Here is a 72,089-nt window from a genome sequence, read left to right as displayed (position 1 = left end):
AAAAGATATCCAATTTGGAAAAGAAGAAGCAAAATTATCTCTGTTCATGGATAATATGATCTTACATGTATGAAACCCAAAGAATTCACATTTAAAAAAAACTGTTAGAACTAATAAACAAATTCAGCAAAGTAGCAGGATACAAAGTGAACACACAGAAATCAATTGCATTTCTATACACTATCAATGAATACTCTGAAAAGGAAATTAAGAAAACAATTTCACTGACAATAGCATCAAACAGAAAAAAATACTTAGGAATTAACTTAACCAAGGAGGTGAAATACTTGTACAATGGAAACTACAAATTATTGCTGGAAAAATTAAAGACATAAATAAATGCAAACATATCCCATGTTCATGAATTTGAAGATTTAATATTGTTAAAATGTCAGTAATACCCTCAACTGACCTACAGATTCCATTTAAGCCCTACTAAAATTTCAGTAACTTTTGGTAAAAAAAAAAAAAAAAAAAAACCCTGAAAAACCCATCCTAAAACTGATAAGGAGTTTCAAGGAAACTTGAAGAGCCAAAACAATCATTAAAAAAAATAAGAACAAAGCTGAAGGACACAGATTTCCTGATTTCAAAACTTACTACAAAAGCTACAGTAATCAAAACAATGTGGTACTGGCACATAAACAGATATGTAGACCCATAGAATACAGTAGAAAGCCCAGAAATAAACCTACATATGTGTGGTCAATAATTTTTTGGCAAGATTGCCAAGATCATTTAATGGAGAAAGGACAGTCTTTTCAACAAATAGTGCTGAAACAACTGGATATTCACATACAAAAGAGAATAGAGTTGGGCCATTATCTAACACCGTAAACGAAAATTAACTCAAAATTGATGAGACCTAACTATAAGCTCCAAAATTATAACACCTCTTAGAAGAAGAAGACATAAGGTAAAGCTTCTTGATATTAAGTATGACAATGATTTCTTAGATATAACGACAAAGGCACAAGCAACAAAAGAAAAAAACAGACAAATTTAACTTCATGAAAATTTACAAATTTTCTACATCAGAAGACATTATCAACAGAGTAAAAACACAACTCAGAAAATGGGGTAAACTGTCTGCAAGTCATACATCTACTAGGTAATTAATATTTGGGATACATAGAGAATTCCTAAAACTCAACAGCAATTACAACAAAAACTCATTTCGAAAATAAGAAAAGGACATAAATAGACATTTCTCCATGGAAGATACACAAATGACTAATAAACTTATGAAAATATGCTTGACATTACTAATCCCTAGGGAAATGCAAAACAAAACGCCAATGAAATGGCACCTCACACCCATTAGGATGGTTACTATCAAAAGAACAAAAAATATCAAGTGTTAGTAAGGATGTGGAGTAACTGGAATGCTTATGCACTGTTGGTGAATGTATAATATTACAGTCCCTATGGAAAAGAGAACGGCTGGTTGTCTAAAAATTAAAAATAGAGTTATCGTAGCTGGGCGCGGTGGCTCACGCCTGTAATACTAGCACTTTGGGAGGCTGAAGCGGGCAGATTGCCTGAGTTCAGGAGTTCGAGAACAGCCTGGGCAACACGTGAAACCCTATCTCTACTAAAATACAAAAAATTAGCTGGGTGTGGTGGCATGCGCCTGTAGTCCCAGCTACTTGGGAGGCTGAGGCAGGAGAATTGATTGAACTCAGGAGGCAGAGGTTGCAGTGAGCTGAGATCATGCCACTACACCCCACCCTGGGTGACAGAGCAAGATTCCATCTCCAAAAAAAAAAAAAAAAAAAAAAAATAGAGTTATTCTATAATCCAGCAATCCAAAAGAACTGAGAGCAGAGACTAGAACAGATATTTGTACACCTATGTTCATAGCAGCATTATTTACAATAGGTAAAATGTGGATGCAATCCAAGAGTCCATTGACAGATGAATGGATAAGCAGAAAGTGTGTGTGTAATGAAAAATTATTCAGCCTTAAAAAGAAGGAAGTTCTTATATATACTACAACATAGATGAACCCTGAGAAAATTATGCTATGCAAAATGTCAATCACAAAAAGACAAGTATTATATGATTCCACTTAAATGAGGTACGTAGAGTAGTGAACATCACAAAGAAAGAAGGCAGAATGGTGGTTGCTAAGGAATAGTGAGGAGTGGGGTAGGGGGAGTTATTGTTTAATGGCTGTAGAGTATCAGTTTCATAAGATAAAAATTGTTCTGGAAATGAATGGTGGTGTTCCAGAATGTTCTCGAAATGGATGCTTGCAGGCATTATGAATATATTTTATACCACTGAATGATACACTTAAAAATTTTTAAGACGGTATATTTTAAGTTATAAGTATTTTACAACTAAGAAAATGGAAAAAAAAAAAAAAAAAAGTATTATCTAAATCCACAGTGTTGAGAACCAAGTTCTTCTATTGGAAATTGACTGTCACAGGAACAAAGGGAGGATTCTGAGCTATGGGAACTCGAAGGAGAAAGTCTTGACTTAGGGTTTATAATTAAAGACATCCTTCCCACCAAAACTAGAGCTAAGGGGAAAGGCAATAAGTTACGATAATTTTAAAGGTTTGCGGCCGGGCGTGGTGGCTCAAGCCTGTAATCCCAGCACTTTGGGAGGCCGAGACGGGCGGATCACGAGGTCAGGAGATCGAGACCATCCTGGCTGACACGGTGAAACCCCGTCTCTACTAAAAAAATACAAAAAACTAGCCGGGCGAGGTGGCGGGCGCCTGTAGTCCCAGCTACTCGGGAGGCTGAGGCAGGAGAATGGCGTGAACCCGGGAGGCGGAGCTTGCAGTGAGCTGAGATCCGGCCACTGCACTCCAGCCTGGGCGACAGAGCGAGACTCCGTCTGGAAAAAAAAAAAAAAAAAAAAAAATTTTTAAAGGTTTGCAACAACAGAAATCCTATTCTTTAGTAGTTCTGAATAGAAGTTAAATCTTGACAATAAAAGAAATATAACACTAAAGTGAAAATATATGGTCATTTTCAGAATGAAAACATAAGGTAGTTCTCTCCTCTGATATTTACAAGAATCTCATGTTTACACATATCTTACAATGCTTACACATTTCTTTTGTGAGGAGGGTTTGATTTACTGATTGTTTCATATTTTAAGTAGTACCCGAAATGCTTTTTTTACTACATTGAACCTGTTTTTTATCCTAAAGAAAAAGTGACTGTCTTTCTAGGCTTACTTTAATCAATTTTAAAAAGTTCAAATGTCAAATTATTGGGGTAATTTTTCCAAAATTTTTTCAAATTTGTGGTCTTTCAATATGATTTTGAAAGTGTAATATGATAAGTTTTTTAAATGGGCTATGAAAGCAGAACAATTTGTGTTTAGATCCCAGTTCTGCCAATTAACGTGATTGTAAGAAATCAACTTAGGGTCCTTGTGCCTGGGAGTTTTTGAACTTATAAAATGGATATATTTAGTAATATTCCATCAAATTGTCATAAAAATTAAATGAGATATTGTCTATGAAGTGTTTAAAATAATGTATGATACAGTAAGTTAAATTCCTGAATCTTATGTAAACATGTTTATTAATTTTATAAAAATAAACATATTTCAGCTACTGGCAGAGTACACAAACACAGCGCTGAGTACTCGATAAATTCTACTGAGTGAATGTTAAGAAAACATCTGCATTGGCAAGTAAGTAAAGTGTTATACAAAGTGATGTGTCGATCATTTTCCACCTTCTCCAAGTAAGGGTAGAGCTCCCTTCTCAAAAATCCCTCAGCATTACATTCATGCTTTTTTTATAGGACTTTTTCTTTTCTTTTCTTTTCTTTTTTTTTTTTTTTTTTTGAGACAGAGTCTCGCTCTATTGCCCAGGCTGGAATGCAGTGGCACGATCTCAGCTCACTGCAACCTCCGCTTCACAGGTTCAAACGATTCTCCTGCCTCAGCCTCCCGAAAAGCTGAGACTACAGGTGCTGGCAATGATGCCCAGCTAATGTTTGTATTTTTAGTAGAGATGGGTTTTCACTGTGTTAGCCAAGTTGGTCTCAAACTCCTGACCTCAGATGATCCGCCCACCTCGGCCTCCCAACGTGATGGGATTACAGGCGTGAGCCACCGTGCCCGGCCTATTATAGGACTTTTAACCATAGAGTTCTCTACTGCCACAACTGTCTCTTGCTCAGATCTGTAACCTCAGAACCTGGCATGGTGTCTGAGGTTTAAGAAGTTCTCAATAAGTTTTATTTGAATAATTGAATTTCAATTACTTAAATGAAAGATAAGACTCATTTGTAGCAGAACATTTATCAGAATAATCCCCCAGCCAAACTGACTGTTCCTGGGGAAGGAGGGACAGCTCTGAAGAATGCTAAAACTGATAAATTTAAAGTAAGAATGGGTCACAATTTGTGGCTTCAATTATGCATTGAACAGTCAATTAATAAGTACCTTCTGTGTGGAAGACACTGTACCAGATACAAAAGTAAAAGAAAGTAACATTTCCCTGCCCTGAGAACTTATATTTGAGTAGAGAAAATAACATTTTTACATAAGTCCCTCAACCTAAGATACGACAAATTCTGTATAATAAAATTTCTTTCAAAAGAAAAGGCCTGGTGGAGTGGCTCACGCCTGTAATCCCAGCACTTTGGGAGGCCGGGGTGGGGGCGGGGCAGATCACGAGGTCAGGAGATTGAGACCAGCCTGGCTAACATGGTGAAACCCTGTCTCTACTAAAAATACAAAAACAAAATTAGCCAGGCGTGGTGGCAGGTGCCTCTAGTCCCAGCTACTTGGGAGGCTGAGGCAGGAGAATGGCATGAACCCAGGAGATGGAGCTTGCAGCGAGCTGAGATCCCACCACTGCACTTGAGCCTGGACAACAGAGCAAGACTCCATCTCAAAAAAAAAAGAAAAAAAAAAAGGAAGAAAAGAAAAAAGAAACCAAGAAAAAAGAGGGGCCGGGCACAGTGGCTCACGCCTGTAATCTCAGCACATTTGGAGGCCAAGGCAGGAGGATTGCTTGAGCTCAGGAGTTCAAGACCAGCCTGGGCAACATTACAAAACCTGACTCTACTAAGAAAAAAGGAGGCTGGGGGGATTTCCACCTAGTGTGATAAGGATGTGCATCCGAAGACAAGGGTGGGTGTTACAGGTAGGTAAGAGCTCAGTGAGGAGGCAAACGGATAAGGAAGAAGATGGAGAAAGGACATGCTAGAAGAAACAAAGCAAAACTGTAGATAGAAGAGAATGCAAGATGTTTTTAGAAAATTTCCAACTTCTCAAATGTATTTGTAATGTTTGTTGAATGAAGGAATGAAGGTTGTAGAAAAGCCAGGATAGGGGTGTACTGTCAAGAACTCTGAATGACAGCCTGGACTTTGTCAAGTTTAGGAAGATTTAGAAAAATTAATGTGGTATAGTTAGAATGCAGAATGGTTTGACAGCAGGAAGGAATAATGTGGTATAGTTAGAATGTGCAGAATGGCTTCAGAGCAGGAAGGAATCTAGTGTGAAAACTCAAGTTGAGATCATTAGTGCCAGAGCAAGGAATTGAAGGGAAGAGAAAAGCCAATGAGAATAATCTATGAGGTCAAATTGCTAATGCTTGCAACTGACTGAATATGACAGATCAGTGGCGAGGAGGCAAAAATGACTTTTCATCACTAGACAGTCAACCTTTGGCCAGCAGATGAGAAATCCCTTCCTTGTGACTCATGCATTACCAGAAGTCTCTGATTTCCTGGAATTTTTGATAAAATTTCTGAACCTCTTAATGATAAATTTTAAAACCACAATTTTTACTATTTTGCTTATGTAGTAGCATCTCTATGACAGTTTTTGGAGCAGACATTCTTTTCCAACTCCTGATATGATCAGTCCCAGTGTAACCACATTTGACTAATAATTGGTCTCTGAGATATCCATTACCCGAATAGAATTTGATGCCGATCTTTTTGTGCTAGATTTGCAGTGAATGAATGGCTGGATTCATGATGTTCTTATAAGTAGAAAAAATTCTTGGTGAACTCATAAAAGGTAAGATGGGCCATCCACCATACTGATCACAAGTTTCCAGGGTTCAATCTGTGTGCACACTGCTCACTGTAGCCACTGGGAGTAGATTCCGAAGCATGGCAATTGAGGGGACTATGTAGCTAATTCACATAACCTAAAGCTACATCTCTGGGTCAGACTTCTCTCTTTAACTCTTCTCTTCAAAATCCAAATATGTGTTTAGAAATCTTCACCTAGATGTCCCGTGGGCACCTCAAATTCAATATAGCCAGAACAGAGTTCATTATCCTTCACTGAAAACCTACTTCTTTTCCTGAATCTCTTGACACCTGTGTCTCAGAGTTATGCTGTTCCCCCTCTTCCTCTCCTTTTCTATGTTTAGTCCATCAGGAAGTCACTGCTTGGCAAATTTGTGACAGGACCCTCCTCTTCAGTTTAATTTTCTTGTTTTTGTGTTTTGCTTCAGTCCTATTTTGTCATTGTGGATGATGTCTGCAATCATCACTTGCCTAGGGTTTCTGCAATAGCTACAAACAAGCCTCATGCCCTCCAGACTCAGCCCGCTCAAACTACTTGCTATATTACAACTAGAGTTATTTCTCTAAAATGGAAATTTGAAAATTTGTTATCTTACTTGAAACTCATCAATGGTCTCTAATTCCAAAATAAAGTCTAAACCCTTAAATCTAATCCCCTGCGACAGCATGTATTATGTTACACAATGACTGGCTACTCTTTTATCTAAATCTTCCAACATAATGAAAGCTTCTTAATGTTTTTGGAATGAACAAATGAATAGCATATTGTATATTTTATGACATTGAATTCTCACACATTTCATCAAATAAATACAGTTTATATTCTGCAAAGGAAAAGAGTAAGACTCAGAGAGAATATTTAACTTGTTCAAATAACAGAGAGAGTAGCTGACAGAAACTGGATTGAAGAGCAAATCTATCTAACCCCGAAGCACTACAGCTCAATGCCCTTTCGTATGGCCCTAGGTTTGTATTCGTTGTTTTCTGATTTAGTAGCAGGCCTAGGTGAGCCTATGATATACCTCTCATTGCTATTGTGTATATGCATATGTGTGTGTGTCATTAGATTATAAGATATTCAAAAGCCATACTCACCTTCACAGCCTCAGTACCTAGCATAACACCTTTTAGATATGTCTTTAGTGTGTTCTCAATGATTATTTATTGAATTAAATAAAATAGTGCAATGGGGAAAATGATTTTGTTATTTAACAAATAATGAAACTTAAACTAGTCATAAACGTAAAGAAATTTTGAAATACCATTTAAGTAGCACTATGTATGAGATGTATAGTATATAAAGAAAAAATATTTGCTATATGCATTTACCATTTGTAGCTCATGAATTTTAACTACTAAAGGAGACAATATATGTCTAAAAGTTTGGTATTAGTAGTAGCTCAGTGTTCTCAGGGTAAAATTTTCCAGTTAGATTATTAATAGGATTTCATTTTGCTTTAGATTCAGATCGTCCTTGGCCAATATTATTATTCAGTCTTTCATCTTGAAGTCTCTACATAGAAAAACTTATTTGGAATCATAACTCCTACCAATAATGAAAGCTTCCAGGGTGCGGGAAGTTAGGAAGATTACTTCTTAGGGAAGTGATCTCCTAGGAACCCTCTGGCTTTTGCAGAGGTGATCTTAACTCTGTATTGATCAGCTCTAACTATTGAAATGAGTTCTAGAAGCCACACTTCCGTGATAAAATGTGAAAGAATAAGAGAACAAGATAGGCCGGGCGCGGTGGCTCAAGCCTGTAATCCCAGCACTTTGGGAGGCCGAGACGGGCGGATCACGAGGTCAGGAGATCGAGACCATCCTGGCTAACACGGTGAAACCCCGTCTCTACTAAAAAATACAAAAAACTAGCCGGGCGAGGCGGCGGGCGCCTGTAGTCCCAGCTACTCGGGAGGCTGAGGCAGGAGAATGGCGTAAACTCGGGGGGCGGAGCTTGCAGTGAGCTGAGATCCGGCCACTGCACTCCAGCCCGGGCGACAGAGCCAGACTCCGTCTCAAAAAAAAAAAAAAAAAAAAAAAGAGAACAAGATAGAGTTGTCTTTGTGGAAATAAAATCACTGAAAAAATTTTGGGAAAATTGGAGGTATGTAGACTGGTGAGATGTTTCAGGAGAGGATCATTCCTGTATTCAAATATTTGTATGGTGTTTGTAAGATACACATATAAAATTGCTTACCCCATGCCCTTTTTCTAGAAATTGCTCTTTTTGTCCCCTTCTCCCACATGGTTGCAGTAGGAATGTCCATGTTCCTACATGACAGAGCCCACAAGCACAGTAGATTTGTTCATCAGTAGAACTTGTTCCAACCAGAGCAATCACTGTCTTTTCCAGCAATTGTGGAACAGAAAATAAAGGGAGGAGGGGGACAGAAGTCCTCTGGATGGCAGAATCTGAAACATGTAAAACTTGGGGGCTGGCGGGGCGCAGTGGCTCATGCCTGTAATCCCAGCACTTTGGGAGGCCAAGGAAGGCGGATCACGAGGTCAGGAGATCGAGACCATCCTAGCTAACACGGTGAAATCCTATCTCTACTAAAAATACAAAAAATTAGCCGGGCGTGGTAGCAGGCACCTGTAGTCCCACCTACTGGGGAGGCTGAGGCAGGAGAATGGCATGAAGCTGGGAGATGGAGCTTGCAGTGAGCCGAGATCGCACCACTGCACTCCAGCCTAGGCGACAAAGAGAGACTTGTCTCAAAAAAAAAAAAAGAAAAAAAAACTTGGGGACTATTGTAGTGATCATGCTTTCCGCCACATGAACTCAAGAAGAAAGGAAATGAGGAGAGAGGCAGAGAGTCGGGGAGCGGAGAGAAACAGAAGCCAGATTAAATCACCAATGAGAAACATAGAGAGAAGATTGATATTTTTGACTCTCTGATTCCAGGTCATTCCTAGGTCCATTTCTCTTCTTGGTTCCTAGTAGACAACTTGGCATTCTTATAATTAAATTCCTTTTTTTTGCTGAGGTTAATTAAGGTAAAGATTTGGTTATTTACGAAGGAAAAAGTCCATATGAATACAGTTGCTACACAGAAAAGAAATAGGAAACACTTCCTGTTTTCAAAAGAGGGAAAAACAAGGACAAATGTTATGGAAAGTTATACAAAGGCAGCTACTAGTGCAATACATGGAAGAGCTGTATAATAGGGAATCCATAAATGTTTTGCTGTGTGTGCTCCCTGTCCCTGGAAATATTAGTGGAGAGGTAGGATCAGATAGACATGCAGTGGAGATTTCTGGTTCCTAGGAATTCCAGTGAGATAACCTGTCAGGCTCCTTCCAACTGTGATATTCCATGAGGTCTTCTAAGGATAAATTTTCAATCACCTGCAGTTTCCCAGGTGCCTACCCCAAATACGAAACTATGTTCTATCATCTGCCACTACTGCAACGTCTCCACCCTCACCTCCAGTAGTTGAGTTCTATTCCATCACCATTTTAAAAATTTGGTGATAAGAGTCAAAGAATGAGAATTTTTTTTTTTTTTTTTTTTTTTTTTTTTTGAGACAGAGTCTCACTCTGTTGCTCAGACTGGAGTGCAGTGGCACAATCTACACTCACTGCAACCTCCGCCTCCTGATCAAGTGATTCTCCTGCCTCAGCCTCCCGCATAGCTGGATTACAGCCATCCACCACCACACCTGGCTAATTTTTTGTATTTTTAGTAGAGACAGGGTTTCACTATGTTGGCCAGGCTGGTCTTGAACTCCTAATCTCATGATCCACCTGCCTTGGCCTCCCAAAGTGCTGGGATTACAGGCAAAAAAAAAAAAATGTTTTTTAATGTGATAGTTGGTAGAATGGAATATAGCAACTATAAATGACAAGATGATGATGAGAATTTGGGAGGAATTGCTAACCTGATACTGGCAGACTAGTCTTGCAGGGACAGTATGGGAATTAGATAAGAAAGGGGCTAGTGTATGAATGAAAAGTATGGGGGGCTGGTCACAGTGGCTCATGCCTATAATCCCAGCACTTTGGGAGGCCGAGGTGGGTGGATCACGAGGTCAAGAGATCAAGACCAACCTGGCCAACACGGTGAAACGCCATCTCTACTAAAAATACAAAAATTAGCTGGACATGGTGGTGCACGCCTGTAGTCCCAGTTACTCGGGAGGCTGAGAGGCAGGAGAATTGCTTGAACCTGGGAGGCAGAGGTTGCCGTGGGCCGAGGTCGTGCCACTGCACCCCAAACTGGTGACAGAGCAAGACTCCACCAAAAAAAAAAAAAAAAGAAAAGTATGGGAGAGGCACGAATTGGAGATGGCTGGGATGCTCCACCAGCTTCATGATAGGATACCAAGTATTCCCAACATCTAGACAGTGCCTGGCCCATAGAAGGAGTTCAGCAAAGTCATTAACTAGATGGGTGCATGGGTGGATGAATGGATGGATGGATACATGAATGAAAAGATAAAGCAATAAAAAAATTCATCCAAGAAAATATGAGAGGAACCTCAGAAATTAGAATTAACTTACAGAGCTCAGTTGAAAAGCCATCTCTTTAAGGCTAGATTATGTGCATTGGATTTAATTTCCTATTTCAAGGCTTCATTCACTTGGTTTCAGAAGTAATTGTAAATCTGACCACTAACATAGAGCCCTTACTGCCTTTCCAGATAGTCAGTATATAAACTAAGGAATCCCTACCATAGCCACAAACATAGATTCTCATCACCACAGCTCAGACTTACTCCCCAAGAGCATAAGACTCGAACTAACCAATGTTACTTCTCTGTCCTTCAATCTGAAGCAGATTTTAAGTGGGAGAGGAATCTCTGAACTAAACAAGAGGTTTGAAAACAATTTGATGGTTGGAAATAAATTAAGGTGCTTAAAATGCCCACTAAAGTCAGTGAAGAGCTTGAGTCATGCTGGCAACAATATAGAAATCAGACACTTTTGAATCTGAAAACTCTTGAGTTACATAAGTGACCTGAGAGTGCTGGGAAGAGAAGCCTCAGAGTGCCTTGTTCAAATTCCTAACCAGAGCTCAGGTGCTAGGAGGATTGGAGAATAACAAGCTGCTCCTTTCCCCAGCACCCTTTCTACTCTTCACACATTCGAGCTCTGTTTAAGGGATTAAATTTCTTTTCCCTTTCTACTTTCAAACCCTTGTCTTTCAGCTGTCTCATTTCTTGCTTGGAAGTTTTGGTGCCCTGAATTCCATTTAACCACATGCATCAAGCACTGAAGGCCAAGGAGAAAAGGGCAGAATAATTCCTTTAACCATGGACACCAGCATACTAATCAAATGCTCTGAGTGGCCAAACTTTCCACATGCTGACTTAGCTTCCTACTCATTTCCTCCTTGATTTCTTCTTCTGATAATTAATGCACTTGTGTGATTAAAGAATATTATGCTAAGTCTTAGGCCAGGCAGGCAAAATATCAGCTTCAGCATTGATCGGGAGTAACGGGGAAGGTGTTATGGGGGCCAAGGATTTTGTGGGCTAAAACTTCACTGAAAAAGCATTGAGGTGAAGCAGATTGATTAATACGAGAGGAGGCATACAAAGTTACATAGCATGCATACACAGGAGCCTTCAGAATGAAGACCTAACCTCCCAATAAGGTACAAAAGCTTATACACCATCTTCAGGTTACAGAAGGAGTGGGGGCTTGGGTCCTGTTTAAACAGGTATGAGAAGGGGAAGAAGAGCAATTCTGCTGAGAGGCAATAAGTGATTACTAGGGAGAATGATTGGATCACAGAACAGAAATTAACTTGTAAATAGCTCTCTTTGGAATTTAAATGATCCTTGGAGACAGTCATTATCTTGAAAAAGGGTCTGTTCAGCTGTGGTTACATTTTTGGTCTGAAATCTTTCCTGTAATGGATAATGAGATAAGCAGGAGGGGAACAGGAACAATTGTTCTCCTTGGTGGGTCAGTCCTATCTTTATGTAGACAGAAGGAAAGTTTTTTCCCCGGGCTTATTGATCTCTAAGGGTTTTTAATTCACAATACTCATTATGCCAAGGAACCATATTTTGGGGTAAAATATTTAGATTTCCTTCAGTGTTTTATTTCTTTCTTTTGTTGAATCCAGTTTATAAGAGGAGTAACATACAGAAAGCATTTTGAAAGGAGCCCATACCTTTCAGTTTTGCACTTGGTGCTAGTGAAAGACTGACTCATACACTCCAGGAGAAAGAATGACCCATTGCAGTGTCGCCTGCATAGCACATACTTGTGCCACCAACATGGACCAGCATGGTTCACCTTAGGATTGAGCTTTTTAAAAAGCTCCTAATGTAGCTACGTAAGTGTCTCTGTCCTAGTCCTACATTAGTTCTGATCCTGATTATTTACATCTGATACCACATCATTTTTATCCCATCCACTTCATCATGTATTTACTTATTGATGCATAGCCAACTTTGTTTAATTAATATAAAAACATTTTTAAACATGGATGTTCAGGTTATTACCATATCCTCTGTCATAAGGCAAAAGTCCCCAGCTATTGACACATTAATTCAGAAATCTCAGTAGCTTCACATAGTCAAATTTATGGCCAGCTCAAGTCCAGTTGGTGGCAGAGATAGAAGCAAAATGTGCTCACATCCACACAGTCATCCAGGGACCCAGGCTCCCTCCAACTTGTTGTTCTATTATCCCTTGATACATTGGGGTCCTCTACTGTATCATGGCATCCAGTACATGGAGGAAGAGAGAAAGAGATCATGAAGATTGCCCATGAGGCTTTCATAGGCCAGTCCTGGAGGTGGTGTCCTCACTTCTGCCCACACTGCATTTCCCATAGCCCATTTCAGTGGGCTCACCTGTTATAATGAAGTTGTGTGCTCAGGAGCAAAGAAAAATGGAATTGGAAAAAAACTAGCCAGTCTCTGCCATATTTTTCACTGAAAAATAACAATAATCTAATTAATATTCAACATTTTTTGAATACACACTCTCTACCAATCACTGTGCCAAGCACCTGAAACTTATTACTTAAATAATTCTTTCACAAAAACTTAAAAACTAGGTCTCATTATTATTATTACTGTAAAAAGTAGAGGTTCCTCTTCAAAGAGTTTCCTCGCCATTTAATAAGGAATAAATAGTAACTTCTCTTAGAAGCAAAATTTATTCAAAGACCTGTGCTAACATTCTTAAATATCTGCTAGCCGTGATAAAGAAATCAATGTACTTTATGTTCTTAGCTCCCACAATTTAGCCTAAATATTTGCCCTGGCATGCTTATACTGGTCCAAGCAAGCATTAGGTCATATCCTGTTCCTCTTCCTTATTTAAAGGTGTTTTTACCTTTCTCAGCATTCCACAGGTTACGTCCTCCTTCCTTTGTTCTCCTCTACCTTTGCCTCTTTTTAAAAAGTTCTAACTTGCTAGCCAATTGGGACAAATACAGAATGTGAGGTCCTATTCCAGCAAATGGAAACTGGACACAGCAGTAGGGTGGATGCATCAGGTTATAAATGACCCTGTCTCCTTTGTCCAGTGTACTCTCGTGGCAAAACTGCTGGCAAGTATACCCTTTCTGCAGAAAGTAAAAATGGCCTTGCTGAGTAAATTAAATTTATGTTCAAGTGCTATTTCTTTATGGCACCGGGGAACAAGAATTTCAAACATTACTATCTCATAAATGAGGATTCTGAGGCTGAGGAGTTGAGTGATTTAACCAAAGTCATACTGTTTTCCATGGCACATAGTGGGACTGAAGCCCAGGCAGCATTCCTGGAGTAGTGTTCTGCAGTCACTGTCAAGACAACCAGTGTCTTCAGTCACCTGCCCTCTTGTCTTCTTCTATGGGGTTCCATACTTCAGCCCCAGGAACACAGTGTCAATTGCTTCCTAGGCCACCTCTTCCCATCTGATCTTGCCATATCGACTGAATAGACTAGTTATTATTTCACTTCAAGACTTAAAATGTAATCACAGAATTTTAGTATGAGCAGCCCCTGTTATGCCCAGACCGTTTATTCCCCGAAGAAGACCACCAGAGTCCAGAGTCAAAGCTAAGCAGCAAGGATCTTTATTACAGGTTCGAACCTGGAACTCTCCCTCGCTCGAGAAACGAGACGGGCAGGAGAGCTCCCCCACTGAGCTCCGAACAATGTTATATAGTCTAAGAAAAGTGGGCATAGAGTTATTATACAAATCAGATATATGATTGGCTAGTGTTTGAACAAGGCGATTTGGCTAACTATGATTGGTTCCCGCCATTTCTGATATTTTGGTTCAAACTTTGAGGCGGGAGAGCAGGTTTATGGCAGCAAGAGTTTATCTTACTTAAACACGTCTTGTGACCTTGCCTCAGAACTTACAAAATCTCTGGTATGTGCAAAACAAAATCTCTGGTACGTGCAGAAAACCAGGTACTCACAGAACTTACGAAATCTCTGGTATGTGCAAAGATTAGAGAGCAGAATAAGGGTGTAGCAGGTGGGGGGCGGGTACACATCTATCTTTGTGTCCTTTCACCCCCTTCCAAATCTGCTTAGACTAGATCCTAAGCTCAGGTGGTCCAGCTCTGCTTAATGGGGCAGGTATGATATATACATAGCCTGTGAATTAATTTGGGGAAAACATAGCTTCTGAGCAGTTAGGCAACTACAGACACGATCCTCCATGGGCATATCCTATTTCCTACCTCCCTGTCTTTCTGCTGAGAATATTATAACTGCCCAAAGATTCTCCTTACCTGCTGCCTAGACAGAGCTGATTTATCAAGACAAGGGAATTGCAACAGAGAAAGAGTTGATATAGGAGTTAAAAAGAAATTATTTAGGCACACAGTGAGGGTAAGGAAGTCCTCAGTAAGGTTTTTCTTTTAATGAAAAGCAACCTCAAAATCATTTTCTTTTCTAACAAAGAGCAGCCTGGAAAATAAAGCTGCAGACATAGACAAGCAAGCTGGAAACCTGTACAGGTGAATGCCGGCAGCTGTGCTAATAAGAAAAGGCTATCTGGGGCCTGGGCATGTCCAACATGGTGGCTCCATCTTCCCTTTTTCTTGCCAATCAGTGTGCAGTGGGGAGCCGACAACATGGTGCTGATCAGGCAAAGACCCCATTTGCATAATAAGATTAGGGTGCTGTAGGCCAGTTTCCCCGGATGCTATGTAAATGTCACACCTGGTCCAACCAATATTTGGCCCTATGTAAATCAGACACTGCCTCCTCAAGCCTGCACTCTACCACCAGCTGGAAGACCCACGTCTCTCTGCAAGAGAGTTATTCTCTTTCCTCTTTCTTTCGCCTATTAAGCCTCCGCTGTTAACCTTACTCCACATGTGTCTGTGTCCTTGACTTCCTTGGCATGAGGCAACAAACCTCGGGTATTACCCCAGCCAATGGCACTGCTTCAGAGTTTAATTCATGCAGAGCTGGCTGTACAGAAGACCAGAGTTTTATTATTACTCAAATTAGTATCCCTAAGAATTCAGGAATCAGGAGTTTTTAAGGATAATTTGGAAGACAGAGAGTTGGGAAGTAGGGAATGCCGATTGTTTGGGTCAAAGAAGAAATCACAGGGGTCCAAGTGGGTTTTCCTTGCTGTCTTCTGTTCCTGGGTGGGACTGTAGAACTTGTTGAGTCAGTTACGGGTCCGGGTGGCATCAGCTGGTGCATGGGAAACAGGATCTGCAAAACATCTAAAGCACTGATCTTAGATTTTACAACAGCAATCCCAGGAGCAATTTGGGAAGGTTCAGAATCTTGTACCTTCTGGCTGCATGACTCCTAAGACATAATTTCTATTCTTGAAGCTAATTTGTTAGACCTACAAAGGCAGACTGGTCCCTGGGAAAGACAGGGGTTTGTTTTGGGATAGGGCTGTTATCATCTTTGTTTCAAAGTTAAACTATGAACTAAATTCTTCCCAAAGTTAGTTCACCTGTGCCCAGGAATGAACAAGGACAGCTTGAAGTTTACAAGAAAGAAGCTATGTCGTAATTTTCACTGTCGTAATTTTCTCACTGTTATAATTTTTGCAAAGGCAGTTTCAGTATGTCCATTCTTTGCATGATCTGGCTGTCAGAGATGATAGTCCTCCCTCTGTTCTCTACGTTCTCTCTCTCTCTCTCTCTTTCTCTGTCTCTCTGTCTCTCTCACGCACACATGCACACACACGTACCAAAAACCACAAACAAAAACAAATGAAAATTCCATCTGGGATTGGAGAGAAAGTCTGCATTATTTTTTTCATACTCCAAGTTTCCAAAACAAATGCATATGGATGACGTAGGTGCAAATTTGAAAAGTAATAGAAAAGGTGATAGAACAATATTAATTCTAACTGCTATGACTTAGGTGCTCTGGAATGGTTCTTAAAATATTGCAAATGGTGTGGAACCAATGCTGAACAACAGACATTAGAGACAAAAGGAAAAAGTGGTTACAGCTTTTGAACTAATTCCCTGACTCCCATCCTCCTCCAAATAAAGACAGTGGAGCCTGAGGCCATGCGATTTCAAACCGGTTAAGTGAGCCTGGAGCGTCCTCCTAGGAGCTCTGAAATTCACTGCAGGCTCAAGAGAGCCCTTTAATGGATTCAGTTTTTGGACTCAAATGCAAAAGGTGAACTCAAATGGGCTTCTCTAAACCTTAAGCTGTTAAACAGGCAAGAACAAAAGCTCACCAAGAGCCTCTTTCAAACTGCTCTCAGCTGCAAAACATTTTCTCAAACAGACCTGCTTTTGGAGTAATAGACAAGGCTTCTCTGTTAAAAATTGAGGCAAGATTTTTTAGAAGCTTCATGTTGTTATGCAAAAGCACAAGTCTTATACAGTAAAATTTTTTGTAATTCTCTTTATACCTTCAAAGGGAAAATGTTCTGGATTACTAAAGCAGAATTTTTGATGGTTGTGTTTCAGGAGGAAACCATCATAACTGCTTTAAGTAGACAACACTGTAATAAGGGCAGCTGATAACACAATTCACTGAAGGGAGGAAAAGAGAGAGAAAAGGCAAACTTTTGGCAAACTATTAATAGTACTTTAGTAGAAATAAGCATCCTGTGAGCCTAAATTACTGCTACAGAAAGACTAAAGAAATTTTTTTAAGTGAGGTCAATGCCATTCTAATAGGCCTCAGATTTGTACTCAGATTTGTACTCAAGGGTCCCAGGAGTTGCTGGTTTGGTTGCACTCTATGCCAAAGCAAGCTTATATTAGATCACCTTGGGGACAGGAGGTGCAGCAGATGAGGACTCTGAGTCGGAATCTGCTCTATCACTCACTAGCTGAATGAGCTTTGGCAAGTCACTTTACCTCATCTGTCTGCATCTGTAAAAGGAGATATAATATTACCTAAAGCACGAGTCATTCTTGGCATGACAGATGTTTGTATGTCCCACGTGTGCCCCACTCCTTAACAAATGAAACGTAGCAGCAAAGTCTTAAAGAAAAGTGGCATGAAAATGCTCTGATTGGACTAAGAGACACTGCAATGGAGCCACCTCCAGGTCCCAGTGTGCAAAGAAAGTAAGGAGATCGAGGGGACATCCAGACATTCTTGAAAACTGCTATTTGGCATGGGTTAAAAAGCAACTTTTGAAGTTGATGATTTAGATCCTGTTTATCTCTGCATTTCCAGTGCCCAGAATATGGTAGAAATATTCGATTAATACATACAGAATACATGCATACGTGAGTAAATGAATGAACATCATCATCTTCTAAATCTTTGGCCAAATTTTTCTCAGTTTGCAGCGGGCCTTCCTCTGGCCAGTCTGCTGATGGCCAAGACCCAGAATGTACATCTGTGTGGTTAAAGTTAAGCAAGACCTGTAGGAATGGCCAGACTATGTTGGGCATCTTGAATCTGCTTCATACGTCCTCCAGAATTCAAAAAGAAAAATGTCTGGCTATTTGAAGAAAGTGTATTGCCTGATAAACATTCAATAATTCTTTAAAAATAAAAAAGATAACCAAATCTGTTTAATTAGTACCTGTGTATGTAGCCTTCCCTCCCTACCTCCTTTGCCCCGGGCAAACTGAGGACACTTCTTTCATTATAGTCTGGAGCTGAGGGATCTGCTGAGTTGAGCTGAAAACAGGCTGCTTTTGTGGTGGCCCCTCCTCTGCAGCCACATGCCAACAGAGATTCGCTGCAAAAACAGGAGAGCTGCAATGCAGTATTTTCCTCTGGAACTTTGAAGCTATATTAAACATTTCAGACATACAATGAAAGCCTATTTGTTTTCACTGTTCAAATGCAACTTAAATGGTAGCTGTTAAAGGAGCCAGATGAATTATAGTCTGCTCAGCAGCACTTTTTTGAGCTGGCCAATCATAATGGTATTTTTCTGAACTAAATTATTTTAGGTCCCCTTAAAAATTATGTAGCTCTTCCCTAGAAGGGGCCTGCTGCTAATAAGTGTAGCCCTTTAGTACCATTGTGGGGAGTAGAGCTGGAGAGAACTGAGCTGTCTGCTGAAAACAATCAGCCCTGAACCTTCCAGACCCAGGGAAAGAAAACTGATAAAGGACCAGCAGGGAACTCATAGCAAGACAAAAGGAAATTTCAAGCTACCTCTCATTTATAAAGGTCATTTGTCTTACTCCTACTGATGGTAATCACAGGGATTCGGATTTCTCACTGGAGACGTGTATTCTTCTGTGCAATCTTACTCCTGCATCCTCTCCTGTTTCTGCACACTCTGTGTTCCAGCATATGCATTACTGTCTAACACACCGGCGCATTCTTTTTCTGTCCCTGTCTTGCCTGCACTTTCACATGCATGCTGCTAAAAAAAATTTCTGGTCTCAATATAATAAAAATCTGTCAACACCAACTAGTAGAATACATCTCAGTTGCCAATTCTAAAGTCCGACTTAATTCTCAGAAATCAGAAGAGAGTTAAGGCTAAGAAGAGGATCTGCAGTACTGGAGCTAAAGTCATGGGTGAAGTGTGAGAATGCTAGAGAAAGGAAATGCAGCATTCCTTTTCCACTCATTTTCATTTAGCAGATTTTCATGGTGTGGTATGGAAAGTGGAATTTGGCGCTGCACTTTCAGAGTTTGATATTCAGAACCAACATAAGAGTCCATTAATTCTCCTAACCCTTCAGCAAGATAAAGAGCCGGCTACAAACTCGGCTTTATAAATACGGAAATGGAACATTAACAGGCTAAGAAACGTGGCCGAACTACTTGTCATATTAATGCAGAAAACAACACTGTGTGTGTATGTGTGTGTCTCTGTGTGTGTGTGTGTGTGTGTGGTGTTTGGATTTAGGTCTACCATTCTATTATTTTGCTTTTCGTCTTCAATAATTTTTGTTTCTCTTTTCATCCTTCCTTGCCCTTTTAAATTTATTCAAACATGTTTTAGTAGTCTATTTCATTTTTTGATTTATTCCTTTGAATTTTGCATATTTACATAGATACATCTGTATGTAGTATATATACACATAAACTTTTTATAAGACTTTTCCCAGTATCTGCCCATTTCCAGAAATTCGTACAATCTTATTAGAGAGTGAAAATGAGTTAAAATGTCTTCCAGAAAGTCAACCTTTGTTTTCTTCCTTTCCAGCTAACTTTATTTCCCCTCTCTGTCATCTCATAACTGGTAAAAAACCCAGGATGGCTCATCATCAAATCATTAAGCCAGGTCTATGAAATTGCCACTTGGTTAGCTAATATTATCCTGCACTCAGAGGTGAAAATGTTGAAGCTTTAATTAACCTGAACCTTTTCTGCAAGCAGCATTTATTCCTGAACATTAGATCCCAACTCCTCTTCCCATAACTAATATCTTAAGAGGGAATTTTCACAAGAACCGAACAGCTTCCTAAATAAGCTTTCTGCTTGTCTTCTTGTGAAATTGCTTCTGCCATGAAATTCTTTGAACGTCCTTCTCATTTACCCTACCTGAATTAATTCATCACTATTCTGTGAGAGCAGCCGTATATGGGTATGAAAGAGAGAGTTTATACAGCCCTTCACCCTGGGCACCCCTGAAATGCAGCCATTGCTTAAACCAACTAGCCTATCATAATATTGGCAAGTTTATAGTTTTTTATGAGCAAGGTAGTGACCATCTGAAATGATCACTTTGACTTCTCCCGATCCTTCAATTCTTTTAGCTTATTATTATGAGGTAAAAGCTATGAAATACCTTATCCTGAGAGGCACATAAACATCAGTAGAGAGATCATAGCAGAGTTCTGACTGAAGCAGCACTTCTGTCCACGTGCAGTGGTGACAGATCCTGTGGCGGCATCATGAAGACACACCCTCTCTGCTGGTCACGTGGACAGAACCTGTGCCTTTGCTTTGCCATACATTTGACTGCCTCTAGCAGCCCGGGATGGCTTGATACCCACCATTCCATCATCTCTGCTGATCTCGTGCCGTGTTCCACAGCACAAGCGCCTGTAGTTGGAACATGTCTGCCTGCTAGATGCACTCCTTGTGTATATAATGATTACCCAATGAATTTAGATTTCTGGCCCCAGCAGTTCTCTTTCAAATAGTTTGTCTGTCCCACAATAAATAAGAATGACACCAACCACATATTTTGATTTTCCATCAGAATCCAGGTTTAAGTTGCCTGTCATCAGCAGTACCCTCACACTTGTTAAAAGGTATATTTTGGGTCGGGCTCGGTGTCTCACGCCTGTAGCCAGCACTTTGGGAGGCCGAGGTGGGTGGATCACGAGGTCAAAAGATCTAGACCATCCTGACCAACATGGTGAAACCCCATCTCTACTAAAAATACAAAAATTAGCTGGGCTTGGTGGTGTGAGCCTGTAGTTTCAGCTACTCAGGAGGCTGAGGCAAAAGAATGGCTTGAACCCAGGAGGCAGAGATTGCAGTGAGCCGAGATTGCACCACTGCACTCCAGCCTGCTGACAGAGCGAGACTGTCTTAAAAAAAAAAAAAAAAAAGATATATTCTGGCATTTGCCCTGTAGGTTCAATGTTGTGACTAACTCATGTTTGTGCTCTTAACCTTAAACTGATTTCTCGCTCCCTATATCCTGCCAGCTACTTTAGCTGAAGGAAACCAGGCTAGGCACGTGCACCTCCAGTTGAAGGAAGACAGGCCATAGGGGAATTCCTTTCCAAAGAGGAAAAGGATAGGAATCAAGCCCACGTGAATGTCCTGTATAACAGAAAAAGATAAAGTTGAGAAATCAAATATGAGTATTGCCCCTCTCTTGGGATAGAACCCCAAAGAGAAGCATAATAAAAGCATCCAGAGAGTTTGACGAAGCCAGAGAACATCAGGTGAGTCCATGACACACCTCCCCATCTAGCTTGTGTGTCTATGGGGAGGGAGTGGCAGGAGAATCCCCACGTGTAGCCATAGCCATCTGGTGCAGAAGCAATATTACGGCAGGGAGAAGGAAGAGTTATAGGAGCTGGAGATGGTGCTCATGGCTCTTTCATAGCCTAGCCAGTTCCTACAAAAGCCCAAAAGTCTTCCTCTGCCTTAATTGCAAGAGAGGGCCTGCAGAGTTACTTAAAGTTCAGGGAAAGCAACAGAGATTTGAGATTAGCTTAAAACAGCTTCAATACATAATGACTTCATGACCAACTGAAACCACCACAACCAGTAGTGAATGCAGCCCTCAGAGAAGGCCCAGCAGTCAACAAGGCCTGATAGCAGGATGAAAGGTTCTGGCCCTTCCCACCTCCCCACACTGCCACAAGATCATTAGGCCCTAGATGCCACCTTAGCAAGGCACAGGGGAAAGAGCGGAAATGTGAAAACTTACCATCTAGGTAAGATAACAGTCATTCAAAAGACCATTTAAACCAAAGGAGACTAGGTTACGTTGATTCAACAAGCTAAGTTTCTCCTCTATATAGAGCGATTATTATAGGAAAGGATGGAGCTGGGGAGGTTGGATTGTGAATAAATGTATTCATTATTCAGTAAACAAACAAAACAAGACTCACAAATTCTATTTTTATGTACAAGTCTTAGAACAAATCTTGTTCCTGAGTATAAAGAGACACATAAAATGCACTCGTAGTACGATTATGTATTATTACAAAAATAACAGAATGACCCAGATGTCCTTCAACAGGAGAATGAATAAATAAATGTAGGTAAAATCACACTATGAAAGACTTACCATAAAAGAAAGTTATGTATATCAACATGGATGAATGTCACAAACATAATATTAAGCAAAGAATGGGAGTTGCAAAAGGATACATATGATATCATTTATATGAAATTTTAAAACATGCAGAAGTATGGATTTAAGATAATGATTGTAGACATTTAACATGGAGCTTCTAGGTACTATTCTAAGATTTTATGTATACTCAATTAGTTACTCTTCATAACCTTAAGAGGTCAGTACCATTATTATCCACATTTTACAGAATTTTTAAAAAAACAAAGTATACATAAAGAAATTAAATAACTTCTAGAGGGGCCACAGCTAGAAAATGGGATTCCCAGGACATAGACCTAGGTTGTCTGGTTCCAGAGTCTATGCTTTCAGCGACTGTACACAACTGCATCTCAAACTATATAAAAACAAAGAAAAACTATGAAGAAATAAGTAAAATGATAAAGCCAAAATTCAGAATAAGTGGTAACCTATGAGGACAGAGAGAACAATAAAATGGGACCAAGTGCATGGGCCACAGAGAAAGGGTTTGAAAATTGTAAAATTTTCAAACATTACATTTTGTACTTTGCAATAAACGATTTTGGGGTCCCATATAAACACATTTGTTCCTCTTGGGAAAATGGGTGTAACTTCCTGTCTCTACCTAACACTCCTCTGAATCCACAGAAATGTAGGATTGATGAGTTTCCCATTTTTATTGTTGTTGTATTTGTTTTTGTTTTTAAGAATTAAAGTTATTTCATTTCTTAAGTTTGGTGATATTTATTATGTTAACATTTACACCTTTATTCAAAAATACCTGGAATATCTTACCAAAAATTATTAAGTAGCTACATCTAAGTATAGTATGGGTTAACTTAAAATGCTATTACATACAGCAACGTCATCTGGAATACTATTGGCTTATGAATTTGGGTGTAAATTAGGTTGCAGTTTGGGCAGGCTGTTCAGCATCAGTCAAGATCAGCATAAATAACTGTAAGAATGGCCCATGGGGATATAAATCAAGCTGTCCTTTTGAGGGTTACCTTCTAGCACTGATCAGGGTGGTGAGAAGTTTAGGGACCCCAGTACAGCCAGATTCACATAATTGGAGGCACACAATTCAGAGTAGATGTCACACAGGGTAGAAATACCTATGGCTTTTCTACGAGGTATACCAGATTACTGCCAAAGAAGGATCCAAATGAACTGAACGAAAGCAAGACTATGGAAGCTAAGCTACAAGGCATTTTCCCTGATGCAGAGCACTTCAAATGGCTGAGCATTTGTGAAATATGGAGTAAAACCTGTTCAGAGCCCATAATCGTCTTCACCCAACATGGAGAATTGACTTCTTTACCAGGACTCACCTTTGGGAAAGTAATATTAGGCCTGAAACATTCACCCCACAGCCATGGGTCCCTCTCGGTAACTAGGGAGAATGCCTGAGTACCCTCAGTCTGGTTGGAGGGAGAGAAGAGAGCCAGAGGGCAGGCCCACACAACCTCATCAATGATCTCCAGAGGGCCGGCGGGGAGGTCTTCGGGGAGGTGGCAGGTGGAAGCTAGTGCAGAAAGAGTGGCCTGGAACATGGTCAGATATGGAATATGGCTGAGAAAGTGGTGAGTATATTATCCAAAGGCTAAATAAACTTACTGACCTTTTGTGGATAAGGAAAAGGGAAACTAGTGATTTTCCAGCCTTGTAAACTCTGCCAAGAACTTTTCCATCTCAAATTTATGGATGATTCTTAATCCTGCCTCAACCTTCAGGTTAATTCAAAAGTTATTTTTTTAATGTTCCAAGAAATGATCGTAGTTCTCCCTCCTGTGGCAAAATATTTCCATTAAGCTGTGAATTGCTCTCCTTACCTGCTCCCTCACCCTTGGACATAAGCCAAAGCTCTTGACTTCAAGGTTCAGACAATGCTGCCAGCTGAAGAAAAGAAATGAAATGAACTTGAAAGGAAGAAAAGAAGAAGCAGACCATTTTATTGACATTGTAAAATTTTCAAACATTACATTTTGTACTTTGCAATAAATGATTTTGGGGTCCCATATAAACACATTTTTTCCTCCTGGGAAAATGGGTGTAACTTCCTATCTCTGCCTTAACATTCCTTTCCTCCAAATTAACAGAGATGTCGGATTGATGAGTTTCCCATTTTTGTTGTTGCTGTATTTGTTTTTGAAACAGAGTCTCACTCTATTACCCAGGCTGGAGTGCAACGGTGCAATCATGGCTCACTACAGCCTCAACCTCCCAGACTCAAGCAATCCTCTTGCTTCAGCCTCCCTAATAGCTGGGACTACAGGCATGTACTGCCATTCCCAGCTAATTTTGAAATTTTTTGTAGAGCTGGGTTCTCACTAGGTTGCCCAGGCTGGTCTCAAACTCCTAGACTCAAGTAATCCTCGAGCCTTGGCTTCCCAAAGTGCTAAGATTACAGACATGAGCCACCACACACAATTGAGATTCCTATTCATTCTCCTAAATTTTCTGTGCCAATAACTGCTGCTCTGAAGAAGAAATAGAAGGGAAGACAGAATAAAGAAAACAAATTGAGAAGAAAATGAGAGATAACATAGGAAGGGAGGAGAATTAGAGAAGAGCAATTAAAAAGAGAAAAAGGAGTAAATGGATACATAGACTACAGTGTTTCCATTGAGGTATTGGCAAGAAAACGAGGGCTTTGTGTCCTGGACATGAGGTTCTACTTTTCCAAGATAATTAAGGATTTTTCTCAAAGTTAGTTTCATAATACCACTGTTTGAGATTTTCTAAGATAAAGAAAACCGTAGAATTGAAGGAGATAGAGAAGATCTGAGTTTGGCCGGTCACAGTGGCTCACGCCTGTAATCCCAAAAATTTGGGGCGGATCACCAGAGGTCAGGAGTTCAAACCAGCCTGGCCAACATGGTGAATCCCTGTCTCTACTAAAAACACAAAAATTAGCCAGGCGTGGTGGTGGGCACCTATAATCCCAGCTACTCGGAAGGGCCGAGGCAGGATAATTGCTTGAACCTGGAAGGTTGAGGTTGCAGTGAGCTGAGATTGTGCCATTGCACTCCAGCCTGGGTGACAAGGGCAAAACGCCATCTCAATAAAAAATAAATATAAATAAATATAAATAAATATAAATAAATAAATAAATAAATAAAAGATCTGAGCTCAGAAAGAACTGAGTCCCCAGATGCTGGGGGCAGGATCTCCCAAGAAGGACTCTGCCTTCTGTACACAGCATTTTCAGGGCTTATAAGACCTCTAAGAAGGATCATTGCTAGTGTGCCTGAAGAGTTTAGGCAGTAAGTACTATAGCCTGGGAGCCTTGACAGAGATTTTATGACTCCGCAAAAGGAAAATAAAAGCACAAGCCTTCAGTGACAAGCAGACATTGTCAAAGACAAATGTCAATAGCAGCCATAAAAACTAAAACTGAAACTAGACCCCTTCCCAATTGTTCTAGAGCAGTGGTTCTCAACCAGGAGTAACTACCCTTCAAAGGGATATCTGGCAATGCCTAGATATGTAGAGGAGGAGGGTTCTACATTTCCTGCATGAGCACCCAGATGATGCTTCTGGCATCTTGTGAGTAGAGGCTGGGATGCTGCTAAACACCCTCCAATATACAGGACAGTCCTCACAACAAAGAATTATCTGGTCTAAAATGTCAGTAGTGTCAAGATTAAGAAATTCTGCTCTAGTCTAAGCAAGTTCTACTGATCTTGTTTCACCCTGAAGAAATAGGGAAAAGTGAGTCCCAAATGACCGAAGTTGAATTTTATGACAACTCTGATGAGTAAACATCAAGCCATATTTGCTTTTATTTTTTCTAAATAAAGGTGTGGTGTGTTTGGAGCAAATGCATTTTGTTGGATAATAGGAATCTCCCTCCACATTGCTAAGAATCCTTCTAAGCATAACATTCCCCAGCATGTACTACAGCTTCTAGAGTTGGTGCAAAAATATGATTTTGAGAAAATTATCATGACCATTTCACAGCTTCAGAGAATACTCAGAAATGGCTACTGAGTGGAGGGATTAAACTCCGTGTCTGGCCACTTGGGTGTGCTCCTTTGTCTGCTAACAGTGTAGACACCCTGACCAGGCAAGATTTAAATCTCTAGAAAAATAAGTAAGATATTTGTTTTGCCCAAGTACAGTAGTGGTATATTTCAAAAATATCAACCAATCTCTAAGGAAGCAGAAGTGCTCCTTTTTGCTTTGCTTACAAAAATAGGTTTCCTGACATCCGTATCTAGTATTACCATAACAGCCAGGACTCCTAGGAAGGAGAACAGAAAGAAAGCCTAAAAGCCCATTTGGTAATAGATAGCAGGTTGAGGTGGAATTGGCCATAGTCATAAGAGCCACCTCTCCAATATGCATCTGAATAAGCCATTGGAGGTAGCCAGGAAGGCATTAACATGGGGTTCTCATATTACCCTGAGGTATACCTCATTCTAATGTGGCTAACTCAGAGGTTGGGGAAAATAATATGATTCTGAGGATTTAAAACATTGTGGTTAAGTGGGGCCTGGACAAATTATTATTTAAAAATCAATAAAATAAATGGATATAGTTTTTTTTTGTGCCTTAAGTGCCATGGAGCAAATTTTTACATACATATTAAAACATAGATCCATAGACATTAAAATATGGAAAACATGGAATAATCTGATGAATAAAGGACTAATCAAGTATGAAAAATAAAATGAATATTCCATTGAATTAAAGACTTCATCTAGTTTCAGAAGAAAATCCTTTCATTTCTCTGCAATTTAATTTTTTCTCTCCCTTTAGAGAAAATAATAGTTGCTATTAAAAGAAGTATGAGAAAAACTTTGTTTCCATAGCACTTTTACATAGAAATCTTTACATAAAAAACATTTCCTTTCATAGAAGTGTTCTAAAATGCCCAAAATGCTATTCCTCCAAAACACTTCCTGTGTAGAGAAAGTAAACTGTAATTTAAACACCAAATAATGTCTACTAAAAGAGCCACCCACTATTTAAAAACAAGCATCACTTTATAACAATTTAATGTATCTGAATGATTTAAACTCTAAACTGGGACCATTAATCAAGTTTTAATTCCTATTCTCTAGTCTAACATGTCAAGTACCTGACATAAAGAAATAACTGTAACTCAGATAAGAAACAGGAAAACTACATCTAACTATTAAAGTAATAGTATCATAATTTTTAAAAAGAATGCAAGTTAATTGATTCTTACACTTTATTCTCTTCTCAGAATTTAGTTCATCTTTATTCCTTTATGTTTTTATAATATGACTATAGATTATGAATTAATCTGTTTAAACAAGATAGTATTTCACAGAAAATGGACATCCTCATGAATCCCAGAACTCCTTACCAAGATGAAAGGCCATGTTTAATAAAACAGTATTAAATTACTCTGCAATAGTAATTGCTCTGCTTCCTTCTTCCATAGAGAATGATAATAAAGGAAGACTTCCTTATACCAATGTCCACTGCCATGTCAAAAACTGGGGCTGTTGGCTTGATTTAAAATTTGGCTGTAGGGCCTACCACTTCTAATTAAGATGACTAAATCTTGATTTAGAAAAGAGAAAAAAATGCTTTAAAAAATACAGCATGTCCTAATCAAATAAGAAGATAATTCAAAGGTTTTTATTTTGCCCATGGAAATGACTGCCAGTTGAGACATATAAAAGCAAATTTAATCAAGTTGATATAATCTAATATATAGGAAAAGACTTGAGCTGCATAATATAAAAGAAGAAGCTCTCTGTGATTCAGGAATTCAATACATAATGAAGACTAGGTCAACAGAATCAGTATCAGTAACTCCAGTCCTAAATAGATATTTTTAAGGGTCTTAATTTTTTTCACTGTAGCTATTTATATTCATCAAACAAAGCAAATAAAGAGTAAATTGTCAGTGTGACAATGACTACTCTTTTAGAAGCCAGAGACTTACAAAGCATAGCTAGAGAAGATATGTGGTATGGAAACCTACAGATACTTGACAGTGTGTTAATACATACCTTAGGTGAGTGACTGAGGTACTCTGTCAATTCAGACTTCTTTTTTTTCTTTCCTTTTCTTTTTTTTTTTTGAGATGGCGTCTCATTCTGTCGCCCAGGCTGGAGTACAGTGGCACGATCTCGGTTTACTGGAACCTCCACCTCCCAAGTTCAAGCAATTCTACTGCCTCACCCTCCTGAGTAGCTGGGACTACAGGCGCATGCCACCATGCCTGGCTAATTTTTGTATTTTTAGTAGAGATGGGGTTTCACCATGCTGGCGAGGCTGGTCTCGAACTCCTGACCTCAGGTAATCCACCTGCTTCAGCCAGATTTCTTTTTAATGTTGGGTTCAGTCAGAGCTAGAAAGATAGGTACAATGAAATGGAAAATTATGACCTACATTCAAGAAAAATGGCAATCAATAGAAACGGCCTCCAATTTGGGCCAGTTGTTGAACTTAGCAGGTAAAGACATCAAATAAGCTATTATAAATATGTTCAAAGAATTATTAGAAAATATGCTGGATTTAAAGGAAATTAAAAGAAAATTTGCTAGTTATAATAAGAAATCTCAGCAAAACAGTAGAAATCATGTTTTTCAAAAAGATATAGAGCTGAAAAGTAAATAACTGAAATTTAAAATGGCTAAATGGACTGAAGAGCAGACAGAAGACCAAAAAAAGTAATTCATGTAATTGAAAATACATCCATAGAAATGGCCCTAGCTGAAAGAAAATAAAATATTGACCAAAAAGAAACCTCAGAAAACTCTGAGAACAATATGAAGTGCTCTAAATAGGTATAATGGAAATCCTAGACTAGAGAAATAAAGGAAGAAAAAAATTTTAAATAATGTCTTAAAACTTTCCAAATTTGTTGGAAAATATTAATTTATAGGTCTAAGAATTTTAACAAATCTTAACTCAAATAAACAAACAGCAAATTGTCCTTATACACATCATAATCAAACTCCTGAAAGCCAAAGATAGTAAGAAAATATTTAAAACAGCCAGAAAAACATATATTATATACAGGAGAGCCACAACAAAATTAATGATTAACTCCTCTTCAGAAACTATGGGACCCGGAAGAAACTGAAAGGAAATGCTCAAAGTGCTAAAGGAAAAAACAAACAAGAATTCTATATCCAGCAAAGCTATTATTTAAATTAAAAGAAAAACAGACACTTTTAAATAAACAAAAATTGAGTGGATACATCCCTAGGAGAAGGGAAGAGTCAGGTGAATGCTACTAAGTGGCAACTACTCAGATCAACAAAATGAAGAGTCCCAGAAGTAAATATATGATAAATATGAAAAACTAGTAAATAGGTAGATCATTTGTTGTTTCTCTTAGTGTCTTTGAAAGAAATATGTATGTTTGAAGTAAAAATAACAGCACCGTATAATGGGTTTACAACATACACACACGAACTATATATAATATAGTACTGAGAGCTGGCAAAGAAAAATAGCCTGTTTTAACATTGCTATACTTTCCCCCAAAGTAATTCAAATATTAACTCTTAATTGACTGAGGCTAATTTTAAGGTGCATATTGTACAGTGCTAATTTTAAGGTGCATATTCTCTATAGCAACCACTAAATTAATAATACAGAGAGACACAGCCAAAAATCTCACCTTGAAATTAAAACGAAATACTAAAAAAAAAAAAATTGATTGGAAGTCCTAGCCAGAGCAATCAGGCAAAGGAAAGAAACGAAAGGCACCCAACCTGGAAAAGAGGAAGTCAAACTATGGTTATATGAAAGGAAAATATCTTGGGCCCCCAAAATCACTAAGGAAAACTCAAGCTGGAAACTGCTTAGGGCAAACCTACCTCCCATTCTATTCAAAGTTATCCCTCTGCTTACTGAGAAAGATGCATGTCTGATTGCCTCCTTTGGAAAGGCTAATCAGAAACTCAAAAGAGTGCAACCCTTTTTGTCTCACCTATAAGTGACCTGGAAGCTCCCTCCCTGCTTCCTGCCTTTGCTTCAAGTTGTCCCACCTTTTTGGAACAAACCAATGTACTTCTTACATACGTTGATGAATGTCTCATGTCTCCCTAAATTGTATAAAACCAAGTTGTGCCCTGATCACCTTGGGCACATGTCGTCAGGACTTCCTGAGACTGGTCACAGGTTCATCCTCAACCTTGGCAAAGTAAACTTTCTAAATTACCTAAGACCTGTCTCATGTTTTCTGGGTTCGCAGCTGTTTGCTGATGACATGATCACACACTTAAAAAACCCTAAGGACTTCTCCAGAAGACTTCTAGATTTGATAAATGAATTACATAAAGTCTCCGGTCACAAAATCAATGTATACAATAGAGTAGCACGGCTATAAACCCACAACAACCAAGATGAGAATCAAATCAAGAATTCAATCCCTTTTACAATAGTTGCAAAAATAAATTTTAAAAAACACCTAGGAATATACTTAACAAAGAAGTTGACAGAGCTCTGCAAGGAGAACTACAAAACACTGCTGAAAGAAATGACAGATGACACAAACGGAGATACATCCCATGCTCAAGGATTGTAATAATCAATGTCACGAAAATGACCATACTGCCCAAAGCAATCTACAGATTCAATACAATTCCTATCAAAATAACAAAATTATTTTTGACAGAATTAGAAAACAACAATCCTAAAATTCATATGGGGGAAAAAAAGAGCCCAAACAGCCAAAGCAATTATAAGCAAAAAGAATAAATCTGGAGGCATCACTACCTGAATTTAAATTATATTACAGGCAACAGTTTCCAAAACAGCATAATGCTCATATAAAAGTAGATACATAGACCAATGGAACAGAATAGAGAACCCAGAAAGAAAGTCAAATACTTTCAACCAACTGATCTTTGACAAAGCACACACACACAAAAATTGAGGACAAGACACCCTGTCCAAAAATCGTGCTGGAAAAACTGGATAGCCACACGTGGAAGGATGAAACTGGATTCCTATCTCTCTCTATATATAAAAGTCAACTCAAAATGAATCAAAGACCTAAATCTAAGATGTGAAACCATAAAAATTCTAGAAGAAAACCGAGGAAAAACTCTTCTGGACCTTGGCCTAGGCAAAGAATTTATGACTAAGACTCTAAAAGCAAATAGGACAGAAACAAAAATAAACAAATGAGACTTATTTAACTAAAAAGCTTCTGTACCACAGAAGAAATAATCATCAGAGTAAACAGAAAACCCACAGAATGACAGAAAATATTTGCAAACTATGGATCCAACAAAGGGCTAATATCAAGAATCTGTAAGGGACTCAAACAAATCAGTAAGAAAAAACCCAAATAATCCCATCAAAAAGTGAGAAAATGACATGAAAAGACATTTCTCAAAAGAAGAGCTACAAATGGACAACAAACATATGAAAAACTCTCAACATCACTAATCATCAGGGAAATGCAAATTAAAATCACAATGAGATACCACTTTACCCCAGCCAGAATGGCCACTATTAAAGAGTCAAAAAACAAGAGATCTTGGCATGGATGTGGTGAAAAGGGAATGCTTATACACTGTGGCAATATAAATTAGTACAACTTCTATGAAAAACAGCATGGAGACTTATTAAAGAACTAAAAGGTCTACCATTTAATCTAGTAACCCCACTACTGGGTATCTACCCAAAAGAAAAGAAGTCATTGTATCAAGAAGACATCTGCACACATATGCTTATCACAGCACAATCCACAATTGGTAAGATATGGAACCAGCCTAAGTGTCCATCAATCAATGAGTGGATACAGAAAATGTAGTGTACAGGCACCATAGAATACTTTTCAGCCATTAAAAAGAATGAGGTTGGGCATGATGGCTCATGCTTATAATTCCAGCACTTTGGGAGGCAACTGCAGGTAGATCACTTGAGGTCAGGAGTTAGAAACCAGCCTGGCCCACATGATGCTCTCTATTGCTACTAAAAATACAAGAATTATTTAGTATCTATTGCTACTAAAAATCCAAGAATTACCCAAGCATGTGGTGCATGCCTATAGTCCCAGATACTCGGGAGGCTGAGGCAGGAGAATCACTTGAACCCGGGAGACGGAGGTTGCAGTGAGCCAAGATCTGCCACTGAACTCTAGCCTGGATGACAGAGCAATATTCTATCAAAAAAAAAAAAAAGAAAGAAAGAAAGAATGAAAGTGTCTTGAAGCAAATTGGATAGAGATGTAGAACACTATTCTAAGTGAAGTAACTCAGGAATGGAAAACCAAACACCATATATTCGCACTTAAAAGCTATGGGTATGCAAAGGCATACAGAGTGGTATAATAGACTTTGGAGACTCAGAACAGGGGAGGGGAAAGGTGGGAGAGGAATGAGGAGCAAAATCTACATGTTGGGTACAATGGGCAGTACTTGGGTGACAAATACACGACAATATCAGAATTCAACACTATACAATTCACCCATGTAACCAAAACCTACTTGTACCACAAAGCTATCTGCCACTACACCCAACTAATTTTTGGTATTTTTAGTAGAGACAGTGGTTTCACCATGTTGGCCAGGTTGGTCTGGAACTCCTGACCTTAGGTGATTCACCCACCTAGGCCTCCCAAAGTGCTGGGATTACAGGCGTTAGCCACTGCACCCGGCTGCGGGTACACTTTAAATACAAAAATACAAACACACCGAGAAAGCATAAGAAAGTTGAAGTGGCATATTAAATCAGACAAAATAGACATCAAAACAGGGAATATTGCTATGGACAATGATATAAGGTTCAATATATCAGGAAGATATAACAATTATAAATATCTATGTTCCTAGCAAGAGAGATGAAAATATATAAAGAAGTTACAGAACTAAAAAAAAAAAGACAAATCCAAATCATCATTAAGAATGCTAACACACTCTTTTCAGTAATTAATAGAAAAACTAGATAAAAATATCTATATGAATATAGAAGACCTGAATCACACTAACAACTATCTTCACCTAATTGACATTTTTAGAGCACTATATTCAGAAACTGCAGAATACACATTTTTTGGAAGTGTATATAAAGCATTCACCAACATGGATCATATGCTGGGCCTTAACACAAGTCTCAATAGATCTCAAAATATTTAAATCTTACGGAATATGCCTTCTGACCACAACAGAATTAAATTAAAAGTTAACAAAAATAAAACGTTTAGAAAAGTTTCAAATGTCTGAAATTTAACTCTAAACATTCTATGTATGAGTGAGAAACAAAAACAATAAATTAGAAAATATTTTAACTAAGTAAGAGTTTCTGTGATATGCAGCAAAATCAATATTTACAGGAAAAATATAACATTAAACGCTTATGTCAGAAGAGCACAAAGGTTTCAAACCAGTGATCTAAACATTCATCTTATTAAAAAAATAAAAACAACTAGCAAAAGAAGAACAAATTAAACTTACAGTAAGTAGAAGGAAGAAAACAACAAAGATAAGAAAATAAATCAATGAAATAGAATACTGAAAAAACAATTTTAAAAAAATCAATGAAGCCAGAACTGTTTTTTCAAAAATCAATAAAATTGATGAATTTCTAGCTGAGTTGATCAAATAAAAAAAGAGAAAGAGAAGAAACAAATTACCTCCTATCACTTCAGACCCTACAGACATTAAAAGAGGAATAAGGGGCCGGGCGCCGTGGCTCACGCCTGTAATCCTAGCACGCTGGGAAGCCGAGGTGGGCAGATCACGAGGTCAGGAGATCGAGACCATCCTGGTTAACATGGTGAAACCCTGTCTCTACTAAAAAAAATACAAAAAATTAGCCAGGCGCGGTGGCGGGCGCCTGTAGTCCCAGCTACTCGGGAGGCTGAGGCAGGAGAATGGTGTGAACCTGGGAGGTGGAGCTTGCAGTGAGCCGAGATCACTCCACTGCACTCCAGCCTGGGCGGCAGAGCGAGACTCCAGCTCAAAAATAATAAATAAATAAATAGAGTAATAAGCAAATATCATGCCAATAAATTTCACAAAAATAGATTAAATGAATACATTCCTTGAAAATCACAAATTAGTAAGGCTCACTTAAGAAAAAGTGGGTAATTTGAAAAGTGTTTATCTATTTTAAAAATTAAATTTGATTTTTTTTTTCTTTTTGAGACAGAGTCTCAAAAAGTGGGAAAAAAACCAAAGGTCCATTAGCTACAGAACGGAAAACTTCAGTATATCCATACGAAGGAGCATTAATGCAAGGAAAAAAGGAAAAATCATCGATGTTTAATAACATGTATGAATCTCAAAAGCATTATATGAAGCAAAAGAAGCCAGACACAACCCCGTCTCTACTAAGAAATACAAAAAAAAAAACTAGCCGGGCGAGGTGGCGGGTGCCTGTAGTCCCAGCTACTCGGGAGGCTGAGGCCGGAGAATGGCGTGAACCCGGGAGGCGGAGCTTGCAGTCAGCTGAGATCCGGCCACTGCACTCCAGCCTGGGCTACAGAGCGAGACTCCGTCTCAAAAAAAAAAAAAAAAAAAAAAAAAAAGAAGCCAGACACAAAATATTACACATCTTATGATTCTATTTATATGAAATTCTGGAAAAGACAAAACTATAGAATAAGAAGGTAAATCAGTGTTTTACTGAGGTTTCAGTGGAGGAAAGAAACTGATTAAAAATGACCATTAGAAAATTTCAGGATGATGGAATGTTCTCAATCATGATTCTCGTGCTTGTTCCCTGACTGTATGCATTTGTCAAATCCCATAAAATTATCTACCTCACACTGAGGAATTTTGTTTTATGTAAATTATACCTCAATAAAAAATAAAAATAAACTTAAGGGTAATAAAGTTGCATAAATCTGAAACATGTAATAAATATAGTAAAGTATTAATAAATACTAGTAAATTATGAAATCTAGATGATGCATATGAGGGATTCACGATACTTTCTTCTATTCTTTCAATTTCTCTGTATTTTGCCAATTTTCTTTGTAAAAATATTTTAAGAATGGTGTTGATTTTTTGTGAAAAGACATCTCTAAGTGAACATCAACAATTTAAAAAATCTTAATAAAAGGGTTTTTTGGTTTTGTTTTGTTTCATTTTTTTGTTTGTTTGTTTGTTTGTTTTGAGATGGAGTCTCGCTTTGTTGCCCAGGCTGGAGTGCAGTGGTGTGATGTTGGCTCACTGCAAGCTCTGCCTCCCAGGTTCACGCCATTCTTCTGCCTCAGACTCCCAAGTAGCTGGGACTACAGGCGCCCGCCACCACACCCGGCTAATTTTTTTGTATTTTCCGTAGAGACGGGGTTTCACCATGTTAGCCAGGATGGTCTCGATCTCCTGAACTCGTGATCCACCCTCCTCAGCCTCCCAAAGTGCTGGGATTACAGGCGCGAGCCACCGCGCGCAGCTGGGTTTTATTTTTAAGACATTGATTATGGTCACCACCATATCTAGTGGGTCTTTGGAATGAGTTTATGACCCCAGCTGAGACTGAACTAACACCTCTTGAATTTTCATTAAAAACAGTCTCAGGAGCAAGAGAAAACCAGGTAGTAAAACTACCTGGTGCTATTTTACCACAGAGAATAATTTTTTATTGACTCAGATTCCTTTCTTTTTTTGCTTTTTTTTTTTTAATGCAAAGTTTGGTTAAAACATTTTTTTATGTTTTCTGTTATTTATTTTTGATGACTTTCTTTTCAGTTTGACTACTCACAAGGTTTTTTTTTTTCTTTTTTTTTTTTTAATCAGTTGGTCATTTTATTTTTAGAAAATGTAGGTGTGAAAAAGAACATATTTCACTTCTCGGTCTCTGAAGCAGCTCTGAGAAACTGGGTGAAGCAGAGAAAATACTAAGGCTGACAGTTAGCAATTATTAAGAGTCTTTGTTAAAAAAAATTGTGAAACTCTATGATATATTAAACACTCATTAAAATTAATGAGAATGGTTTTATTCTTACCTGTAGAAAAAAATTTTAATGCATGGTTTAGATAAAAAAATTTTAGTCTTGAAAGTGTTCTGTAAGTGTTAAGAAGTCCGGAGGGATTGTCTGAAAGAAGTGAGAATGCATAGAGGTGTATGAAAAAAATAAAATTGTTAAGAGTATGATGAGTAAGAAGACAAATGATATCACCGTATTTCTGCATCTCCCTTTCTACCACAATCATGAACTAGCACTCAAGTGAAACACTCTTCTGGAAGTTTAAACAAAATCAATATTTTCCTCTATGTCAAATACATAAAAACATATTTTCAAAGGAAAAATTTGTCTAGTTATCTGTCACAGTGGAAATCATCAATATTTGATATTGGGGAAATAATTTACTCTTGTTTATGTTTTCAAGTAAGCAACTTCTCTTTCAAAAGAGTTATCTTTCATCTAAAACTTCTCATTCTACCCTCTTTCCCTGACTTAATAAAAGAAAGGGAATGGGGGAAAGAAAATTCTCCTAACTTACTAAGTATGGAAGGAGTTAACTATATCATTCCCAATAGAAGAAAAAAATAAATATTATTTCCTGAGAAATAAAGAAGACTATGAAAGTAGCTAAACTCTGAATGTCTTTCCATTTATACTGTAAATCTAAACCCGTTCCATAAACTTTGTAAAATGAATCCAGGAAGAAGGGTAGGAGAGATATGAAAATTAAACCCAGCTTGCAGCACACTCAGCATTAACATCAGGTTAACCTGCTGCCAGACCTGCTTCCTCATAGCTGTTTGCTGACTATCATCCCAGAATCACATAAACACTGTCACAAGATTATAGTTCCCCTTACTTGCTCTATAGACAGCAACTTGAACATTACAAAATGTTAAGTTTTCCCTTTGAGACATTTTTTCATGTCTTGCCTACCAGTGAAACTGATTTCACACTAAAGTGGGACTAATTGATTTCAACTGGTCTGAAGGACCCCATTGGAAGCCAACCTATGAAAGAATGCAATTTCTACATCCTGATGATTTTATCCTCCTTACCTTGACCAATCAATGACCCCAGTTTTCTAGCACATTGCCCTCCATGATCCCCTTAAAAACCCCAAACCAGGACTGGGCCCAGTAGCTCATGCCTGTAATCCTAGCACTTTGGGAGGCTGAGGCAGGCGGATCACTTGAGGTCAGGAGTTTGAGGCAAGCCTGGCCAACATGGTGAAACCTCAACTCTACTAAAAATACAAAAATTAGCTGGGGGTGGTGGTGGGCACTGGTAATCCCAGCTACTTGGGAGGCTGAGGCAGGAGTATTGCTTGAACCCAGGAGGCGGAGGTTGCAGTGAGCTAAGATCGTGCCACTGCACTGCACTCCAGCCTGGGTGACAGAGCAAGCTTCTGTCTCAGGAAGATGAATTTGAGAGTCTCCTCCCACTCTGCAATCAAACTCTTTCTCTGCTGCAAACCCTGTTGTCTCAGTATATTGGTCTGTTGCTGTGAAACAGACATCTGAACCTATTGGAACAAATCCCCCATTCAATGTCACTGAATCCTGTTAGCACATAGTTTTCTCATAATGTCTCAAACACATTGGAAGTACTTTTGAAATCTTCTTTAGGAATCTTTCACTTGCACTCCTGAGGATGTTAATTTCTAACAAACTAGAAGTTTAAGGGCCACTCAGATAACATTTTTTCTTAACACTAACCAGCTACTGCTGATTTTTACTTACTTTATTTTACAAAACAATATTTCACAAAGAGAGAGATGGAAATTCCAACATTGAGGATTTCATATCTGTGTACATGTGCTTTTTTGTTATTAGGCAAGTCCTTACCACATGCTAGTAAAAAGAAATTACAGAAAAATCACACAGGATACAAAATTTTAAAGGCTGTCAGCTATGTAAAATTCACAAAATAACAAAGACAGATTTATCTCACACTATTACAAACAGTCTTATCTCACACTATTACAGAAAAAAATCACCAAATAGTAATTTAGTAACACTGTGCAGATGTCGTTGGGCTAGGCACTGCGTAACTTACAGAAACATTTGCCTACCCTTAGGAAGAGTATTGTTTTGTTAAAGAGAAAGACTTACAGATCTAAATCTCAGGCCAGTAATGCAAGAAAAGCTATGCGGAAAATCCATGACTAAATGCCAAGGGTAAGGTACCAATAAGTATGATGCTCCCTCGGAAAACATAACTCCTGTAATCTATAGAAAATTCTGTGAACTTCTCAGTGTATATCAGCACTGGTTTTAAATCATGTTTTTTGAATAGTTTGTCATACAAGGAAAGACAAAGAAATCAAATTAGTCCCACTTTAGTGTGAGATCAGACTCTACCATCTAGAACCTCACAGTTAGCATTAATAAAAATGGAAGTAATAATATTTTCTCATTCGTTTTGAGGATTAAATCAAACAACATAAGCAGAGTTAATTTCAAATAATTGAATATGATATTTTAAAAGTAAGAAGCTATTATATTTACCATTATTGTTGGATTCCATGTATTAGCTGTGGGGTTTCTATTCCTTGGGAATCGGGTTATCCTAGACCTAAATCTCAATTTCTACCCATATAGAATAGAGAGTCCTTCCCATGACTCCTGCAGGATTCTTCTTTATGCTTCTGTCTCCATCACTCTGGCCAGGAAGCACCCTTCTTCTGAATTCCACATTAAAATCTACTGGTCCATAAGCAGAGGCTGTGTGTACCAAGAGATGTTTAGGGGAGAGCAAAGGAGTATCATCCCAAAATTTCAAAGTTTCAATGTCTCCACCAAAGTCTCTCAAAATAATCATGCAGTCTAAGTAACAATAGTACACTGGTTCACCAAATAATGCCTTGAGAGGAAGCTGTTGCCTTCACCATTTTTTTTTCCTCCTCAACCTATTCTATATTTACTGAGGCCTGCTAGCTACCAGGGATGGGCTTGCAAATAATTCCAGCTCTTCTTTTTGTTACCAGGCTTCCCTCACTGGCACCAACTGAAGGATTTGGTCCCATCCAGGGCCCCGTACAGGATGTGGAGATCCAAAAAGATCTGACGAGCACTGCTCAGACCTCACCCTGAGACTCATCGCTGCTCCATCTCTAGTCACAATCCTAGTATTATGTTTTATCCCTGAGAGCCTCATTGCCTCTTTTTTGCTTTTCTGGAATTAGTTTCACTAATAGCAAGGATTTGAGGACTGCTATAAGCCTGAACTTCTCCAGTGAATGTTGCTGTAAGCTTCTCACACTCCCAGCAGCATATTCTTGCAGAGCCTGATTTTTCCAAATGACATTCCATAGTATCCTCTGGTACAATTTGCTGCAAAAATCACTCAATTGTATGTGTGTATGATGAAGTCTTTCCTCCCAGGATGTGGTCAGGCATTGACCAAAAAGTGTCCCTGAAACTTCTAGCTTCCCAAATACTGGTTTGAATATTGTCAGGTATTCTGCCATAGAAACAGACCCTGGCAGAAACAAAGCCACATATAAACCCTAATATCAGACCCAACAGACTTTCTTTAATTCTTGATACTTCCCCATCCCCAAAGCCTCCCATGCTCTATCATGCTATGTATGTCAGTAGCATGTTTTAACAACTACTCAGAATTATCTTCTCCTCTCTGAGGCACATGAAGTCCTTAAAATGCCTCCAACTTCTAGAAGAAAATTCCAATTATGTACAAGAGTCTGGTCTTCAGAAAATTCTGTTTCACCACCTGAAGCATTTAATAATAAAAGCTTGTTATATACCAGGAACAGCTAATTATACTTTACAAGTATTGTATCATTTAAACCTCATAATTCTCTATTAGGAATTAATAGAGAAATTAATTATCTGAGCAGGAAGCACAACCAACTTCTCACCCTTCTCCTGAATTCCACATTAAAATATACTGGTCCATAAGCAGAGGCTCTGTGTACCAAGGGATGCTTAGGTGACAGAGAAGGGGCATCAACCCAGAATTTCAAAGTTTCAATTTATTGGTGCTGTCTGCATTTGTGAAGTGAAGAAACTGAGGCACAGAAAAGTTAAGTAAGTTTCTTAGGTGATTGACAGAATTTCATAGCCACCCTCTGTATTTGTACAACATAAAAGTATCAGAATTACTAACCCATGACCCTGGTCTGGAATCAGCCAAAGCTTGTCTGTCATGGCCCTCCTAAGACTGTTTTATTTTTCAAATGAAATTGAGTGTCATTTGAAGTAAGTCAAGCAGCAGCTTTTGGCAACTTTCTGCATTGGTTTCTTCATAAGAAAATTTTCCTAAGAAAATTTTTTCTTGGGCTTCAACAAATAACATTGCAAAACATTGAGTATGTATGGTTCTAGCAGAACAGCCTATAAAACCTATAGAACAGAACTCATCCCAAGTGTCAGAGTTTCCCCAAAAGCTGCAGTGGGACTCCCAGGTGCACCATGACCCTGACACAGCAGACCCAATTATCTTGCACCCTGAGTCCAGTGATTTGACATTCAGAGTAAGGGTGCATTTCTGGCCCAATTTAGGGTTCATCTGATTAATCTAGTTCAACAATTCCATGCAAGCCCATATAACAGCCAAACTCTCCTTTAAAAAAATCTAGAAAACTTGGCCAGGCATGGTGGCTCATGCCTGTAATCCCAGCACTTTGGAAGGCTGAGGCGTGCGGATCACTTGAGGTCAGGAGTTCGAGACCAGCCTAGCCAACATAGTAAAACCCTGTCTCTACTAAAAATACAAAAATTAGCCAGGCATGGTGGTGGGCACATGTAATCCCAGCTACCTAGGAGGCTGAGGCAGGAGAATAGGTTAAACTCTGGAGGTGAAGTTTGCAGTGAGCCAAGATTGCACCACTACACTCCAGCCTAGGCGACAGAGTGAGACTCCCTCTCAAAAAAAAAAAAAAAAAAAAAAAAAAATCTGCAAAATTCAACAAGTCATGTTTCTGTAGTTTTGTGATAGTTTAAAGTCCATTCTATGATTGGAGGATTATTTTCTAAGACCTCATTCTACTTCCTCATTCTCACACATACATTGGTTGCCTAGCTCTGTCCCAATTTGATTAGGCATATAAGATTCAGCCACTCACCAAGATTCAGCTACTCACCAATTTTCACTAAGCACACGCACACACAAGCGAAATAAGAAAAAAACTACTGAAGTAATTTCACTGAAGTATCAGAAGTAGGAAGTATTACAATGAAAAATGCTTGATACAAGCCCATCTTGCTTGATTCATTTTCCCTGCAGAATAAGAGTAACTCTTCTTATTTTTGGCATTCAAGAACATTCCACAAGAATTCAGATCCCATAAGGGTCTAACTTATTAGCTTAATCAATTTTATAAACACTGTCTTCTTCCAAATTGAAGAAAATATTTTTCTGACGTAATTTTCTGTTATACATATACTGTATTTGCACAACACACTGTATACACACAGACACCTCTTATTCTAATATCAACTTCAATTCTAGGCTATTGTACTAACTAGATATGGTAGGTTGATGTATTGGGAGTCCTGAAGACAACCTATGCATGTTTTGGAAGCTTAAAAATAAAATATACTCATTATTTCGGAAACATGCATAGTATTTCTGTGTATATTTCCAAGGTTTGGGCTTATACATTTGTATACAGAACTAAAATATTTACCCTGTTTCCATACTTGTCCATGCAATAGTGATACAGTATCTAATTTCCATGGCTTTCAGTAATTTTTAAATATATACTAACAATGTTTCCATTTTTAATTAAGATTAGTATTTTTCCAAAGGTGGTCTTTTCTGTTATACATATACTGTATTTGCACAACACACTGTATACACACAGACACCTCTTATTCTAATATCAACTTCAATTCTAGGCTATTGTACTAACTAGTTACGGTAGGTTGACGTATTGGGAGTCCTGAAGACAACCCTCAGGCTAGAAGATTGAATAGAAAGACTCACAGGACTCAGGAAAGCTGTTGTAAACATAGTTCCAATTTATTCCAGTGAGAAGATACATATTGAAATTTTCAAAGAGAAAAGGCATACTGGACAGAATCCAGGAGAAGCCTGACACGAGCTTCAGTTGTCCTTTCCCAGTGGAGTTACATGGACAGTGCATAATTCTCTCACTAACAAGGTGTGACAACACATGCTAATTGCTAAATGTTGTAAACCAGGTAAGCTCACCCAGACTTAGTGTCCAGAGATTTTATTAAGGGTTCAGTCACATAGGCATGTAACATTCATATGACTGACCTTAGCTACTCAATCTCCAGGCCCCCACTCCCAAGAGGTCCAACAGAACGTGACCTATGGCCTCAAGCACACAAAAACAGGCATTCACCATAAATTATATTATTGACATGAACTATCTGGTGTGGCTGAAGACCTTACAAAGAAACGTATCAGGTAGGATACTATACAGACTCAGAGGTCCTCTCTTAGAGACTAGGCCAAGGGCCAGTCCTAAAGACATTGAGAATGTGCAGGATTTGAGCAACCTGGGCTTGCTGAGCTAATCCTTTTCTGAACAACTGAATAATAGTCCTCAAAGATATACAGATCCTAATTTTTGAGATCTGTGAATCTTACATTATATGGCAAAAGGAACTTTGTGGATATGATTAAATTAAGAATATTGAGATTATCTAGGATTATTTGGGTGAGCTCTAAATGTAATCATAAGGGTATTTTATAAGGGGGAAACAGAGGGATCCTGTATCCAGTGATCTTGGAGAGATCATGCATCAGAATTAGAAGCTGATGACCCTGGTCCAGAACCAGACAGAGGGCAACATGAAAACTAAATCAAGATGTGAAGCTGCTGGCTTTGGAGAGGAAGGAGTCATGGGCCAAGTGATGCAAAGAATGCAGCTAGAAAAGACAAGAAAAAGCGTCCCCCCTGCAGCTCCCAGATGGAAGATGGCCCGACCAACACTTTAATTTCAGTTCAGATTTCAGACTTCTGATCTCCAGAACTGTAAGAGAATAAATGTGTCTTGTTTTAAGCCACATAGTTTGTGGCAATTTGTTACAGCAGCCATAAGAAACTAATACACTTGGGAACAAAACTGTGTAATGAGATCACTTTGGCATTTCAATTACTAAATCTTCTTGGAAGTCACCCTTTCATTTCATTCAGAGTGAACTGTTAAAGCAAGATGTCAGTATATACATGAACACACATGCATGCATTTAAAATGCAAATGATCATAAGTACAAAACATTTCAAGAATTTGAAAGCCTAAAGAAATAGCAGGCACGCTACCCTAAACCAGATGGCTAACTAATGGATTCAGCAGTTGTCCTATAAGGATATTAAATTCAAATATCAAAAGCTGTAATATCCTGAGTACTGTGACTTGAATATAAAAAATAATTGCTAACATGAAAATTTCAAAAAGCAAACTGGCATCATATGAAGGGTAAGATAATCAAATGGCATGGGAATTATCAATGAACTTGACTGTGTTCCTGGTGGGAATTTCCATATTCTATAGTAAACCTGAAGTCTACTCAAAATATCATGTTTTCTGTTTTTAACAATGATCACATTCTGCCCCTGATGACTTGCCCAGCTTCAGGTAACATACATATTTACAAGTGCAGAGGAGATGCTTTCCAGTTGTAATTTACATACACGTATTTTAGCCATTAGATCAGAACAGTTTTTTTTTCCTTCCAAGTACACTGGTGAATCTTGAGTCTTTTTCTCACTGAGATGTACCTATTAATATTATCATATTTGTTTTTATAGTTTATTAGCCTCCCTTCTATTCATAGCCTAAGCCAGAAGAGCCATCACATAACCAGGATGATTTTCCTGAGCTCTATTTTTGTGATAAAGGTAAGGTTGTCAAATATGAATTTTTAAAATATTAAAATAATTTTAAAGGGGAAGAAGGGATGTTTATCTGTTGTTTCCCATTTTTAATGTTTGACACTGTGCTCTGTAAACTGGTTTTCATTGCATACTATCCATATTACATAATTGAATAGTGAATCATCAAAGACTAAATTGTGTGTGGTATAAATTCAGAACATATCATATTGCATTAAATTGTTTGAATATTGATGGGCTATATGCGGATTATATTTAAACAATAAATAAGGCAGAATATTAATTTTCCCAGAACAGCCCAATGTGTGATCATTCACAAATGATCAAGATTTAGTTACATCTACTTGTTGGTACACTTTAGTAAACATCCACCCTCTATCAGGAACTTTATGACCATTTCTGTCAGAGTAGACTTCAGTCTTCACTACTCCCACTTCACTGAAACTTTATTTAATAAATTAGGAAACAAAGGCAACAAAAAATTGGACAGTTTAACCAATTCCCCTAGTAAGTTACCAGCAGGGTCTAAAAATAGTTCCAAAGTTTAACAAAGATACTTACACATATTCCCAATTTACCATGAAATATTTGAGGACATATTTTTCATTGAATACTCATAAAATAAACAATATTCAGGGTTTTTTCCCCTAACTAAAAGGTCAGAGAATTTTTAACAATCTGGACAAGTTCATATTTATAAAAGTCACTCACTAACCACTACATTAGATCTATAAGTCTACACTGAGGGGGAATGTTAATATTTGAATGTTAATATTTGAAAACAAAAGGTATCCAATAAGTAATTTGTTTCTGAAAAAGTTTTTCAAATTATAACCAAAAACATCAGATTTCCTCAGCCATTTGAAGGGCTGGAGCTTTAGGGCCTACTCAGAGGTCATGACAGCCTGCGATCCTATCCGTGCTGGTGATAGGCTCTGAATGTCAAGGGGAAAAGCAGCTCCCCTCAGAGTCCAGCTGGCAGCTCTAACAACTCAGGCACATAGGGCCGTTTCTACTGTCATTTCCATGGAAACCACTGGTAGCATAGCTTAGCGAACCAAGAACCAGGTGTGACGCTTCTCAGCTAACTGCACAGCAAGTTCAATCTGACGGACAAAACGAGGATCGAGTATTTCCATAAAAACCGATATCCTATACACTGACCAAGACCCAGGTGAAGATTTTAGAAAAGTAAATTCGTGTGAGGGTGGCCCAAGGCCTCCCTTCCCTACTGAGTAATAGATACCTCTTTGCATATTACTGTCCACCCCAGAGGCCAGGGCTTCCCAACAGCAAAAGAAGTAAAGCTTTGGTGGTTTATGTGTTTTTGCATGTGAATGTAATAGCTCGCCTTTGCATATGACTTTCTACCAAGGAGACCAGGTAATAGCACAGATTCTTACTTCAGTTCTATGAGCGCTCTTACCCCCTAATATTGTAAAATTATTGACCTTTTAAAATAATTTTCCATTTGTATTAATATCTCTTACTTCAAGTCAACAAAGAGAGAGTTCCTAGTTTGTCATAATAAAGTACTTATATAAATTTGCGGTCCTTGAGTATGTATGACTTGACACAGATACAAAGAGGACTAGGAAAATTCACACCTACATCACGATCACTTCAAGGGACTCTGTCATCCTAAAAGTACTTACTGAACACCTACTGTGTGCCATGCTCTACAACGAGTGCTAAGGATACAGTGGGAGCAAGACAAACATGATCCCGTGTCTTCAGAGAGCTTGCAGACTAGGGTGCTCCGTACTTTCAGTGATCAAAGCCTTGTAATTACTGGGCAAAAATTCAAAGCAGCAGTCATGTGGGTAGAAGAAGTCTTTGCTGGCTGGAGTAATATTCATCTAAAGCACATGTCTTTCTAGTTAGCCTATAAAACATGAATTGCTTAGGGGAAATAATGTTGGCTGTTATTAAAAAAAATAAATAAACCCTGAAATCTCAGCTCCTGACTTACCTCACAGGAAGGGGTGAGGGCACTGTTTCCCATGATGTTCCTCGGGATCTAGGCTGCTTCCAGCTTGTGGTCCTATACTCCTCCACGTACCTGGAATTTTTCTCTATTCAGTGAGTAAAGAAAGTAGGAGGACTATGGATGGCAAGATTTTATAGACCAGGCATGGGATTTGGACATGTGACTTCTGTTCAAATTCCACTGGCCAGAGCTGGGCCACACCTAACTATGCTGAAATCCAGGAAATATCATCCAGCAGTGTACCCAGGAGATAAAGAGAACACCCACACCAGGTCCTCCCAGCTGTCTATATTCCACCAGCTGACAGGAAAAGAGAGCAATGAAAGCATGAGAGGGCTGGGCCCGGTGACTCATGCCTGTAATCCCAGCACTTTGGGAGGCTAAGGCCGGTGGATCACCTGAAGTCAGAAGTTCAAGACCAGCCTGGCCAACATGGTGAAACCCCATCTCTACTAAAAAAATTAGCCAGGCGTGGTGGCAAGTGCCTGTAATTCCAGCTACTTGGGAGGCTGAGGCAGAAGAATCACTTGAACCCGAGAGGCGGAGGTTGCAGTGAGCCGAGATCGTGCCATTGCACTCCAGCCTGGGCAACAGAGTGAGACTCTGTCTCAGAAAAAAAGAAAGAAAAAAGTAAGCATGGGAGAATTTTTGTGAGCTAGAACCAGACAGCAACACATGACCTCCTCACATTCCACTGGAAAGAACTCAGTTTCCCAGCCACACTTCACTGTCAGGGACACTGCAAGTTTGCACATGGGTGCACGCTCAGGAGTAGGACATTGGTCTTGGGGATTTCCTTCCGTACCTAACCTCTCAATCATTAGTAAGACAAAGGAGAAAACTGTGCCCTTTTTTGTTTATGTGCATTTCCTTAGCTGCCCCATGTGATTTATTTTTTCTTTTAGCAAAGTCCTTGACATTTATTTTTTCCTATTTTAAATGAGAAATTAAAAGACTCAAAAGGTAAAATGGTGAGTAACCAAGAGTCAGATAGCTAACCAAAAACAAACTTGCTGCTAAAGTTCAGGTCTCCTAATTCATAGTACATTTAGTTTATTTTCTTTAAATATGTACTGTACATTTAGCACTGTGTTAAATACTTTGGGGATAAGAAATAAATAAAACCTAATATTCGTCTCAAGAAGCTTTAGATGTTTTCTTTTTGTTTTTTTGGAGACAATATCTCGCTCTGTCACCCAATGGAGTGCAGTGACGTGAACTCAGCTCACTGCAACCTCCACCGCCCAGGTTCAAGCAATTCTCCTGCCTCAGCCTCTGAGTAGCTGGGATTACAGGCATGTGCCACCACACCCAGATAATTTTTGTATTTTTAGTAGGACGGGGTTTCACATGTTGGCCAGGCTGGTCTCAAATTCCTGACCTCAGGTGATCCTTCTGCTTTGGCGTCCCAAAGTGCTGAGCCACTGTGCCTGGCTCAAGATTTATTCTTGAGAAACAAAATATTTACATAAAACAAATGCACACACTTAATGCTATTTAAGGAAAATGCATGCAATGTATAGCACATAATGTGATGCCAGCCTCTGAATATGCACTCCAGGAAGGTTTGATGACAAGAAAGACCTGTGCAGAGCATAATGCCGGGGAAGAACTTTGTGGAGTTCAATCTTGAAAAACAGTAGAATGTGGATGAATAGAGAAAGAGGAAGGACTTTTTGGAGATGACACTTGTGCTGGGAGGAAAGCATGAGCACAATTCTGCTCTGAACGCAAAGAGGAGATAAGTGGGGATGAGAAAGAGAATTGCTGCTGGGAACAGTGGAAGTGGGAGACAGAATCTAGGGGCCCTGTGGTAGGTGGTTCTGAAGTCATAAGCAATTACTGAACCATAGTAGGCACATGAACTGGCCATAGCATGCCTGTCCAAGTGTTTAAGAAATATCACTTTCAGAAGAAAGAGATGGAGCTTTATTGAAACCAAGGAACAAAAGGATAAAGAACCGGGCTATGGTCATGCAAGAGAATTTGTATGAAGAAAGCATGGGAAAGGAGAAGACATCGTCTGACCACAGAATCTCACAGTTATGAAACCACATACACAAAATGTTAAGGTGTTATGCTGAATCCAGTAATTTAGGCTGACATCCCAACATGGTGGCTCACTTATAGTAAATCTATGCATTCATGTCCTGTTTACATTTTTACTGTGAGGGGAAATTATATAACCACCTAACTAAGACCCTGTGCTCTCCCCTCAAAACAATAATATTTTTGTGCAAAGATACTAAGTAAAGCCACAAGCCTATTAGAAAATGCAAGATTATACACATTATCTCCTACAGGCAGGCAGTGATGTTTGTAATACACTAAAGACATATATTCTGAAAATAAACAGATGTTCTTGGTTAACAATAGAAACGTAAACAGAATCATACAGAGTGTTCTCATCATTTAGCCTATTTATTTATTTATATACTGCCTTTGCTAAAAAAAATTTAATTAGACAAGTTTACAGAGATAAAATAAAGCAAGATAAAATTTAAAAGGTGATGGAACCAGGGCAAAAGAATAATAAAAGTAGCAAAAATAAGATAGAGCCATGAATAATGTTGGTGTATTTAAATATATATATATAGCAACAAGGATGAGGTAAAGCCCTTCACTGATTAGAAGTGAATCCAAAATTTGATCCTCAATTTTCTGCCCAATGAAGAATTGTTTATGTGATATACAGTATCCATAAAACAAACTATTTACTCAGAAGGGAAAAAAGTCATTCCTGGATCTAAGATTCCAAAAGATTTTCTCTTGACGACTCTCAAAAAAAAGAGGTAAAATTTAATATGTTGTAGTGGTCAGTACTCTTTCATTTGCAAATGAGAGAAAGCCCAACTCAAACTGGCTTAAGCAGAAAAGGGAATTCATTGATTCATGTAACTAAAAATGTGTAAGCTAAAAAAATTAAAAATTAAATTCTTAATCTATGATTTCGGGTATTGCCAATCCAGATGCTCAAAGAGTGTTGTCAAGAATCTCTCCCCAGATCTTAGTGCTGCCTTTCCTTTGTGGGGCTGTATTAGTCAGAGTTCTCTAGAGGGACAAACCTAATAGGATAGATAGATACATAAAGGGGAGTTTATTAAGAAGTATTAACTCACATGATCACAAGGTCCCAAAATACGCCGTCTGCAAGCTGAGGAGCAAGGAAACCAGTTCGAGTCCCAAAGCCGAAGAGCTTGGAGTCCGATGTTCAAGGGCAGGAAGCATCCAGCATGGGAGAAAGATATAGGCTGGGAGGCTAAGCCAGTCTAGTCTTTTCACGTTTTTCTGTCTGCTTTATATTCTGGCCATGCTGGCAGCTGATCAGATGGTGCCACCCAGATTAAGGATGGGTCTGCCTTTCCCAGCCCACCGACTCAAATCTTAATCCCTTTTGGCAACACCCTCACAGACACATCCAGGAGCAATACTTTGCATCCTTCAGTCCAATCAAGTTGACACTCAGTATTAACCATCACAAGTCCACCCCTTGTCAACTTGAACCCATACACATCTCCTGAGATCATACATAATATTAAGACAATAATAAGGTCATAATTCCACCTAACATAGTACACTATCTTTCATACAACTGAAAATGCTCCAATCCCCAACCCAAATGCTATTACATAAAGTTAACAATATTTCAATGCTGATATGAAGTCAATAAATCTCATGTCACATGATAAAGGAAAAAGGAAATAAAATGAAGATTATTTTTTAGTATAAGTGTATACACGCACAAACATGTTTCTAACAAAAGAAGGAGGAAATACCTGTGGCAATTACAGCCCTCGTTCCTGCAACTGGTCATGTGGTTGTACTGGTATTGATGACTACCTTCTTCTACTACCCATTAAGTATTTCCTTTGCCTTCAGCTAGCACATCAGCAGGTCGTGGGTTTTTTTCCTGGTGGAGTGACACAAACCTTCATTCCCCAAGGGTCTTGGCCATTTGTAGTTCTGCCTGGATTGGGCTGTTGTAGTCTCCCATTGACTTTAATCACAGGGCATGGTAATACTAAGAGACACCCTAATGGATCTCCTGTATTCCATGCGTACTCTTCCTTACCTCCATTGTGGAGTAGTAGACTAATTTCATCTTGGTAGTGTGGGTCAGTTACCCCAGCTAACACTGTAACTCCTTTCTTAGCCTGTTGACTTAAAGGTAGGAGGAGTCCAAAGAGACTTCCAGTTTAACGGAATCATTGTTGTGTCTCCTGGTGGCAGCATTCCCTCTGGAATTAAGACCCCTGGGCCAGCAGAACGTAATGTTGCAGGAACAAGAAGCAAAAATTTTGCTAGTAGATCACTAGACGTGATGGTGAGAGGTGCCACTTCCACTTTCACCCCTTGATTCCTGTACCCATGAATCCTGGCTATGAGAGAAACATATATTGGACGCCGATTCGGGGCATATACAGCCTTCTGAAGAACTTTGCCCCAGTCCTGCAAAGTGTTGTCACCTAGTTGGCATTGTAATTGTGACTTCAAAAGGCCATTCCATTGTTCTTACAATCCAGCTGCTTCAGGATGATGGGGAACATGGTAAGACCAATGAATTCCATCAGCATGAGCCCACTGCTGCACTTCTTTAGCAGTAAAGTGAGTGCCTTGGTCAGAGGCAATGCTGTGTGGAATATCATGATGGTGGATAAGGCATTCTGTGAGTCCATGGATGGTAGTCTTGGCAGAAGCACTGTGAGTAGGATAGGTAAACCCATATCCAGAGTAAGTGTCTATTCCAGTAAGGGCAAACCTCTGCCCTTTCCATGATGGAAGAGATTCAATAAAATCAACCTGCCACCAGGTAGCTTGCTGATCACCCCAAGGAATGGTACCATATTGAGGGCTCAGTGTTGGTCTCCCCCACTGACAAATTGGGCACTCAGCAGTGGCTGTGGCCAGGTCAGTCTTAGTGAGTGGAAGTCCCTGTTGCTAAGCCCATGTGTAACTCCATCACTGCCACCATGGCCACTTTGTTCATGGGCCCATTTGATGACGACAGGGGTGGCTGGGGAAAGGAGCTGAGTGTTGTCCACAGAATGGGTTATCCTGGAACAGTAAAAGTTCCAGTGTCCCCCTCACAGTTTGTGCAATGGGGGTGTGGCTCGCTTCTTCAGTGCCCCGTTACTCAAAACTCTCGTGGAGCATACAGACGGGCAGGCTGTGAGGCTCCGACCCAGGCAGTGTCTAGGGGTGAATGTTTACAGCTCCTGAAGCCCCAGTGGGCCTGGAGAAGGGCTGCTCAGTAGCACAGGCTCTCCTCTGACTACCCCAGCCAAACTCTGCCTCGTTCCACCAGTCGATGGCCTGCCAGCATGCCAGCATCCCCTACACCAGTGCATTTCTCTTGATGTCCAGCCGTTGTGTGATTCTCCGCTGATGTGCTCCTCTCAACATCCAGCCACCTGCATATCTGCCTGCTAGGGCCTCATGGGTTTTTATAGGTACAGGATGGGGGCATGGTGGGCCAAGGTGGTCTTGGAAAGTGCAACATTTGGGCACAAAGCCATGAGTACCTGTCCCCACCTGGGTATGTGAGCACATGCCTGTGGGTGGAACCCTCACTGGGTACCTGCCCTTCTCCTCCCCTTCCATATCACATCCCCGCTCTGAAGGGGTACCTCTAACTGCCTTTAGAATGTGGACAATAACTGAGCTTAGTGCTTCCTGCTTACAGAAGGCATTGTTTTGCAGAAAACAGCAGTCAGATTCCTCCTAGAATTCTATCTAAGAGTTCCTAGCAAAGGAGAACCATCATCCAAGGTTCTGGTTGCCTGACTGTTTCGAGTTTGATGGCTTCTAAGTGAGAGGAAAATAACAAGTTTTATAAGGGTAAGTATGCACGGGTTAAACGTGTGTATTATACAAGGAAAGAATTTCATGCCAAAGATTAAAGAAACAAGAAGTAAAATATACTAACAACACCACTGTACCCCGAGTTGTTTCACCCTGGTGAAAGAAGTTAAACCTTGTATGGGAGCGATTAAACTTTTAGAAGAGAGATAACTGTTCTTGCCATAACTTTAGCAGTTAACGGGTGCACCCTGGGAATTCTAGGGTTTGTGGGCTTGCCTGGCAGCCATTAAAGCTTCTGTCTCTTTCCTGTGTTTCCCTTTCTCTATTATATAAGACTGAGGTGGCTACTTTCAGGAGGTCCTCTAAAGTTCTCTCTGGTCCCAGGGCCTACTTCTGCAACTTCCTCCTGATATCAGGAGCTGCCTGAGTAATAAATTTATCCTTTAGGATAGCTGTCCCTCAACTGAATCAGGAAATAGAAAGATGTGCTTTACCAAGGCCTCTGTTAGCCTTTCCAGGAATGCAGTGGGATTTTCATCAAATCCCTGGTCAATCCTGGGCAACTTAGTATAATTGAGAGGCTTGGTTCTAGTTGTACGTAAGCCCTCCATTATGTACACCTGAAAAGAGACACCTAAAATTATGTACACCTAAAAAGAGACACGTGTCTCTTTTTCCAGTCTTCCACTACGTCATTGAGATCTCATTTAGGGTCATTCACTGGTAATGCTTCTCTTCCAGTTGGATAATATTTGCCCCCTTCTCTGATGCTATATGTAATGCAAAGCTCATCCCCAAATCTCTCTGCTGCTTGCAGAGCAGCCTCCCTCTCAGTTTCCATCAGGGTCTGATTCAAAAGTAACATAATGTCTCTCCAAGAGAGTTCAGATATTTGAGTGAAACTCTGGAAAGCCTCTATGTATCTATCAGGGTCGTTGGAAAACTTTCCAAGATCCCCCTTAATTTGCTTTAAGTCTAGTAGGGAAAAAGGAACCTGGAACTTACTGGACCCAAATTCACTGGGCATCTGTTGGAGGGGCAAGAGTGAGACTGGAGCTTGTTTAGAGTGAGAATTTCTAGGAGAGGGTAAGTGAGAGGCTGAAGCTAAATAGGAAGGTTGGGGTGGACCCAGAGGACCAGGACTGGAAGAAGCTGGCTCCTCTGCTGGGGGTGCCTCTGGGACTCATATCTTTAATTCTCTGGGCTTGCCCCTTGCAGCCTTTCCTGAGATGGCAAACAGGAGGGCTGGATCAATCCTACATTGTTGGTAAAGGTCTGGATTGCCTTGTAAGGTGTAGAAAGTCTGCACATATGGGGCCTCAGACCATCTGTCCTCACATATACAGAAAAGCTCCAATTGCCAAATTGCATCCATATGAAAGGTTCCTTCCTGAGGTCAAGCCAGTCCTTCCTGTAAATCATAATTTGGTCAAATCTTTGTGCAGAGGGCTACGAGGTACTTTTCCTCCAGATTCTGAGGGTCAAAGCAATTCCAGTGGTTCAGTATACACTCCACAGGAGTATAAGCTGGGGGTGGTGAAGAGAACTAGTTGCCCATTCTGAAAGACAGGGGATAGAGACGTTCCTCATTCCCTTCTTTCTCTCAGAAAAAACTCCGGGTGAGATGAAGAGAGAAAGCAAGCATCCTCCCTTCACTCCCCACCCCTTACCCCTCAGCCCCGGTGACCTTGGCAGGTGGCAGCCATGGGTATCGATGCGACATATACCCATGAAGCAGGGAAAACCTGGAGGATAGGAGTTAACCACCCTCACCTATGCCTTCATTTCTCCCTGGTGTCAGCAAACTTTGAGTTCCCTGGGCCTGTTTATGCCACAAAGCATGGCCTCCTTCCGTGGGGTGGGGTTCAGTTGGCAGAAATTGGTCCTGCCCATTTACATTGTGCTGTTGCTTGTCTTTCGATCCTTCAGACCTGGGTTTTCTTTCTAGGGCCTGAGCCTGGAGCTTGAAATTGAGTTTGGGACTGAAAAGATATTTTAGAGGCTGTTTTTACGTGTTTAGTGTCTCAAATGTACCCTGCCAAATTTGCAGTTATCAGCCAGCAGGGGTCACTCCTCTGTTAACTTCCCTATCAGAAACAGAGTTGGAAGGGAGGAGCCCTCTCACTTAGAAAAGGAAAAAGAGAGTAACAGATTAAGTGGCAACAGGGGGAGATCCTGGTGAAGAATCCTGGTGCTTAGTGTAACTGGTCCTTTCTAATCCTTATATCTTTCCCCCGATTCAGACGGGGTTGAATTCCTTGGCGGGGGGAGGAAAGGTTCCATTGGCACAGCAGGCGAGAAGCATTCATTTGTCCATTAGCCCTGTGGGGTCATGGCTACCACTACAGCTTTCTCCCGGTCTCCCACCCCTCCATGGCTTTTGGACGCAGCCTTTGTCTGCTGTGGGCATGCCCAGGCACCCGAGCTGGGAGGGGAAAGGATAAGGAGAGGTGCCCTGAGCCATGCGTGCTTGCGGCTGGGAGATGGAGGCATACATGGCAACTCTAGGAACAGTTGGTCTGATTTGCACCTTTGGAGTCTGGGCCAAATGCTCGTTTTACTTGGTAACTTTGCCGCAGCCTGTAGCAAAACTCTTAACGTTATAAAGGAAGAGATAAGAGCCATTTCAAACCATGAGAAGAGACAAACTCTGGCGGTTTTGACTGTCCCAGTTAGGGCAGAGGTAGAGGCGGGCAGATCACCTGAGATGGGGAGTTCGAGACCAGCCTGACCAATATGGAGAAACCCCGTCTCTACTAAAAATACAAAATTAGCTGGGCGTGGTGGTGCATGTCTGTAATCCCAGCTACTTGGGAGGCTGAGACAGAAGAATCGCTTGAACCCAGGAGGCAGAGGTTGAGGTGAGCTGAGATTGCACCACTGCACTCCAGCCTGGGCAACAAGAGTGAAACTACGTCTGGAAAAAAAAAAAAAAAAAATTCTGTGAAGGAAAACAGAGCTTCTTACACACAAGAAATAGAGAGAGATGGTAGGGTCTTGGAAGAGAGAGGCAGACCCCACAGTTTTACATTCGTTCACATTCACCTTCCAGGATCCCAGGCGAGGTCCCCAGTTGAAATGGGAAAAGTTCCCTTGTCTCCCTCACAGGGCATGTGATGGGGGTGTGGCTCGCTTCTTCAGCGCCACACTGCTCAAATCTCTTAGGAAGCATACAGACAGGCAGGCTATGGGGCCCCGACCCCACAGCAGTGTCTAGAGTGAATGTTTACAGCTTCTGAAGCCACAATGGGCGTGTGTTACAGGGTGCTCTTTTAGTTTAGTTGTCCATAGGCGGCTTGCATTCGCTCAATTAGATCCTCTGCCTTATTGCAAGGACAGAGCGCTTTCTGTATCCCAGGGTTCTTGCCTCTGTGTACCGGAAGAATGGGATCACACATGGGCTTGGAGAATGAGTGCAAGGTTTTACTGAGTGGAAGTAGCTCTCAGCAGATGGGGGAGCCAGAAGGAAGATGGTTTTCCCCTGGGGTCAGGCCGCTTGGTGGCCTGGGCTCTCCTCCAACTGCCCCTGCCAAACTCCACCTCATTCCACCATTGATGGCCTGCCGGCGGCCGGCATGCCAGCATCTCCCACACCAGTGTTTTCCTCTTGACGTCCAGCTGCTCATGTGTCCTCCTCTGATGTGCTCCTCTCAACGTGTAGCCACTTGTGTGACTACCTGCTAGGGCCTCAGGGGTCTTTGTAGACACAGGATGGGGGCATGGTGGGCCAGGGTGGACTTAGGAAACGCAGCATTTAGGTGCAAAGGCAGGAGTGCCTCTCCTCACCTAGGTCCGATTGCGCAGACTCAGGTGTGGAGCCCTCCATATTAATCTTGTCCACTTGATTATTAAAATCCTTCTCTGCTGAGGTCACCTGTTGGTGAGCACTCACATGGGATACAAATATCTTCACAGTTTTTGACCACTCAAAGAGTTCCATCTACATACCTCTTCCTCAAATTTTTTTGTCCCTGATTTTCCAATCATGCTTCTTCCAAGTCCCTGACCGTCCAGCCAAATCATTGACTACAGCCCATGAATCAGTATATAATCACACATCTGGCAATTTCTCCTTCCATGCAAAGTGCACAACCAGGTGCACTGCTCAATGTTCTGCCCACTGGGAAGATTTCCCTTCACTGCTGTCCTTCAATATGTCTTATAAAGGGACTGTAGTGCTGCAGCTGTCCACTTGCGGGTGGTGCCCGCATATTGTGCAGAACCATTTGTGAACCACGCCCTAGTCTTCTCCTCCTCTGCCAACTGATCATAGGAAACTCCCCATGAGGCCATCAGTGCAGGCTGGGGGAGACAAGGCAGGGTGGGAGGCGTGGAGACCATGGGCATTTGAGCCAGTTCCTCATGTAACTAACTTGTGCCTTCAGGACCTGCTCAAGCCTGATCATGTATATATCACTTCCATTTGATGATGGAAGGCTACATGACCCACTTTACGGCTAGATAGATCAGAAAGCACCCAGTTCATGATAGACAGTTCAGGTCACATAGTGACTTGATGACCCATAGTCAAACATTCGGTTTCCACCAAAGTCCAGTAACAGGCTGAGAGTCTGTTCAAAATCCTAGAGGCCTCCACTGTGATTCACCTATGGGGGCCTGTCAAAGGCTCCAAACAGCATCCCTATCTGCCACTGACACCTCAAGCACCACTGGATCTGCTGGGTCATATGGCCCAAGTGGCAGAGCAGCTTGCACAGCATCCTGGACCGGTTGTGGAGCCTTCTCCTCTTCTAGATCCCACTCAAAACTGGCAACCTTTCAGGTCATTTGATAAATGGGTCAGAGTAACGCACCCAAATGAGGAATGTGTTACCTCCAAAATCCAAATAGGCCCACTAGGCGTTGTGCCTCTTTCTTGGCAATAGGAGGGGCCAAATGCAGCAATTTATCCTTCATCTTAAAAGGAATATCTCGACAAGCCCCACACCATTGGACCCCTAGAAATTTTACTGAGGTAGAAGGTCCCTGAATTTTAGTCGGATTTATTTCCCATCCTCTAGCACTCAAATGTCTCACCAATAAGTCCAGTGTGTTTGCTCACTGAATCCAATCAGCATAATGTCATCAATGTAATGGACCAGTGTGATATCTTGTGGAAGTGAAAAGCAACTGAGGTCTCTCTGAATAAGATTGTGACACAAAACTGGAGAGTCAATATACCCCTGAGGAAGGACAGTAAAGGTATATTGCTGGCCTTGCCAGCTGAAGGCAAATTGCTTCTGGTGGGCCTTATGGACAGGAATGGAGAAAAAGGCATTTGCCAAGTCCATGGCTACATACCAGGTGCCAGGAGATGTGTTAATTTGCTCAAGCAATGAAACCACATCTGGTACAGCAGCTGCATTGGAGTCACCACTTGGTTAAGCTTATGATAATCCACTATCATTCTCCAAGATCCATCTGTCTTCTGCACAGTCCAAATGGGAGAGTTGAACAGGGATATGGTGGGAATCACCACCCCTGTGTATTTCAAGTCCTTGATGGTGGCACTAATCTCTGCAATCCCTCCAGGGATGCAATATTGTTTTTAACTTACTATTTTCCTAGGTAGAGGCAGCAGCTCAAATGGCTTCCATGGGGCCTTTTCCACCATAATAGCCCTCACCCTACCAGTCAGGGATCCAATGTGGGGATTCTACCAGCTGCTAAGTATGTCTTTGGCAATTATGCCTTCTGGCCCTGGGGAAATGACCACAGGATGAGTCCGGGGACTCACTGGACCCACTGTAAGTCAGACCTGAGCTAAAACTCCATTAATCACCTGACCTCCATAATCCCCTACTTTCACTGGAGGACCACAGTGATGTTTTGGGTCCCCTAGAATCAATGTTTCAAAACTATCATTTTGCCATGTTTATCCCTCTCTATCTCAACAAACAAGTTACTTCTAACCAAGGGTGTAGGTGTTATCTGCCCCAGCAACATCAGCTCAGAGCCAGTGTCCAGTAGTGCCTAAAATGTCTGATCATTTCTCTTTCTCCAGTGCACAGTTACCCTGGCAAGAGGCTAGAGGTCTCCTTGGTGGAGGATGGGAGAAAAATTAACAGCATAAATTGTCAGTAGTGTAGTGGGTTCCTTCCTCAAGGGGACCCGGCCTCCCCTTCATTCACAGGGTTCTGGGTTTGTAAACTGGCTCAAGTCTGGAAATTGATTGAGGGGCCATGATTCTCTGTTTTTATAATTCAAATTAGTCTTTTGTCCATTCGACCTGGAAGTTTTCTGCTTATATAAATTATAGGAATGGGCCAGGCACAGTGGCTCACGCCTGTAATCCCAGCACTTTGGGAGGCTGAGGCGGGTGGATCACAAGATCAGGAGTTCGAGACCAGCCTGGCCAATATGATGAAACCCTGTCTTATCTAAAAATACAAAAATTAGCCAGGTGTGATGGCGGGCACCTGTAGTCCCAGCTACTCAAGAGGCTGAGGCAGGAGAATTGCTTGAACCCGGGAGGCAGAGGTTGCAGCAAATCAAGATCACACCACTGCACTCCAGCCTGGGCAACGCAGCAAGACTCCATTTCAAAAAAAAAAAGAAATGCAGTAGGCTTCCTGTCAGTTTCACTTATAGGAACAATGTGATTAATTAGCCAATGCCATAGCTCTGCGTGAGTCAGACTATTCTGATTGCTGCTTTGGCTTCTGCTGTCCATTACAGTAGCTACGCCCACCTTGCCTGTGATGACTGCGTGCCACCAATTTGCCCCTGCCACCTTGCGATCCAATTATTCCCATTGTATTTAAATTGTGTAGTTGAGTAACTGTTCCCATGCAGTTCCCATGGTTAGATCTGACACACAAAGAAGAGCAATTACAGGGCTCTTCAAAGATGCAGGTGCTACCCTCACAAATCTATTTTGCAAAGCATGATTGAGGGTGTATCTTCTGGACTGTCCCAGCTGGGATGAGTAGGTGTAAAGTGACTAATTCACTCCACCATTTCAGTCTTCCTGTCTTTGGATCCCTTCCTCTCCATTAAACCAAGGGAGATCAGGCATTTCCAGCTCGCTCACAGTGGGCCATCTTTTAAAAAAAGAGGTAAAGTTTACTATGTTGTAGTGGTCAGCACTCTTTCAGCTGTGAATTATAACTGGCTTAAGTATAAAAGGGAACTTATCGACTCATGTAACTAAAAGTGTGTAAGCTAAAAAAATTAAAAAGTTAAGTTCTTAATCTATGATTTCAGGTGTTGCCGGTCCAGGCGCTCACACAGTGTTATCAGGACTCTCTCCCCAGATCTCAGTGCTGCCTTTCCTTGGTGTGGCCCTATTTCCAAAAAGACTCTCCCCACTCAGAAGTGACAGTGACTACCAGCAGTTCCCGGTGTAAATTCTACCAGATTAGCAACTCCAAGAAGAACAGATTCCTCTTTTAAAAAAAAGCGCCAGCTTCCACCACAGCTTCTGTCCAGGGAAATTTCTGTGTCTCCTGGTGGTGGGGTGGAATTTGTGGCATCCAAACCACATGGACTTGGAATCAGAGATGGGTGGTTCCTTAAAGGAAACCTGACCAAGCAGAATCATGCTCTCTGCATATCCCAACAACACGATAATAGCAAAACAGGTAAGTATTTATCTAATAACGTTGAATCTTATACATTCCCCCAAGTGGGGTACATGTTCTTACAACAAAACTCTACAATTCTACAAAGGTCAGTATAGTGTTGGCCAGGGATACAACTCTCTTTTAGTATGGTGTAGTGGGGTTCTACTTGTCAGGGTTCTGGAATAAACTAAAATTCACTCAGATGGTTTAAACAAACAGACTTTAAGAAAAAAGCTATGTATAAAGATGTGGGAAGGGATAAGAGCAATGTAAGAAGGGTGTTTTGGCACCCAAAATCTAGCGGCACTAATATGTTGTTAAAACACCTATAGCCAAAGGGATATGGCTTTGCCAGTGGAGCTATGGCTGTGGAGGAAGGCGCTTGCTCCCAGTGAAGCAGCCTTACAGCCAGGAAAAGGTGGGAAAGAAATATCCTGATGTTTCTCTTCTCTTTACCCTCTGATTTTCCTGTTGGTGCCAGAAGAGTTGGCACAGATGAGTAGGTGATGTAGTCTGTAGTGGTTGACTTCCTGTGACACAGAGTAGAAGAGAAGGATGGAAAATGAATCTTCAGGAGCAAAGAGGAACAGAGGGCATAACCTAGCACATCAGAGTATTACATATAATTCAGGTGGTGGCCCACGGGTCCCTCATTGGCTATGCCCATCTACACACACCTCCCAATGTCCACTGGCTGCAGTTCACTAATCTAAGGATAGAGATGCCTGACTTAAGCAAGTCAACAAAATTCTCCTTCCTGAATTTCAATCTTGAATAGACATACAGAGTCTTCAGGGTGTGGGAGCTGAATCATCACACAGCAGCACCCTAGAGAGAAATTCCTACTGTTTCTGATGCGGAAGTCTCACGAGCTTCTCTGGTTCCTGTCCTTTCTATAGCTTGTTTTTTCAGCTGTGTCTCCACTTACATGAGCTACCCTAGTATTACTTAAATAAATTCCACTTTTAATTTTGAGCCAGAGTGGTTTTTCTGTTGCTGGGAACAAGAAATAGGCTAGTTACAACATTTGGGATGGATTTTTTTTCTCGTTTACACATTAACGAGGACTAGGTGGTTCCACAGCTGTGGCGAGTTTGAGCATGGACATTACGTGTTTCTGGTTAATGTCCAGACTTCTGCTCTTTAACAGTCGATACAGTGACACCTTTGGGTCAAAGTTGATGAGTTTAATGAGGACAAGTTCCTAAATATAAAAACACAACTTCAAAATAGTGCAAAGATGGACCATTGCCAAAGATGAAATTCACTTCGCAAAACAATTTTGGGTCAGTTCCGACAAAGGTGAACGAGAAGCCAAGGCCACAATAATATTCCTATCTGAAAACTTTCAAAAACTGTTATATGCAACATTTCCATTCAGCTGGAAATAGTTCACAGACAATAACATCAGTTCTCGGATTTTTGCTTGCTTGTTTGTTTTGTCCTTGACCAGCTGGCCCAGGTTGATAATTCGCTCTTGTCTACCTGCATCCTTTCTGCACTTGCATCCACTGGACCTGGTGAATGGCACACTGAGCTGATGGCAGTGGGAAAAATGGGACAGGGAGCAGTTCTGGCTTTGTGAAGATTGCAAGCTAACATTTATTAAAACTAGGTACTGGGTCTTCTGGAACAGGGAAAGAGAAGGCCAGATAAATGTGGGTTAAGGAAATCAGGAGTCTTCCAGGGACAATCTGAGATCCATTTTGAGCCCCACCTTAAAATCCAGGAAAATTACAACTCAAGAGAATTGACTAAGCAGAGCTTAAGATGGACAGGCACCCTCCCAGCATTACATTCACCCACCACTTGCATCTTTTCCTTCTATTCCCACAATCTTCAGATGCAATAATGGCTAGCCAACTAACTGGGACCCTCTGGGAACCTCTGGAAAATAATTCTGGACAGTGACATGCTGAATCTTCTAGAGTTGACCATGACTTTGTTGGGCTCTTTTAAAGAAACAGAACTGAGCAACTTGCCTACCACCCTCTTAATTTACACCATTATTCTCTGCGCCCACAACATCACACTTCAAATAGACCCTGTCAGTGCACTGAATCCAGATATTAGCAAACAAACCATCCCATGACTCATGACATGAGGAAAAACACCTAACACTTTTCCTCAAGGAAGGCTCTGTATGATGAAAACTTGACTGGAGACTAGATGGCTTCCAGACAATACTCAGCTCCTCCATAGCTCCTGGCTGGCATCAGTGAGCAGCATTCCCCAACAGAGACTGAGTCCCTCCAGATGTGGACTCCACCCTTATCAGATGGCCCATCATCCTCTTTCCTTTCTTATGCTCCCTCCATCCCTTTTTCTTTTCCCAGCAAAGGAAATCCTTTCAAATCCCAACGGCTGAAAACGTGGCTTTTACTCATTAAGTATTATGGTCTAGCTTGGCACTATCCAATTTCAGCTACAGTAAAAATGATCTGTAATTCTGAGCCATACAATACAGTAGCCTAGCCACATTTATCTATTAAGCACTTTAAATGTGGCTAGTGCAAATAAGAAACTGGCTTTTTCATTTTATTTACCATTAATTAATTTAAGTCTAAATAGCTGCTTGCTATAGGCTGGTAGCTACCATATTGGACAGTGCAGGGTCTAGCCCTTGACACTCAAACACTAAGAATTTACTCTCTTTTTTTTTTAAGAATTAATTCTCTTTTATTTTCTTTCAGATTCTTTCTGATTTTCTTCTGATGTTTCTAAGAAAACAAACTTGGAATAGTCTAGCTAAAGCGTGGGATAAGTGAGGACATTAAGCAATATTTCAAAGCTATCATTTTGCAACGTTTATCCCTCTCTATCTCAACAAACAAGTTACTTCTAACCCAGGGTGTAGGTGTTATTTGCCCCAGCCTGTCTGAGAAGGATTTCATATGCTTCAGTACCGGGTAACATTCTTGCCTGTCTCATGTGTCACTTCTTAGGTCTCCCAGGCAGATCTTTCATGGTAGAAATAAAGGGCTTAACAGAATCAAAGAGGGCAGAGAGAAGTAAACATCATGCCTATGACTCCACACCACTTTTCCTGTGTGTCACACTAAGAGGTGTTTGAACCCCATGTAACATTGTGAGGTGGAGGTGGCCTGATCTCACCATCCAGCCTGAGTCCTATAAAGGTGTGTCTAGGTAAACAGATCCTTGTGCCCAGGAATGGCCAGCCTCACAGGTTGCCAGAGTCCTGGAGTAGCTTGGAAGTGGATGTCTGTGTGCCTGCTCGAGGGCTGGCAAAGCAGCAGCAGCAGCAGCCTGAACCTGAGGAGGCCTAGAGAGCAGGGGCAAAGGATGACTCAGCAGCGACTTTTATAGACCATTGGCCAAGGACCAGGTGGGTTCAATGACACCTCAGTGGATACAATCATGGACAGATGGCAGCTAAGATCAAATGTTGCCCCTCCTTCCAGGTCTTTGGCATAGTTTAAGTCTCCCAGAAATATGATGGAATCAGAGAGAAAAACAGAAGACCAAGTAATTTGAAATTAAGTGTTTATAGACCCCAGAATATTAGCACACAAAAGTAAAATTTAGTTATAGAAAAATAAATTTACTTTTATTTCTTACTTAGGTTGGTGAACCGCTCCATTATTATAATGAGATTAGTACTGTAATATGTATTTTTTATATTATATTCCCCCAAAAGTGTTCACTGAAAGTGGACTACAAAACCTAGGCCCCAATTCCTCCTTGTAAAGGAGGAATAGGTTAAATTAGCACATGTAGTCCTGAGTTTCTAGTATTCTCCAATAAAGAAAGGCAAATTAAATGCAAACTAGAAGCCTATGATACTCAAAGATTTAGAATTTTACTTAGGGGGAAGGAAAACAAATAATTCTTTTTTTATTATGCTAAAATATATTAATACAAAACATAAAATTTGCCATTTTAACCATTTTAGGTGTTCAATTTAATGGCATTAAGTCCATTCATATTGCTGGGCAACCATAACCACAAACCTCTCCAGAACCCCAAATTGAAACTCTATACCCATTAAACAATCACCTTCCATCCTCAGTCCCGTCAGCCCCTGGCACCCACCATTCATTTTCAGTCTCTATGAATTTGACTACCTTAGATACCTCAAGTAAATGGAGTCATAGAATATTTGTTATTTTATGTTTGGCTTTTTCACTTGGCATAATGTCTTCCAGTTTCATTTAGGTGGTGGCATACATCCAAATCCCATTTTTTTTCTAAGGCGGAATAATACCTCACTGTATGTATTCACCACGTTTTGTTTATTCATTCGTCTGTTGATGGACATTTGGGTTCTTTCTACCACTTGGCAATTGTAAAGAAGGATGCTATGAACATGGGTGCACAAATATCTGTTTGAGTTCCTGCTTTCAATTATTTGAGGTGTATAACCAGGAATGGAACTGCTGGATCATATAATAATTCAATGTTTAATTTTTGAGGAAAGACCATAGTGTTTCCCAGAGCAACTACATCATTTTATGTCCTCCCCAGCAATGTACAAGGGTTCCAACTTTTACACATCTTTACCAACATATTTTTTATTTTACAAAATCAAGTTGGAGTTAGCCTTGATCTATTTGAATGGAAAGATATTCTATGCTTACTTTTTCTTTTTAATTGTGTTCATGTTGCTGCTTTTGTCAAAGCATCCAGCAAATTTCTTCTAACCCCCATTCTTTTCTCCTTGTCTCCCTGATTTTACTATTGTGACAAAGCAGATCAGAGAAAAAGTCAAGAAAATAGTAAAATTTGTCCTTCAGTCCTCTCAGTAGTACATTTACCAGGGAGCTACATGCTCTCTGCCTCCGCAGGCCACCCTGGCACTGCTCGTCAACCCAGACACCTCACTCTCAGATCTTTCTCTTTTTTCTCCCCACTCCCCACACCCCAGTGTAACTTGAGGAACCTAATATAAACTGCCATGTTAATACATTACTTTGTAAAGTGATGTGCATACAGACTACTTTTGTAAATAACACCTTAATCATGACGAATGACTTGAAGGGGGAAAATGTCAGGTGCACCAATAGGATGCGGGGGAGTTGCAGAGGCTCAGTGTAAATGAAAGACCTGGACAAGAAGTCCTACCATATCATTTCTAATCAGACACAACCACAAACTAACTGGAAAACTTTAAGCAAGCCATCTACTGTTTCTGGGACTCTGTTTCCCCATTTGTAAAGTGCAAGATAAACTCCTTCCAATGAAAAAGCGGGATGATCATTTCATCTGTCTAAACATTCGCATATATATGAGTGAGTTAAAATAATGTACTTCAACAATATACTGTGTCATTTCTAAGATGTGTCTTATTAAATATAAACCCACAATAACAGAATATGGTAAGAGTGCAGAAATAGGAAAGCACAACCGAAAGCTTAGAACACAACCAAAAGCTTGGTCTAGAAGTAGACCCAAGGATATCAGATAAAACATATACATTGTTTAATCACTCAACATGTGCCAACTATGGTAAGTCCTCAATGTCTTCAATAGATCCTTGGAAACTGCGACTTTAAGCAAAGTGACATATAATGAAACCAGTATTTTTTTCTCATCAGTGTTATAATGAAACAACAACACTGAAGAAGACAATATTATTGGAGGACTTGTAGTTCATTGTTTCACTTAAAGTCACAGCTTCCAAGAACTTATCCATGGTGTTAAGTGAGGGCACACTGTGCTATGTTTCATGCGGTAATATTATTTAATTTATCACTTAATTTCTGCAACATGACTATTGAAGTAAGAGAGTGATTAATTAAGAAAGTAATGGGTGTCATGTTATTTTATTTATTTATGTATTTAATTTTATTTATTTATTTACTTATTTTTTGAGACAGAGTCTTGCTCTGTTGCCCAGGCTGGAGTGCAATGGCACAATCTCAGCTCACTGCAACCTCCACTTCCTGGGTTCAAACAATTCTCCTGCCTCAGCCTCCCAAGTAGCTGGGATTACAGGTGCTCATTACCACGCCCAGCTAATTTTTTGTATTTTTAATAAAGACTGGGTTTCACCATGTTGGCCAGGCTGGTCTTGAACTGACCTCAGGTGATCCGCCCACCTCAGGTGATCCACCTATTTCTTTTCTTTTCTTGCTTTATATTCCTTGGAATCAAATCAAAAGCCATTTCTTCCTCTTCACACCAGGAGAGTTAGCTGGGCCAGCCTGTATTGGTAAATTCTAGCCAGAGGTTATAACTGTGACGCACAGTGTAACTCTGGTTTCTAAATGTAAAATCTACAGTGTAATTTTTAAAATATAAATTAGTCATTAGCAATATTTTAAATTAAAGGTGTTTCACATGCTTTCTTTTATAAAATCCAAATTTTCAACAACTCTTGAAAAGTCATTAGAATTAGGCAACCCTGGGCATTTATTACCAACAAGATCAGCAGAATACAAGTAACACCTACCTATTTAGACTGAGCGTGTGCTCTGCAGTTCACTAGACACTCCCACTCTCCGTTAATCTGTATATTACTGCCTAACTACCTGCAGAGGGTGTTTCAATTTGTACCTTCCGAGATGTTAAGTTAGCAACTTTCGTTATTTAAGCTCTGAAGGGAATCCACGTGAAACCTCAAATGGGGAGGGCATGGAAACTTTTGTACACAAAGAGTAAAATAGGAAAGCATGGGAACCCACCATGGGGCAGTAATTAGATGCAGAACACTGGGGAATGGATGGTTATAGCTTCCACAGGTGCATGAGACCCTGACCAGTCTGAGTGGGCACAGCCAAAACACCAAAACCTGCTAAGGGATCAGGAAATGACTTGATAACAAGCCTCAGGTTCTTACATGTCTGGGTAATGCCTACGGTTCTTGCAAGCCTGGGTAATGCCTGGGAGTGGTGCCCCACCTGGAAGATCCTCACTACGAACGGCTTCATACTGGCCTGTGCAAGCAGGATGACAAGCCACGTAGACCTCCATGAAGACACAGCAAATGACAATGCCTGAGAGCAGCCCCATTGACTGTGAAGGAAAATGGCAGAATTTCCTTGGCGACCTCTTTACAAGGGATGTAGGAGCACATAGGGCTTCTTTTATCTTCTGGAGAACTGAAGAGAACCCACAGAGAACAACTAATGAACTTCTGATGCAACTGAGTGAGGTGGTGCCAGTGTGGTGGACGGTGAGGGCAGGAGTCCACATTCTTTGTGTGTGTGTGTGTGTGTGTGTGTGTGTGTGTGTGTGTGTGTGTGTTCCAATAAAACTTTATTTAAGATTCTTGACATTTGGCCGGGTGCGGTGGCTCACACCTGTAATCCCAACACTTTGGGAGGCTGAGGCGGGTGGATAACAAGGTCAGGAGATTGAGACCATCCTGGCCAACACGGTGAAACCCCGTCTCTACTAAAAAAGTAAAAAAAAATATTAGCTGGGTGTGGCGGTGGGCACCTGTAGTTTCAGCTACTTGGGAGGCTGAGGCAGGAGAATGGTGTGAACCCAGGAGGCAGAGCTTGCAGTGAGCCAAGATAGCACCACTGCACTCCAGCCTGGGTGACAGAGCGAGACTCCATCTCAAAAAAAAAAGAAAGAAAGAAAGAAAGAATGCTGATATTAATTTCAATTTTATATAATTTTTACATCATGAGCTATTATTCTCCTTTTGATTTTTTCCACCTAAAAATGTAAAACTATGTTTAGCTTTCAGGCCATATAAAAACAGGCAGGCAAAAGTTTGCTAAACACTGAAATAGAGGAAGGAGGAGGAGAAAGAACAGGAAATAAATTACTATGGTAGAGGAGTATATTCGTTTGGTGTTTATATTAGGCTAGATTATGGTGAAGTAACAGACAACCTAAAAATTTCAATGATTTACAATAACAAAAGGTATTTCTCATTCACAACACATGTGTACTTTGTGCTGGCTAAGTTCTATTCCATGTTGTTTTCATCCTGTAATTCAGGCTCATAATGCAACCTCTATCTGGAATACTGCTGCATCTAGGGGCAGAAGAATCACAGAGAACTTGGCAAACCAAGTGCTGGCTCTAGACCTTGCTGCCTGAAATTGACATACATCATTTTCACTCTGTTTCACCGGCCAAAGCAAATCACATACCATGCTAAACTACAATGGGGCAGGATATAGAATCCTCTTCCAGACCAGGGCAATTACTATTTATGAACAATAACACAACAGCCCATATTTTCAACAAACTTTCCTGGAGGTTGTGCTAAACAAACAGGGTTGGGAGCTCCAGTTCTAGCTATTTCCTCATTAATGTCCCTTAAATCTCCAAAATTCCATGACCCTATGAGTTCTTTTGCATAAGGTGCCCATGGATGGCGAAAGGTAGAAGGATGTAAAAACTTGGGTACAGAGGATGTTGGTTGGCAGAGGAGTTTATAAACATAAAGCTGCCTTACCAGGGCATATGCCCAATGTAGGAATTCTAATTTGCCCGTCTATTAGTACCATCACCAAAAATTAAAGAAAACTTTCATTCAGGAAGTGGCACGTGCTTCCTAAACAATGTGATGGTAATGGCCACTGTTGGCTACCCAGCATGCATTTTCCCCTCCTGCCTGGTAGCACCCTGAGTTCCCTTCAGGGCTTTCCCTTTCCTCCAGTGGTTGTAGCCTCAGAATGCAGACTAGGCTGTTTTGACAAAAACTCGTTTAAACAAGGTAGGCTTCTTTTACAACATTCAAGGTGGCCCCCAGTCCTGAGTGGGAGCCCAATAGTGTCAGGCACACAGGCTCCTTCCATGACTTTTTTTTTGCCATCCTTAAGGTATGGCCTTTGTCCACGAGGCCAAGGATGACCATCCACAATCTTAACATTCCACTATTAAAAAAATGAGAAAATGAAAATATAAGTACCTTTCCTTCTAAGGGTACAATCTAGAAGTTGAATAAACCATTTTTGCTCATATGGTCCCATTGACTAGAATTAAGATACACATTCTTCTGTGTGAGGGAGGCTGGAAAAATGGGGTGTGTAGCTCCACTAAAACTTTTATCACTAAAAAAGAGGAAAGCAGATAATGGGTAAATGGTAACTGTAATAGGCTATTTTGCTTCCCTGTAAAGGAATACCTGAAGCTGGGTAATTTATAAAGAAAAGAAGTTTAATTGGCTCATGGTTCAGCAGGCTATACAGGAAGCAGGGCACTGGCATCTTCTTGGCTTCTGATGAGGCCTCAGGGAGCTTTTACTCATGGTGGAAGGTGAAGTGGGAGCAGCACGTCACATGGTGACAGCGGGAGCAAGAGAGAAAGGAGAAAGCGTCACACATTTTTAAACAACCAGATCACAAGAGAACTCACTCACTATCATGAGGACAGCACTAAGACATTCATGAGGCATCCACTCCCATGATGCAAACACCTCCCACTAGGCCCCACCACCAACGTTGGGGATTACATTTCAACATGAGATTTGGGGGGGACAAACATTCCAACTATATCAGTAATAGTCTCTGCCACAAAGGATACATCCCTGGTGCCTGCCCTCCATTAGGAAGGCCAAAGAGCCCCCATCTTCCTTTCACAACACCAATATAACCAGGCGTGGGCACGTAACTATGCATGGCCAATGGAAGGCTCTTTTCCAGGGCTCTGAATATTGAGTGAATGAAACAAGGATGAAAAATAGCATCAGAAGGCATGTATTGTGCTGCTGTGTTGAACCACTGCTGCTAGGACAATGTTGTCATGCTTCCTTTCCCTAGCTTCTGGAACTCTGCAGCCTCCAATAGGTTTCCAAGCCCGCTCACAGCCTCCTGTTGATTTTATACCCTCATTCCACTCCATCTACCCCATTCCAGACACCTTTCCAATAAATTTCCTTTTGCTTTAGTTGACTAAATTCTATATTTGTTGCTCTTAATGAAGACCCCTGTCTTAGTCTGTTTTATGTTGCTATAACAATACAACAGACTGGATAATTTATAAAGAAAACAAGTTTATCTCTTACAGTCTGGAGGCTGGGAAGTCCAAGATCAAGGAACCGCATCTGATGAAGGCCTTCTTCATGTGTCATAACATGGCAGAAGGTACCACATGGTGAGAGGGCAAGAGCATGTCAGCTCAGTTCCTTCCTCCTCTTTTTATAAAGCCTTGAGTCTCATCATGGAGACCCCAATTTTATGACCTTATCTAATCCTAATTATCTCTTAAAGGTCCTACCTCCAAATATCATTAATATATAAATTTGGAGAATGTTTCCAACACATGAAACTTAGAAGACACATTCTCTCCATAGCAAATCCCAATTTAGCCTCAGTCTAGTGAAATGAAAAGAAGTTCAATACCAAGAAGTTGGATAAACCCTAGTATGCTCTCAGCCTCATGCCACACTGGAGTCTTGGGATTATATCACTGTGGTTCCCTGTTTACAGTGACCTAGGGCCCACTCTAGAATTTATCATTTCCATTGCACTCTTCATCTATCTTAGTTATCTATTGTTGCATAATCAATAACCCCCAAAATTTAGCATTTAAAGCAATAAGCATTTATTATCTCACAGTTTCTGTGAGCCTGAAATCTGAGAGTCACCTAGCTGATTTCTCTGGCTCATGAGGAGACTGTCAAGCTGTCAGCAAAGGCTGTGATCTCATTTGGATGCACAGTTGGGCCTTGAGGGGAGGGACAGAGATCTGTTTCCACGTGCATTCAGAGGATGTTGGTAAGCCCTGGTCTTCCTCATGTGGGCCTTGCCACAGGGCTGCTTACAACATGGTGGCTGGTTTCTCCCAGGGGAGAGATCTAAGAAAGAACAAGACAAAGCACCCAAGATGAAACTCATAATCTTTTACAGCCTAATCTTGGAAGAGACACCTCCTTATTTCTGCTATTTCCTATTTGTTACAGTGAGTCACCAAATCTAGCTCACACTCAGGAGGAAAAGATCACATAAGGGTATAGGTACCAGAAGGCAGAGCTCACCAGGCCATCTTACCGCCAGGCGGCCACACCATCATCCATCATGAATCAGCAATCACAATCCGTGGAGGAGGATGAAGGGTAAAGCTTACCTAAAAGTGTAATTTCATTTTTTTAATGAAATGGCCTAAATACATGTGTGACTATTTTGCTTTCAAAATATCAGGCAGCAATTGTCAGGCAGAACCCACCATTGCCAATTTTTTTTTTTAAACTGTACTATAATTTACATCACACTGGTACAACTGCTATTTTATATGACATTCCCAAGGGTATTTTAAATGATGCTTAAAAAGACAGTTATATCAATTTCTAGTATTTTATTATTATTATTAACAATAACAACCAGATGAGCAAAAAGAGGTAATATGTCCCTTTCCCATTTATCTTACTTTAGTCCTCTGTTAGGATTTCTGTAGCTGCCATTGTAGCTTTCAAAAAGATAGCTCAATTACTGGAGTACTACCCATTAAATTAGAAATGATAGGTTTGCCAAAGAAATAAACTATTATTTAGAAGTAAAAAGCATAGACAACGACACTGCTAACCCTCAATGAATTTCCAGAAGTCTTAACGCCATTTCAAAGCCATTGTGAACAACAAAACTAAGTTGATGCTTTTGAAGTCTAACGAATTGTTAAGGCACAAAATGACAATACCTGTAAATAGCTAGGATTTCTCAATTATTTAATAAAAGATCTCATGTGCAAACAAAGTAATGTGTAAGCATCTACGTGCCAGTTGTTCAAGCCCGGGAGTCCTCTATGACTTTTCATAGTTCCCACTTGAACAAGTGTGATCTTCTATGGGGTTCTACCTCTCAGGGCGATCACAAGGAGGAAGAGCTCATGCAGGGTCAAAAAAATGTTTTATTTCAACATATGAAAGGAAAGGAAAGGAAAGGGAACATTATTAGCAGGGTGCCCAGATTTCCCTTTACTAAACACATTATCTCATTTAATCCAATCTTAAACGTCACTTTCCTCAAGGAAAACTTTCCTAACCACTGTCTCTAATGGATCTCAGACACCCCTTCCCCATTTTTCTTTGCCACACACAATATTCCTTCCCTTCATAGCACTTATTTTATTTTTAATAGGGCATTTCTTTGTTTTCTTACATGTGCACCATCCTAAACTACAAGCTTCGTGATGGTAGTGTCTCCACTCACACCATTAGGCAGTGCAGCAGATGGGCTGAGCACACACTTCTGGAACCAACCTGCCTGGGTTCCAGTCCTGGGTATGGAAATCACCAACTATGTGACTTACGCAAGTTTCCTAACCTCTTCGGGCCTTACTCTTGTCATCTGTAAATAGGGAATCAAAGTAACACCCCCACTGCCTTTGTTATGAGGATAAAGTCAAAAACTGTGTATTAGTTATCAGAGAACGCCTAGCTTTGGGCTCAATAAGTGTATGTTTAGGAATAAATTCAACTCTCACAATAGTTCTACCAAATAGACATCATTGCTAAGTCTACACATGAACAGCCCAATCCTCAGAAGCCAGCTAAAATCACACACTAGTTAGTCAGTCCTGGTAGTCCTAGATAACACATGTTAACTCCAAACAATCTATAGTTCTTGGGTCAAATTATCTAGCTTTGTGTTGCCTGTGATGTTACTCTTTATTGTTTTCTGGCCTTTAGTGAAGTTTCCCAGCTTCAAATTAACTATATTATGGGTTATTAAAGAAAATATCTCCAGAAACTGGACTTAAACTTATTATAAAGGCTTGGCAGTTTCCTTTCAATAGTGTTTGCTAATTTTCACAAGAACCCTGCGGTATTAAGATCCTCATTTTACAAAAGAAGCATTGGGGAGGGATTGAGTAACTGCCTCCTTCCTTCAGTACAGTTGTATAGCAGGGCTCCAAATTGCAGTGGTTCCATCAGTGAGTTCTGGAAGCACATCCCCCCAGCTCTGAATCCTGGTCCACTCACTTAAATATCTCTGATTTAGCTTCCTAATCTAGAGAAAAGAAGGCGTTCATT

The sequence above is a fragment of the Papio anubis genome, chromosome 8, assembly GCF_008728515.1.
Source record: "Papio anubis isolate 15944 chromosome 8, Panubis1.0, whole genome shotgun sequence".
Taxonomy (NCBI): domain Eukaryota; kingdom Metazoa; phylum Chordata; class Mammalia; order Primates; family Cercopithecidae; genus Papio; species Papio anubis.
The sequence above is the reverse complement of the archived record's forward strand: the minus strand, read 5'-3'. Positions refer to the sequence as shown.